The 72,089-nt window shown below is 38.8% G+C and overlaps 1 protein-coding gene and 1 long non-coding RNA gene across 4 annotated transcripts; one reads left to right on the forward strand and one right to left on the reverse strand.

Moving 5' to 3' along the window:
* Positions 1-22,756: 22,756 nt before the first annotated feature.
* On the forward strand, positions 22,757-26,713 carry LOC145134191 (uncharacterized). 2 transcript variants are annotated; one of them, XM_079069076.1, is made up of 6 exons: positions 22,757-22,985; positions 23,730-23,884; positions 24,223-24,841; positions 25,311-25,400; positions 26,069-26,253; positions 26,344-26,713. In XM_079069076.1, exons 2-6 carry the CDS (start codon positions 23,789-23,791, stop codon positions 26,482-26,484), a joined length of 1,131 nt encoding a protein of 376 aa, XP_078925202.1. In that variant the 5' UTR covers positions 22,757-22,985; positions 23,730-23,788; the 3' UTR covers positions 26,485-26,713. The 2 variants fall into 2 exon arrangements, with proteins under 2 accessions (XP_078925202.1, XP_078925203.1); XM_079069077.1 differs by having other exon boundaries at positions 24,301-24,841.
* An 18,842-nt stretch (positions 26,714-45,555) lies between these two features.
* On the reverse strand, positions 45,556-48,722 carry LOC145134781 (uncharacterized). 2 transcript variants are annotated; one of them, XR_013719347.1, is made up of 3 exons: positions 48,381-48,712; positions 46,177-46,872; positions 45,556-46,032 (listed from the first exon to the last, which is right to left on the reverse strand). It is a non-coding gene; the product is annotated as an uncharacterized LOC145134781 (long non-coding RNA). The 2 variants fall into 2 exon arrangements; XR_013719346.1 differs by lacking the exon at positions 45,556-46,032 and having other exon boundaries at positions 46,539-46,872; positions 48,381-48,722.
* Between the last annotated feature and the right edge of the window lie 23,367 nt (positions 48,723-72,089).

The raw sequence follows: 72,089 nt of genomic DNA on the forward strand, positions 1-72,089 counted from the left end.
AAAAAAATTCCTTAGCTACAACTCAAAATGCCCCTAATACCCCTTATAGGTCAAACTTGGTCAAAGAAAAAGTCAAAGGTCAAGGTCAACTGCCCGAGTTGACCCAACACGTCGTGTCGTCCTTCAACACGCCGTGTTTCTCCATCAACTGCAAGGTCGGGAAAAACTAAGCCAACACGCCGTGTTTACCAATAAACACGTCGTGTTCGCCATAAATCCAACAACTTAATACATTAAGCTGTCTTTATCGAATCTAAGAGCTCCAAGTGTAACGACGTAAATTTCCAAAACAATTTTTCATTTTCAAAACATACTTTTATTCATAAGATGATATCAAAACATAATGTATCCAATGTTATCATATCAAAACATATCCCAGAATCTCAAGACATAAACTCCATGAGTGTGTACGGATCATGCCGGCGCCTTCCCGCGATCCTCACTAGTACCTGAAACACATAACACAACAACTGTAAGCATAAATGTTTAGTGAGTTCCCCAAAATACCACATACGCACATACGCCACTCAAGGCTATATGACCTTCCGGTCACTGTGTCTCAGAGGACTTCCGTCCCACAACCCTGGTAGACCTTCCGGTCCTACCGGTAATGACCTTCCGGTCCATATCATCTTGACCTTCCGGTCCATATCAAAATGACCTTCCGGTCCTGAGCATTCATAACATACATAACACATCCATATCATATAACAACATACATCACATAGTACATAAGTCTTGGATTAATGTCTAAGTCCATAACTATAATTGGTAAGACTTGACCCGACCCGGCATGGTCCATTTGGGTTGCATGGCATCGGGACAATTGGATAGACAAGATGAGGAAAAAGGATACTAATGATTTATATTAATATATTATAAGTTCTAATATATTAATATATAATCATATTATTTAATTAGTATTGATCAAGAATTAATTTATAATTAATTAAGTGATCAAAAGGAACTAATTAAATATGGACTCTAAGATATATGTGTGTGATGGGCCAAGTTCATTTAGGTTGGGCTAAGCTTTCATGGATAGTCCATGGAGTTTTTAACCCATGGATCATATGAAATGAAAGGTCATGGGTATTAGGGTTTAACCCTAATCTCCACACTATATAAAGATGTCCTTGGTTGGTGAAATGGGCACTAGTGTGTGTACACAAAAGGGTAAGGCCGATTTCACTAGAAAGAACCAAAGTATCCTTATTCTCAAGGTTATTCCAAGTGTTCATGGTGTTGTGTGAACCATTTGAGGTGGCACACTTGGGCCACTAGGCACTCAAGCTTCATGAAGACAAGTTACATCAAAAAAGGTATGTATTCTATCTATTTTATTACCCAAGTATATGATATTTGTATGCTAGTATAGGGTAATATCTTGGAAACTTCATATTTGCATGTATAATAGAGAAAACATAGATCCAAGGTATTTAGGGTTGTATGTACACTTAGGAGTGTTAGAATGCTCAAAACCCATCAGTGGTATCAGAGCCAAGGCTTCTTTTCTTGTTATACTTGCAAAATTAGCTGAAAAATCGAATTGTATTAGTTTAAAAGTTATGTTAATTACTTGAAAAAAATTTGATGTGAATTATCTTTGTTCATATGAGTTTATTAGATTAATAGAAAAGTTAATTGATTATGTGTTTTCAATCCATTTTAATCTAAGAGTTGATTCTAAAATGTGTTTTTGTAACTTGTCCTCAAGTTATATGAAAAGTCACATTTAAGTTTCATAAAACTCATAAAAAGTTGGCAATGGTTACAAAAATGAAGAGTCTTGTCCTCATTAAATGGTTTTATGACTCCATAACTTGTCCTCAAGTTATGGAGGTTCAAGAGTCACTTCATTAAATGATAAAATGTGTAACCTTAATTAGTTCCATAAGTTACAAAAATAAAGAAAAGTTACATTCTTTTATTAGTTTAAAGTCTTCCATAACTTGTCCTCAAGTTATGGAACTTGAAGAGTTCTTTTTTTAATTAAAACTACTTTAAACACATAAGTTATGGAATTAATTAGTTTTGAATATTTTCAAAACTTGCCCTCAAGTTTTGGAATTTGTAAAGTTTTCCCCATGAATACTTTAATTCCAAGTTAGCCCTTAGAATTTTAAAAGTTAAAATTCAACCCTTATACTTTATAGTATTATAAGTTAATAATAAATATATGTATAAGAGCAAGTCAGTCTTACCGTTAGTAGGCCTCATTCACGAAGCCGGTCTATAAGGGGGGTATAAGGTTACTGCCTATAAAATGGCAGTTTAATGGGTGTCCACTCTCACCCACCGCTTCCTTGACTGGTGGAGGGTCGTTAGCCGAACGGGTAGGACAAGGACTATAATTCTCCCTTCATTAAAAGTATTAATGATAAATACTAAGTAACTAAACACTTATAAATTCCGAATCTTAGTTACTTAGGAAAATGTGAATAAGGTGCTAATCCATGAAATTACACTTTGCACTTTGTTTAAACCGTTAGTGGAGCGTGTGTGGTTAACCGGCACACTAACCTGGATTTAACAAAGTAGGCAAAGGGTAACTTAATATTTATCATAGTATCGGTGGAGCTCGTGTGGTTAACCAGCACATCGATTGAGGGGTAAATATTAAGGGTACCAAGTATATTTGCATGGTTACTTCACACCTTGTTTTGTGATCCTCGGCATCCCAGTCACAAAACCTGAAGGGCACACTCGAGATTGAAACATGCCATTGAAAAGTTCAATGAATCTCAAAAGATCTAGGAGTTTCAAATTCAATTAAAAACCTAATTACATTATTTCGTTTTTCATGGTGGAAATTGGTAAATCGTCATTTACCTACCTTCAACTATTTTATAACTCGGATTACGGCATCCCTCTTCTAAGTTATAAAATAGTTTGTTGGGTCCTAGCCTTAATATTTCATATTGGGTGTCATATTAAGGACTTTAAATCAACTATCTTGAATATCTCCCAAAAAGATGTCTGGTCTAGACATTTATGATCTTCATAAATCTCTTGAAACAAGCTTTCCTAAATGAAGATGATGTCCCATGGATATCATACTTCTTTCACCTCCTCCAATTATTCTCCCTAACCCACAAGTTCCTAAAAAGTTTAAGGTCACTCAAGCCCTATTGGCAAGGCAAGGTCTAGGTGTGATCACATCTTGGAGATGTAGTCACATATTGACAAGCCGGGAGAGTTGGGTGTCAAAGTCTTGAGAAAGTTGGTGGCTCAACTACTTTCTAAGTCACATAGTGAGTTCTTTTGGGAATCCTATGAAACAGACTAAGACAAGACCCTTAATGATCTTATCTATTTGCTAAGATCAACTTCCTAAAATGATATGGACATTGACAATGATGACAATGGATATCCAGTAAAGCTCTCTCTTCCCAATGGAAAGGGATCGGCCATACTCAACTCGGTTGACCAAATGGTAAAGAGAAAGGCTAAGTCTGAGATAGTCCCATTATCAAGGGTCCATTGCCAAAGAAAGGGGCATTGGTTGCGAAGCTGGCAAATTTACCTAAGGATGTTAAAGTCAATAAGTTTGACTCTACTTCAGGTAAAGTCCACTATCTAACTCTGCTAAGTTTCTATTCTGAGATTCTTGATACATGATGTGACTGGGTCACATGGTGATGTTTTAAGAATCAAAGAAAAAGTGAAGAAACTTAAAGAAAGAATATGCTAAATCTGATCGCGTAGATGGATTTCTATCACATAGTTTGAAGATCGGATTCTTAAGCTACTTCTTAGGAGTTATGATATTTTGCTTAGGAATAGATAACAACAAGTTTTCATATGGATTGTAAGGATGAGTTTTTTCCGCAAAGTTTTAAAATAAAAGGTAAATCTTTTGATTTTATTTATTTTAAAATATCCTTACAATGGCATTTGTGAAAAACTGTGTTGCTTATAAGATTCCATTAAGAGCAAGAGTGGAAATATGAATTTGATTCTTTCATTTGTGGTAGTGTCTAAATTTACCAAATAAGGAAAGATTCTCATCACCCAAGTTTCAATTGGACCGAAACTTGGAATCATGCAATTTGTAGAGCATGATGAATGAGAACCTTCAAGCATTGGAAAAATTAAGACTAACTACTTGTTCACATGGATGTGTGAGTCAAGTAACGGACTAAGGGATCGAGTACACATTCTTGTGCACTGATTAAGTCCACCACAAAAGATCGATAAGACTATTCGTCATGATTTACTAAAGTTTAGTAAATATGGTTATACTTACAGGCTTAAGTATAATTCTGAAGCATTGGAAAAAAAATTCAGTGTATGGCGGAACGAATGAGAAGAATCAAATTAGGCAGAAGGATAAAAGTTTCTCAAATCTGAAAAGATGGGAGAGTACTTTAGTATCATGTTATATAATCATCTTAATGATTAAGAGACCTTATCACAATTCATCCTCTAAGTGCATTCTGGTAGCTAAGAAGAGGACTTATGAATTGTTGAAGTGGTTAAATCAAGAAGATGAGTCATATTTCATTCCAAAACAATTCTTAGAGTCATACTCCAAGATTGTAACTTGAGTGACATGTCTTAAAGAAGGTTTAAAAACACTTGTCAAATGTAAGAGTAAAAGGTTTCTACTCTTGTACATTTGAAATTGGTAAGTTGTGATGTTTTGGATAAAACAAAGACCAACTAAGGCCAATTGTGTGAAGTGTTAGTCTTGATAAAGAATCCGCACTATCTCTTGAATATTTGACAAGGGAGTCTTATATGTCAAGAGGACAGTGGGAGTCTTAAAGCTCTTGAAAGTTTCAAGACTTAATCAAGAATAAAACCTAAAGTCCTTCACTAGCACACGACTTGAGGTTTATAACCTATCGTGTTGAAATTTTTGTGCCTATTCAAGTTGGCTTTGCATAGGAGTTCTGAGAGTTCTCAATTGGTTGCACAACTACTTGGAAGCAATGGCAGGCACCTGAGCTGCCAAATGGCAAGAATTTAAGATTGCACAAGTTTAATCAATATGAGTTTGGATTTGTCACTAACCTTGTCTTGTGATTATGGTTTTGACAAATTCACATGGATAAGAACACATACACTATTAAATCTAAGTGTCATAAGGTTTCTCTCCGATTCATGAAAATGATGGTGAGGAAACACTTTCACTAAGTAGATTTTAGCTAGATAGCAATTGTGATATTTGCATTCTCAAAGTCGTTAGTGGAGCGTGTGTGGTTTACCGGCACGCTAACATGGACTTGTGAGAAGTGGCAAAGGTCTAAACAATTGAGACTATGATTACGGCATCCCTTTTCATAGTTCTAAAATTGTTTAGACACACATGTGAGCTATCTAAGAGAGGTGTATGATTTTGATAAAGTTTTATCAAAACAATCTAGTATCAGAAATCTGAACTTTGGTAAGAAAGTCAGCTGATTTCTGAGTACATGTCAAAGCTAGCGGGAGCATAAGTGTTATGCTAATAATCATCATGTTAGTGGAAGCATGATAATTATGACAAAGGTTGCAAGTTAGCAATGTTAATTATAGAAAACAAAAGTTTCAATTCGTGAGGCTGCAGGGGTTGAAAAAGTTGTTTTGCTATAATTAAGGGAGAGGAAACTATACTTCATTTCAATTCTAAAAGCTTAGATTGAGATTTTAATCGTATTTAATCAAGGATATATATATGAATTTCATGTTGGAATGGCTCAACATAAGGAAATTCTATATATGGGTCCATTATTTGCGTTCTAAAATTCGATTATGATTCTGGCATCCCTTTTCATAATCTGAATTTTGAGAACTTGGAAAATTGAAATGGAAATATTATAGCAAAAGACTGGTTTAGTCTTTATGTGAGACATCATGAATCGTGTCCCATATGCTTCGGATATAGGATCGATTACATGTGCTATATTCATCCTTTCTAAAATTTTCCAAATGCCTGGGGCATTATGAAGGGAAAAGGTCTAGAATTGGATATGACTAAAATGATTAAGCAATTGTCGAGGACAATCTAAGGTTTACCAAAGATTGGTTGCTCAAGGACAGTTGGAAGTATAATGTTAATTCTGGAAGGACCATATTGACATAATCTGTAAGGAGGCAACTCTTGTTCAGAAGTGATAGTCAAAATGGAATATGGAAATGTTTCAAAGTTAGAAATTATTCAATCTGTGTAAGATTAGGAAACTTAATGAAAGAAGGATATTTCCAAGGAGCTGATCTCCTTTGGAATGCTCTGTAATGATTGTTGTCAAGTCTTTCTGACTTTGTGCATAATCATTAAGAGGATCAATGCATATAAGTTTAGAATCTAACAGATTTCAGTAAATGGCATGAATTTGGAATTCTTGCATTTGCAGTAAGGATTTGGGACTGTGAAAAGAGGATCATTGGAGTGATGTTCAATTGATCTATTTCACAAAGTAAAGATCATAGACAAACATAGTATGCATACTTGGTGTATGGCACGACTAGTGTTTAGAAAACATAGTGTACATGCTTGGAGCATGGGACAACTACTGTTTTAAATTCAAGAATAAAGTTGATAGCTGAAACAGTATACAATGAATCATGTGTAATCATATGGTGATAAATAAAATGTGTTTTATTTATGTTCATAGGTTTTGATACCATATTGGATTCAATTATTATTGTGTTTCACTGTGCATGTTTTAACTTCCAGAATAACTAGGTCATTGTTCTGGATGACTAAGTTATTCAAACCATCCACAGTCGGTCATATGTTGGAAGTAGATATGAATCAAGACTGTCATGGGTTGGTTTGTAGAGGTCTAAGATGTTGGACAAAGTGGTGCTACAACACTCATGAGTGCTCATAAGTTCTGAGTATTGGATTCAACCCGCGCTCACTGGAATCACTTCATGGATTTTATCACGAGTGATCATGAGACGATAATATCTTATATTCTTAAAACCTAGAGATATGAGTTGTTACTATGAGTTGGTTGTACATTGATTGCACGAAAACGCATTCGGTAACTCGATGTTATAAAACGTGCCTTTGTGTATGATTCAACAAGTAGTAGAACAAGCCATATGAGTCGAAGTTTATCCATTCCTTTTACCTTCGGGATAAAAGCGGTATCTGTGGGCCCCTCGATGATTTAGCGATGACACATGTGAGTGCTTGGCCAAGCCAGGACTGATTTGATTTGTTCAATCAGTCAGTCATCATAAATCGGAAATCGGGAAACAACAAATGGACAGAGAGAATGATTGATAATCCATGTCTCAGTTCATATGATATCTAGAATGGAGGAATATATGATCCCTTATCTAATGGACAAGTCATTGACAAAGGTCAGAGTTCATCGACAAGGTCAGAGTTCGACAGAAGCTTTTGAGAGCTACGATTGCCAGTTGGTTTTTGAAGTCATACTCAATAATAGTTTTAGACTTATCCAAGTGGGAGACTGTTGGATTAATGTCTAAGTCCATAACTATAATTGGTAAGACTTGACCCGACCCGGCATGGTCCATTTGGGTTGCATGGCATCGGGACAATTGGATAGACAAGATGAGGAAAAAGGATACTAGTGATTTATATTAATATATTATAAGTTCTAATATATTAATATATAATCATATTATTTAATTAGTATTGATCAAGAATTAATTTATAATTAATTAAGTGATCAAAAGGAACTAATTAAATATGGACTCTAAGATATATGTGTGTGATGGGCCAAGTTCATTTAGGTTGGGCTAAACTTTCATGGATAGTCCATGGAGTTTTTAACCCATGGATCATATGAAATGAAAGGTCATGGGTATTAGGGTTTAACCCTAATCTCCACACTATATAAAGATGTCCTTGGTTGGTGAAATGGGCACTAGTGTGTGTACACAAAAGGGCAAGGCCGATTTCACTAGAAAGAACCAAAGTATCCTTATTCTCAAGGTTATTCCAAGTGTTCATGGTGTTGTGTGAACCATTTGAGGTGTCACACTTGGGGCACTAGGCACTCAAGCTTCATGAAGACAAGTTACATCAAAAAAGGTAGGTATTCTATCTATTTTATTACCCAAGTATATGATATTTGTATGCTAGTATAGGGTAATATCTTGGAAACTTCATATTTGCATGTATAATAGAGAAAACATAGATCCAAGGTATTTAGGGTTGTATGTACACTTAGGAGTGTTAGAATGCTCAAAACCCATCAATAAGACCTTCCAGTCACACATAGGTACCACTCTAGGTACAGTATAGTGAGACGACTCACCTCGTACGATGTCGGATAACCTCTCGTGCTCGATAACCCGACCTAGCCTCCTCCTATTAACATAATAACATTCCTGATCAATACCCTCTCATAGACTCATCTCTAAAGATTGGGTAGAAGGCCATTCTACCCCTCCCTGAATTCTCCTGAATCAGCTTGACCAAAACCCTAAGGTCAACTGAAGTCAACGGTCAAACTTTGACCCGACTCGTCGTGTGCACATGGGTGACTCGGCGAGTCCATGCGGGTCCTCTGAATCCTTCTAGCCTTATTTGGCATGTCGAGTCATCCCTTCACTCGACGGGTTACACCTGTCACGAATCGCGGGGCAACCCCGACTCGACTCATCGAGTACACTAATGGACTCGGCGAGTTCCTTCCATGGCAACACTCAAATGACCTTCTGAGGTCAGATTTGCTCCTCTAACCTATATATCTGACCTTCCCAAACACGATAATCACGTAAAGGTTCAGTCTTGACATTCATGCAACACACACAAGGCTTTCCTTGGTGAAATGGCTTCTAAAATGGCAACATAGTCCCATTCCCTCCATGAACCAACATAAAGCAGAATGGATAAGGCCCTCTGGACCTCTAGAGGTCCAGATCCAGAGTCTAACACTCAAAGGGACAACATACTCAACATTTCAAGCCAATAAAGGGTATAGAAAACCCTAAAATTCAAGGATCTTAAACCAAACAGAGAAATGATCGATTTGCTACCTCAACACTGTAGATCCAAGCTTGGAAACCACGGATTAGCAACCCTCTTGACCTCCTCTAGCTGGAAACACCTTCTTCCTTGCAAAACAACACCAAAAAGGGTTGAAATGGCTTTCTCTCTCACACAACTCGTTCAAGCTCTCTAGGGTTTCTCTCTCTAGACTGGTAGCCGCAATTGAGGGCTATAAGGACCCTTAAATAGGGCACAAACCCCAAAGATTTAGGGTTTCTGTCCACAGCGCGGACTCGTCGAGTCCACCCATCGAGTCGTCGAGTCCCTTCATTAATCCAGTCAACAAAACGCGATCCTACTCGACGAGTCTAGGCGTCAACTCGTCGAGTCCCTCCTCAAAACCCAAAATAAATGAATAACATAGAATACCTGGGAATCCGGATGTTACAATTCTCCCCCACTAGAATCATACTTCTCCCTCGAAGTCTCGCTCGGCAAGCAACTCTGGATGCTGCTCCCGCATCTCTAACTCCGGCTCCCAAGTCAGCTCGGACCCTCTCCTATGCTGCCACTGGACCTGAACCAGGGGCACCTCCTTGTTCCTCAGAACCTTGATCTTCCGATCCAGGATCGTGATCGGTCTCTCAACATAATTCAATCTCGCATCCACCTGAACATCCTCCAGCGGCACTACCGCCGACTCGTCGGCTATACACTTCCTCAACTGAGACACGTGGAAGGTATCATGAATCTGGCTCAACTCCGCAAGTAGCTTCAAACGATACGCCACCCTGCCCACCCTCGCGGTCACTCTGAACGGACCGATGTACCGGGGCCCCAGCTTGCCCCTCTTCCTAAATCGGATCACTCCTTTCCAAGGAGACACCTTCAGGAGTATGAAGTCTCCCACCTGAAACTCAAGCTCGGATCGTCGCCTATCCGCATAACTCTTCTGGCGACTCTGAGCTGTCAACAACCTCTGCCTGACCTGCTGTATCTGCTCAGTCGTCTGAAGCACTATCTCAGTGCTACCCATCACGCGCTGCCCTACCTCTCCCCAACAAATGGGAGTCTGACATCTCCTACCATACAACAACTCGAAGGGAGGCATACCAATACTCTAATGGTGGCTGTTGTTATAGGAAAACTCAGCCAACGGCAAGTACGTGTCCCAACTTCCTCCGAAGTCCAACACACATGCTCGAAGCATGTCCTCGAGCGTCCGAATCGTCTGCTCACTCTGCCCGTCCGTCTGTGGGTGGTATGCGGTACTGAAATGCAGCCTCGTACCTAACTACTCATTGAACTTCTTCCAGAACCTGGAAGTGAAACGTATATCTCGATCTGATACAATCGAGATCGGTACTCCATGACACGATACCACCTCTCTCACATACAACTCGGCCAGCCTCTCTGCGGAAGAGCTCTCACTGATAGCAAGGAAGTGAGCGCTCTTCGTCAACCGGTCAACGATCACCCAAATTGCATCGACACCCCTCGCGGTCCTTGGCAATTTGGTGATAAAATCCATGGAAATCTGTTCCCACTTCCACTGGGGAACCTCAAGTGGCTGCAACTTGCCATGCGGACGCTGGTGCTCGGCCTTAACCCTGCGACAGGTCAAGCACCTCTCAAAAAACCATGCAACATCCCTCTTCATACAGGGCCACCAATAGTCTTTCATCAAATCCAAATACATCTTAGTGGCTCCGGGATGGATCGAGAACCTCGATCTATGCGCCTCCTCCATCAGAATGGTACGTGCCCCGCCTGCATATGGCACCCAAATCCGACCTTGAAAGGTCATTAGCCCTTGGCTATCGGTAACGAACTCAGACACCTGCCCGATCACCCGCTCCCTCTTGCGGTTCTCCGGTATCACGGCCTCTATCTGGGCCTCCCGAATGGTGTCCAACACCGGAGTCATCACCGTCAATCGCATACAAGTGTCTCGAATCGGGGCACTCTCTGCCCTTCGGATCAGAGCATCAGCTACAACATTAGCTTTGCCTGGGTGGTATAGGATCTCACAATCGTAATCCTTCACCACATCCAACCATCTCCTCTGGCGCATATTCAGGTTGGGCTGATCCATCAAATACTTCAAACTCTTATGGTCCGTGTATATGGTACACCGAACCCCATACAGATAGTGACGCCAGATCTTGAGAGCGAACACCACTGCCCCTAACTACAGATCGTGGGTGGGATACCTCGTCTCATGAGGCTTCAGCTGCCTCGATGCATACGCTATCACATGCCCTCTCTACATAAGCACCGCACCCAATCCCGATATCGATGCATCGCAGTACACCACAAAATCCCCCATTCCCTCTGGAAGGGATAACACCGGGGCTTCGCACAACCTCTGGCGAAGAGTCTCAAACGAGGTCTGCTGCTCCGGACCCCATGAAAAAGCAACGCCCTTCCGGGTCAACTTGGTGAGGGGCACGACAATCTTGGAGAAATCCTTGATAAATCTCCGATAGTAGCCGACCAACCCCAGAAAACTCCTGATCTCGGTGGGGGACCTCGGCACCTCCCAACTCATCACAGCCTCAATCTTGGCCGGATCGACCAATATCCCATTCTGGTTAACGAGATGTCCCAAGAACTGGACCTCTCGTAACCAGAAATCGCACTTGGAGAATTTGGCATAAAGCCTCTCCGACCTCAATACTCCGAGGATCTCTCTCAAATGCTCCTCATGCTGCTCTCTGGATCTCGAATACACCAGTATATCGTCGATGAACACGATCACCGAACGATCCAACATCGGTCTGTACACCCTGTTCATGAGATCCATGAACGCTGCCGGTGCGTTGGTGAGCCCAAAAGGCATCACCACGAACTCGTAATGCCCATAACGAGTCCTGAACGCCGTCTTCTGGATATCCTCATCTCGCACCCTCATCTGGTGATATCCAGATCTCAAATCTATCTTGGAGAACCAAGATGCTCCCTGCAACTGATCGAACAGATCATCAATCCTCGGTAGTGGGTAACGGTTCTTGACCGTTAACTTGTTCAACTCCCGATAATCAATGCACATCTAGTGTGAACCATCCTTTTTCTTGACAAAAAGGATCGACGCTCCCCAAGGTGAGCTACTCGGCCTGATAAATCCTTTCCCCAACAGATCCTAAAGCTGTGAGGATAACTCCTGCATCTCTGGTGGTACAAGGCGATAGGGCGCCTTGGCGATAGGCGCCGCTCCCGGAACCAAATCGATGTGAAACTCCACTTGCCTCTCGGGAGGCACACCCGACAACTCCTCTGGGAAAACATCCGGGAACTCACGTATTATCGGAACATCATCAACCGAACTCGGCCTCTCTGCAGCCACCCGTGAATCCATCATATAAGCCACAAACCCGCTACAACCCTGCTGTAGGCTCCGCCTCGCTCTAGCAGCCGAACAAAATGCTGACCCAGAACGGGTACCCTCGCCGTACACCGTAAGTACTCCCCCACTAGGGTCTCGTATCGTCACCAACTGTCGCTCGCAGTCTATAACAGCACCAAATCGGCTCAACCAGTCCATGTCCACTATGACATACACGTCCCCGATACGAGACCCATTCCCTCCATGAACCAACATAAAGCAGAATGGATAAGGCCCTCTGGACCTCTAGAGGTCCAGATCCAGAGTCTAACACTCAAAGGGACAACATACTCAACATTTCAAGCCAATAAAGGGTATAGAAAACCCTAAAATTCAACGATCTTAAACCAAACAGAGAAATGATCGATTTGCTACCTCAACACTGTAGATCCAAGCTTGGAAACCACGGATTAGCAACCCTCTTGACCTCCTCTAGCTGGAAACACCTTCTTCCTTGCAAAACAACACCAAAAAGGGTTGAAATGGCTTTCTCTCTCACACAACTCGTTCAAGCTCTCTAGGATTTCTCTCTCTAGACTAGTAGCCGCAATTGAGGGCTATAAGGACCCTTAAATAGGGCACAAACCCCAAAGATTTAGGGTTTCTGTCCACAGCGTGGACTCGTCGAGTCCACCCATCGAGTCGTCGAGTCCCTTCATTAATCCAGTCAACAAAACGCGATCCTACTCGACGAGTCTAGGCGTCAACTCGTCGAGTCCCTCCTCAAAACCCAAAATAAATGAATAACATAGAATACCTGGGAATCCGGATGTTACACCAAGGCTCAGATCTCAGCCAAAATGATATCTTGAAGGGTAAAGTTTCCAACTTTACCCCTAGGAACCACTAAAATGGGTCAAAACCCAAACCCTAGGCTTATTAGAGTGAGGGCTTAGCCCATTAAGCTCTTAATCTTCAAAAACATAGCTCCAGATGCAGATCTGACACCCAAGAGCTGGAAACCCACGTAAAGTTGCCAACTTTACGTTCATGTATGCCAAAAAGAAACCCTAAGGCTTAAGAAGGGATTAATAAAGGACTTAATGCATGAATGAGACCTAGGACCTTATAAAGCTTGCAACTTTAAGCCAAAGGAGGCCACAAAATGGCCAGATCTAACAGGACAACCCATGAAACACTTAACTCCTAAGTCAATCCATCCATGAGCGCAAAAACCACAACAAAACCCCATAAGAGGAGATCTAAACAACAACAAAGAAATATATGAACTTGATACCTCCAAGAGGCTGCAACAAGTGGTGAGATTCTGGATCTATGGCCTTCCCTCCACATTAGGCACCTTCAAACTCCAAAGATCCTTCAAATGAGCACACAAATCACAAAATCCACTAAAAACTTCAAGATCACCACCAAGGAAAGCTCAAAACTCGATTTAGGGTTTTAGATGACAATGGAGGCTGGTAAGGAGGCCGGTCAAGGGGACTTAAGGCCTTTAAATAGGGTGCAACACCCTAAAAATTAGGGTTTCCTTCCCAGCTGCCAACACGCCGTGTTGAGGCACCACAACACACCGTGTTGGTTCATTAAACTCCACGGCCAAGGACATCTCGACACGTCGTGTTGAGGCTCCAACACGTCGTGTCCCAATAGAAAACATAATACTTGGAAAAATAAAATCATACCAGAAAACAAGTGTTACAATTTTAATGTGTATGTTTGTAATTGCATGTGTATTGAATGTAGGTAGTTGACTATCTGAAAAATTACAAAATTGTTGGTGGAAGACTTGTCAAAGCAAACAAATCGATCAGGTGTTCTTTTTCCATTGCTTATTTCGCTTTTTTTAATAATCTTTATTTTATCATTATTTTATTTAAATCAAAATTCCACATATAATAACTATAAAGATTATAATATGTTTCCTAGAAAACATCTGGAAGTCAAAAAAGAAAAAAGGAACAAAAAATAAAACAAGATGAACAAGCTCAAAAGGGATCTATAGTGAAATTTATAAAAAAGGTAAATAATCCTAATGCTTCAATTAAACATGAAAATATCACAAATGGTAATGAAATTAACACTGATGAGAATGAATTTGATAATGAAAATAATGTTACTAATGAGAATGAAATTGGTAATGAAAATATTTTTACTAATGTGGATGAAAATAACACTAATGAGAATGAAATTGGTAATGAAAATATTGTCACTAATGAGGATGAAAATAAGACCGATGAGAATGAAATTGGTAATAAAAATAATGCTAGTTGTGAAAATTATATGAAGGAAAATGGCCATCAATTTGTTCATCTTTTAAATATTTATGATCCAAGTAATTGAGATAATATTGACAATAAATTAAGGGAAATTTTAGTTGAAAAAGGACCAATTAAAGAATTAAATCTTGTGTTTCCTAAAGATAGTTTATGTAGACATTTTTCTTATGGTGCTTATACTAGAAAGCTAGGTAATGGTGAAACAAGTGATTGAAAATGGTTAATTTATTCTAAACCAGTAGATAAAGTTTATTGTTTTTGTTGTACGTTGTTTAAACCTATTAATAATAATAATCAAATTACTTTGGCAAATAATTGATTTAATAATTGGAAATACCTTTTTGAAAGACTTGATGAACATGAAAATAGCGCTTAACATATTTTATGTGTGCGATCTTGGAATGAGCTAAAAGTAAGATTGAATAATAATGAAATGATTGATAAAGACTTAAAACAACAATATATAAAAGAAAAAGAACATTGCATACAAGTTTTAATAAGAATAATTTCTGGTGTGAAATATTTATCAAAATACAATTTGGCTTTTCGAGGGTCTAACTAGAAGCTTAATCAATATAATAATGGTAATTTTTTAGGAGTAATTCAAATGAAGACATAATTTGACAGTGTAATGCAAGATCATGTTAGACGCATAGAAAATCATGAAACCCATAATCATTATTTAGGGCACAATATCCAAAATGAACTAATTTCTATTTTAGCTCACAATGTTAGAAATTCTATAATAAAAATTATTAAAGAAGCGAAATATTTTTTTGTGATTCTTGATTTTACCCACGATGTAAGTCATCACAAACAAATGACTCTAGTTATTCGATGTGTGAACATATCTAGTAACAAAATAAAAGTTGAAGAATACTTTTTAGAATTTTTGAAACTAGACGATACGTTTAGTTTAGGACTATTTAACGTATTATTAGATGCAATCAAATCATTTGGTCTTAATATTGATGACGTAAGAGGGCAAGGTTATGATAATGGTTCTAACATGAAAGGGAAACACCAAGGGGTTCAAAAACGAATACTTTAAATTAATCCGAGAGCATTGTATATGCCATGCGCTTGCCATAGTCTTAATCTTACAGTTAGTGATACGACTCATTCATGTGAAAAAGCAATTTTTTTTTTTTTTTGGAATTGTGTAACGCATATTCGTACTATTTTCGAGTTCTACTAAAACATGGAAAATACTACTTGAAAATGTTCACAATATTGTCCGCTTTGGGCCACTTGGCACGAGGACTTCCCATGAGGCCACCCATCTCGGTACTACTCCCGCCTGAGCACGCTTAACTATAGAGTTCCTATGGGATCTGCTGCCCTCACGGCTTTAAAACGCGTTGTGACAAGGAAGGTATCCACACCCCTTATAAGGAATGCTTAGTTCTCCTTCCCAACCGATGTGGGATTAGGTGCAACCCACCTTTACCCCCCATTATAGGGTTCGACATCCCCGTCGAACACATCAACCCGTGCCCTATCTCTGATACCATTTGTAACACCCCCCTCTGGCACGTATCACAATATTGTCCGCTTTGGGCCACTCGGCACGAGGACTTCTTAGGGGGTCATCCATCCCGATACTACTCCCGCCCGAGCACGCTTAACTGCAGATTTCTTATGGGATCTGCTGCCCTCACGGCTTTAAAACGCGTTGTGATAGAGAAGGTATCCACACCCCTTATAAGGAATGCTTAGTTCTCATTTCCAGCCGATGTGGGATCAGGTGCAACCCACCTGAACTGTAAAATGTTTATCTAATACACGTTGGGAAAGTAGAATTAAGAGTGTCAAAGCTTTTAGGTTCCAAGCTCCTCAAATAAGACAAGCTTTGATTGCATTAGGTAAATCATGTGATGATGCTAAATCGAAAAGTGAAATAGAAAGTTTAGTTAGTGCCATAGAAAGTTATGAATTTTTACTTGGTATGGTAATTTGGTATGATGTTTTATTTGCTATTAATATGGTAAGTAAAGAGTTACAAACTAAATCAATGTGCATTGATGCCAACATTAATCAATTAAAAAGTATATTGTCATTCTTTGAAAAATATAGAAATGAAGGATTTTCTCGTAGTTTAGATAATGCTAAATCCATAACAATTGATATGGATGTCGAACCTACATATCGAATAAGACGTTAAGTTACTAGAAAAAGACAATTTGATGAAATTGATAATGCACAAGAATTATTGTCAGCCGAAGAATCGTTTAGAATTGAATATTTTATGGTTGTTGTTGATATGTAAATTGTTTCATTAAAGAGTAGATTTGAGAAATTAACTGTTTTTGAAAATATTTTTGGATTTTAATATGATTCAAAAAAGTTAAAGTCATTGGATGACATTGAACTTAAAAAAAGTTGTACTAATTTCACAAAACAGTTTTCTCATAATAACTTGTGTGATGTAGAATCAAATTATTTGTTTTCTGAACTTTAAGTATTACAAATGACTTTGCCTAATGTTTTTATGTCCGTTGTTGAAATTTTAGAGTTTGTTAAAACCGAAGATTGTTATCCACATGTTTTCATTGCATATTGAATATTATTAACTATACCTGTAGCGTCAGCAGAAATAAGTTTTTCAAAATTAAAGTTATTAAAATGTTATTTGAGATCATCTATGTCACAAGAAAGATTGAATGGTTTGACTATGTTATGCATTGAAAAAGATATGCCGGATAAAACTGACCTTGATACTATTTATGATGACTTTGCTTCTAAGAAGCTCGTAAATATAAATTTTTTAGTTTTTTTTTGCTATGTTTATGTAATAGGGTTCAAAACATGTTCAGTGGCGGAACCTGTATATGGCCAGAGGGGGCCATGGCCCCCCTGATTTTTATACTCCTTAATACCTTTATTATAGTATGTGGGATGAGTTTTATTTTTTTTAACTTTATGGCCCCTTCTTTTATTATCTATACGATTAAGTAAATTCAGAAAAATATAAATCAATCTTATTTGCTTATTATCTTGAAACTAATAAAATAAAAGATAACCAACTAAATTACAGAAATTTACTGAAAAAAATCAAAACCAAATCTTAATTTTAAAAGATACTAACCGTTTGGAAAGTAAAACTATACATATAAACCCAAAACTATTCTAATTTACAATCTATTAATGTAATCTTTCATTAAATATTAAACCCTAAACTAGAGATTATCACTAAGGCCGAAAAAATTACTCACCGAAAAATAATGCCGCTCCTCAAATCTTCCGGAGTTCTCAGCAGCGAACATCGTCACTACCGCCGGAGTGCTCGTCATTCCTTCTATAATCTCTTTGCTGAACTTTGTGCTCCAAATTGGTAAAGTTTTTTTCTCTTTCTCACCCTCTTCTCTTTCTCTATCTTTTTCTTTTTGTTTCTAAAATGTGATTAGATAAGACGTTGGGATGTGAAAAAGATGTAAAAAAGTAATTGAAAAACCTCTCATTGTAAAGCTAAAGGCTGCAATATATTTATTTATTGTTATCTGTTATTTATTAATTTATGAGTTTTTATTAAATCAAGAACGTATTTGTGAAGACGGAAAATTTAGAAAAGTAGAGTTTATTTTGTTTGTTATGAATGTGTATGTTAAATGTTAATTTTTTCTTTTATATTTACTAATTATTAGTTAGTTTTGTAATTTCTTAATTGTCGTTAGAGTACAATTATAAATTTTGTAAAACAATTCAAGTAAATAACACAAAAGATTGATGAGAAATGTAATAATATTTCATATTGAGTTTCTTATTTACAACTTTGAATAATAATAAACTTGTTTATACATTTACGAGGTTTTAGTTTCGGCCCCCTGGGTCGTAGTACTCGTGTTCCGCCCCTGAACATGTTATAGTCTTTTTATTTTGTTGTTTTATATTTATAGTTTTAGATTTTTGGCTTTTGAGGCCTGTCCCAAAGCTTTTTCCTTTTCATAGGTGGGGAGTCCCCAGCTTGCAATTGTATTAATTTTTTTTATAATTAATAAAATTTTCGGAGGTTCCGCCCTCCTTTACCAAAAATAAAATTTATATTTATATATCTATTGTGAAGGGCCCCATTTTTTTTTGCCCCGGGCCTCAAATCGTATTGGGACGGCCCTGGTTGGTATGGTAATACTGTGGTATTTAAGATTTAATACCATTACTATACCAAATATACTAAGTTGGTATGGTACTACCAGCCAAACATATCGGTAACCAATTCTCTTGGTTCAGTTGGTAGCGTATTGGTTGACTCTCCATGATACATATTTGATAGCCCTAGTACAAAGTATAATACCATACCAAATATACTTGGTAGTAACTTATTTGGTTGGTACAACATGGTAGTGGTACAGGGTTAACGACCTAGGAGGGTAATAATGTTTTAACTTTGTCCACATTAGGTCCTAAAGTTTTTTTTTTTTTTTTTTTTTTTTTTTTTTGTAAATATTACACCAATATAGTTGTTATAACCGTTTAAAAAAAAATAATAAATTTTAAATTTTTTCACATTAGGCCCTTAAGGTCTTTTTTTTGTATATATTATACCAACATGGTTGTTATAACCGTTTAAAGAGTGGTAATAAGGTTTTAATTTTGTCCACGTTAGGTCCCTATTTTTAATATTTTTATCATTTCATCTAACTCTTTTACAATTTATATTAGTATCTAGTTAGATGGCTTCATCATTTCATCTTCTCATTTTAGTCGCCCATTCACCACAACCACAGTTTCAATTGAAAGGTTACATAACATTTTTTTTTTGTCATTTTACAAAAAAACTAATAATAATCAAAGTCTTAATGATTAAGGTTATGTTTGGCGTGCCACAGCTAGCTGATAAGCTAGTTTATTTTTCAATTTTTTTTAAGTTGTCATGTTTGACAAGCCAAAAAGTAGCTTATAAGCTAGCGTTTTAAAAAGCTACTTAGACTAGTTTTTAAAAGTTTTTTTATTAAAAAAAATTCCAAATATACCCATTAATTAATTAAGAAAATATATTTTTTAAATGCCCTTTTATGTCATTATATAAATTTCAGATTGCTTATAAGCCAGTGGCGAGTCAGGTTCAAAGTAAAAGAGTATCCCCAACAAGTAATGTGGTAAGTCATTACTTATCGGGGATACCCCATTACTCTTCGGGTATACTCTTTTACTTTGACCCTGGCTCCGCTAGCTTATAAGCTATCCCAAATTTATAGGACATAAAAGGGCATTTAAAAAATATGTTTTCTTAATTAATTAAGGGATATATTTGGAAAGGGTAAATGTCACTATAACCCTATAAACTAACATGATTTGGTTTAAAAGGTCCCTCATCTAAATTTTTTGCATTATAAGGGCATGAACTTGATTATTACCGGCCAATTTGGGCACTTTAACCTTTTCTATCCGGTTTATGTTCCACATATGGTCTAATTATGCCATATACTCTCCTATTTCGCCTACGTGTTCATTGACTTTTAACAGCTACTGTAGCTATCTGATTATGTATGTGAAGGTTGTGTTTCAAACTAAATAAAAGTCACAGTGACACCAGCAGTAGTGGGTTGTACTCTTAGCATCACGAACAGTACCACCACCAGCAACATACAACATACGACCAACACATTTCATTATTGAAAAACTTCTAATAAATTGTCCATCATTCCTTAGAAGGAATCTAATAAAAGGAGCAAAAATATTAGAACTCTCCATCAAGTTAAGCCATTTTGAAATTCTCAGTCAATCTATTGATCCCTATTCCTTCATTGACCGTATCAAATGGGTTCTTTAACATCTTCCCTTTAGCCTCTTCTCTTGTGTACATCACTAATCTTGTCACTTTGTTAAACAAGCCAGAACCAAGAGGATCCAGAAGATAAAACTTTATCCCTGCATCATTTTCCTTTAAAAATCAAGAAACACCAGCTATAGTGCCACCTGTCCCTACAGTTGTAACAAAAACATGTAATTTGCCTCTTGTCTCATCCCATATCTCAGACCTAGTTCCTTCATAATGAGTCGACCTCTGTAGTTTGCAAGGTTCTCAAATTGATCTGTGAAGAAGACAATTTAGAAGCCCTAAAATTGATAGAGAATATCGAGTTAACCTCTTCAATTTTGCTTGAAATGTAACACATCAGTTTCACGATGTTTAAAGACGACGACTCTTCCTAGAACCCCTGAATTTCCTCAGCTCCGTCACAACCTAAATCTGGAAATTTGGAAAAATATTGGGTTTGAAGACGAAATATCGTGATGTCGAACAGGTGTCTGATCTATGTTCGTTGCTTCAAATCTGCAACCGATGGTTCTTATACCTCTTCCCTTCAACCTCTTCTCTTGTGTGCCTCACTCCTATTGTAAGAGTTACTGTGTTGTGCTTTAAATCATTTTTCAAATCCCATGTAGGTGAACGATGATGATGATCGGTGGTAAGCGGACGATGGTGGAGAACTGGTAGTAGGAGATGGTTGTTGGTGGAGTTTGAATCCCACAAACACGTGTTGAAGAACATCTAAATCATGAATAAATCCTTATGATGTAATCAGATGAGAATGTGATATAACACAAATATTTCTTGAATCAATGAGATGGAGAAATCGATGTATTGAATAGATAAGTTATGATTCAGAGGAAAAGAAAAAAAATCACAGAGAAATGAGAACTTAGGATGGGGACGGTTGAATGGTAATTTGGCATTGAAGGTGAAAGTGCCTTAAATTTTATATACGTGGCATCTGATTTGGCATAGTAAAACAAGTCTTAGGTCCTTAATAAACAGGTTAATATGAATTTTATGCCCTTTAAATGCAAGAAAAAAAACATAAGGGACCATTTAAAACAAAACTTGATAGTTGGTTGGGCTTCAGTGACATTTACCCATTTGGAAATTAAAAAAAAAACTTTTAAAAAACTAGTCTAAGTAGCTTTTTAAAATGCTAGCTTATAAGCTTCTTTTTGGCTTCCTAAATATGACAACATAAAAAAGATCGAAAAATAAACTAGCTTGTCAGCTAGCTGTGGCGCGCCAAATATAGCTTTAATCATTAAGACTTAGATTATTTATTTATTGGTAAATATAACAAAAAATTGTTATGTAACCTTTCAATTGAAACCGTGGTTATGGTTAATAGACGACTAAAATGAGAAGATGAAATGATGAAGCCATCTAACTAGATACTAATATAAATTGTAAAAGAGGTAGATGAAATGATAAAAATATTAAAAATAGGGACCTAATGTAGACAAAATTACAACCTTATTACCTCTCTTTAAACAGTTATAACAACCATGTTGGTGTAATATGTACAAAAAAAGACCTTAGGGATATATAATGTGGACAAAATTAAAATCTTATTACTTTTTTTTTAAACGGTTATAACAACAATGTTGATGTAATATGTAAAAAAACCTTAAGGACTTAATGTGAACAAAGTTAAAACCTTATCAAATTTGTTCTAATTTTTAGTTAAAGATCAACTACAACATTAGACAATTTCTCTCTTCTAGTACTACAAATTAGTAAAGTAACTATTTTCAGTTACCTAAGAATTTTATTAAGTAAGAAGTAACTTTTCAGTTTTTAATTATAACTCTTTTCAGTGTTTTAATTATAACTATTTGATGACTAATATTTAATATCATTTTTTTAAAATTGAAGAGAGTAAACATACTTGAAATAATCATACATTTGTTGAGCAAATCCTCCCACTTGTCTTACCGTATTAATTTACTTATTTTCAATCCTCCCGCTTATTGCGATTAGAAAATAATCAATACATTTGTTGAGCAAAATCAATCCACAAAGTCAAATAAAATTTAATACCTCTGAAAAAATGCATTTAGCAATAAGAAAATAATTTTTAAAATATGAATTAAAACAAATTGTAATAATAATTGATGCCTTGATGATACTCTAAATTATGTATCTGATTGACATATTGACGTAGGGAGTGAAGTCTTCAGGTTAATTAAAGCTGTGTTTCAAATAATTCTCAAATTATTGAAATATACAATTATCTATATTTCAAATAAAATAATTTGAGAATTATCGATTATTTTTGTTATTCTCTCTTCAAACGCAACAAATTTATCTGAAAGCAATGGATTGAAAATGATTTGTTTATCCATCAATTAAATCGAGATAAAAACAAAGTCAAACCATCTAACGATATTCTGACTCTTTTCTTTATATAGAGTTGGTGATAATTAAAGCTGTGTTTTGTTTTGTCTTGTTTTTAACTTGGGTGACGATATCAATACGACACGTGTACAAATAATATAGAAAGTGTTAAAGAAACCCAAACCCAAACCCAGGTTAACTCCGTGTCTACGTTTCTGATTCCCTTACTCAAACTCTTTCCCTAAACCCTCAATTCTTCCCACAAGTTCGTTCTCCATCATCATCATCTAGGGTTTCCCCCTCAAAAATACCAAAATCAATTGCGGTTCTAGGGTTTCTCTTGATCATCTGCAAATCGTAAGTGATTCTGTTCTCTGTTGCTTTCTCTGTATTTTACTTATTTGTCGGATTGCGGTATTCATATTATGTTGACGGTGTTTTTCTGTGTTGATTTCTGATCATCGACATGTGTATATCTGTTGTTGAATTTTGAAGTATTTTTTAAGTCGATGAATTGTTGGCTTGTAATGATCATCTATTGTTGTTGGACATAATCGATGATCATGATTTGACTTTATGCCACGAAACCATTTGCCTTATATTAGAATCTTTCGATTCAAGTGGTTTTGAGTAATCAGAAGTGATGATAAAAATTCAATAATCCAAGAAGACGCATTGGTGGTAGGTTTGCTTTTATGCTTTATCAGGAAGTTACCATATGATTTCATTTTTCTTAAAATCTATTTATTTGTAAAAAGAGTTTTACTTGCACTTTTTCGGATCTGATCATGCTCACTTGACGTTAGAGTTCTACCACTGTGATGATTAGACCTAAATTAGGGTGCTTTTTATGCCTTGTTTTATCTATTGTTATACAATTCAGAACAGGATAATGGTTTTCCTTTATTTAACATTTTACAAATTTTCCCTTATTTAACTTTTCCTTCCATTTCCCGAGTGCTATCATTTTCTCCTTAATTTTTAAACATCATTTATTCAGACAACACTTAGTCAAAACAAAAGGTGTAATTGTTATGAATCTTTTCTTCAAGCATATCAATAATGGTTTTCCTTTTTAAATATTTTCTAATATTGATCCAGGTAATATCTTGGAGGTTTTGGAAGACAAGGTTTCTTGATTGTTGTGACAAAGTTGATATATGGATTCCATGGATGTTAAAGGTATTGCATGGGTTGGTAATATCTATCAAAAGTTTGAAGCTATGTGCTTAGAGGTTGAAGAAGCTATGTGTCAGGTATAACTATATCATTCTTTATTGACTAATTTTTATAAATGGTCCCTGTGGTTTCCCAGAATATCAAGTTTAGTCCCTAACTTGATATTCTGGGAAACCATGATAGAATTTGAAACCACAGGGACCTTCCATGAGACCAAAAAAAGTTATGGACTAAATTTGATATTCTGGGAAACCACAGGGACCATTTATGAATTTTCTATATCTGTCAAGAATCTTGTATATACCAGTCAGTAAACTGTAAACCTGGATAAAGTAATAAAAGATATTCATTTAGCGAGGTTTATTTATTTATATATAGATAAATGAATAAATAAATAAATATTCATTTATCTCAGGAAACAGCTAAATATGTTGAAAATCAAGTCCAGACAGTGGGGGCAAGTATGAAAAAGTTCTGTTCTGATGTGATGCAGGATTTGCTTCCCCCTTCATCAAAAGATCTCTCTAAAGTTGCAAGTGCAGAATTACTATTAAACCCTTATCTTGAATTTGGAATACACATGAAGCCCATATCAACCTTCAAGGAAGATGTTTTAATTAAAGATCAAGATCCTATTCCTGTCCATGTGAAGGGTATTTATGAGGACAAAAATGGTATTTCTGAGGATAAATTGAACTCTAGCAATGATGCTTGGGAAGACTGGTCGTTTAATTGGGATATAAGTGATCAAGATGAAGCAAAGTGTGTGGAAGCATCAAATGAAGATATAATAGAGTTGGAGACAAGAGGAGGGCAGGAGGGGCAAATATGTAATTTGGTCAAGGGGGCTTCTCCAACACTCACTACTAAATTTGCTAAATCGAGTAGAAAGGGAGTGAAAAGATCCAAATGTATCTCCTCTAACAATATCATAAGAACAGAACATACAAATACAGCTACATGTGAAAGTAGTGAGTTGGAGGTTTCAGAGGCTCATTCTAATACTTCAAGTGGTGGAGATGTGTCCCATTCAGGTATATCTTAACACCAATATACCTTCCTTAAAATTGGCAATAACTTCTTAGTAGCCCTAACAGAAATAAGTAGAAGTACCAGAAATGTAATAAAAGATAAGTGAGGGGGGAATTTGGTAAGTTCCCTTGTTAAGTTGGTTTAGGTAGCTTAAATACAAGTTTAGGTTGAGTCGGTTAGTATCTTTGAACAGAATTAGTTGAGTCATGAGTGAGAGATCACTTGGCCTCGCGAAAGCCAAGAACCCTTTGTATTCTTTGATTTTAGTCTATAATTCTGCAATTAAACCCTAGTCTACATCACAAAGTAGTTACTTTTTGCTAATGCTACCAATATGAACATTGGACTTTACGTGTTACATATTAGTAATGAAATGTAACTATATAGTATTGCTTTTATGGGTAAAGAATCTTAAGTTTGTTGCTATTATGTGTCAAGAATATTCACTTCTATTTGCTCTTTTGGTTGCAGATCCATGTGAAAATAGTAGCCACCCAACCGTTAGTGCTAATACTCAGTGTGGTCAATCTGTTGATGATGAGTTATTACAATCCCATACAGGTAAACTATCATTACCCAATTCCTTTTTTTTTTTTTTTTTTTTGTTTTCCATTAAGATAAATGATGCATAAAGAGTATTTGAGAAAATGAAGACACACTTGTGGAAATGGAAGAAAAAAATTGACGAAAATTTTCCTTACTTTCTCTATTAAGTTGTTCTTTTTGTGTTAAGTCAAAAAAAGAAACACTCGATTAAGTTCTTTAAGTCAAAAAGAAACAACACCTTAGGTGCTGTTTGTTTTTTCGAAGTTAAAACGTCTACAGTCTGTGGACCACATCTGCAACCCTCTGCAGAAGAAGAGGTGGACCAAACGTCTGCAAACTATAATAAGAAGTATGTTTGTTTTTTAACGGCAGCATGCTGCTGAAATAAACTGAAATTAACCATACAATAGTTAAAAATAATTCAAAATCAAAAATTTATTTAGTTTTAATGATATGCAAATCGAATATAAAATTCATTGTGATGATATGATTTTTAAAGACAAAAATATTAAAAAAAAAAATAGTTGCGAAAGGCCAAGTACTGCGTGTGTTCTGCATGGCGCAGCCAGAAGTGATTTGTTTAAAAAAACAAACAGCCCCTTAGTTATGGTACATAAATTTATTGATATATTTTTTTTTTGGAAGAATCAATAATATATGTTAGTTAATGTTAAATAATTTAGGAAGTTCAGCTTCAGCACACCATGATCATCCAGATTTGGAACAGGAAGACAATACTACTACTGGAGATATATATGTATCTGAATCAGGGTTTGAGGAAACATGTGTTTTAGTTGATGGAAATGATTATCATCATCCTATTCCTATTCCTATCAACCACAATGAACAAACAAGATGCTCATACAAGGTATATATTTATATATATTTACATTTCTTTACTTTTAGTAAAATATGTAACAAATAAAGACTGACTACAAAAATACCTTTTGCATTGCAGAAAAAGATTCAGGGTGCGTTTTCTTTAAAAAAGAAGTCAGCAAGGAAGCAAGAGTACAAGCAACTACAATATGACAACAATCTCATGTTTTCAGATAACAAAAAACCCAACTCAATAGACTCAGAATGGGAGCTTCTCTAGATCTTCCTCTCTTTCTCATTATCAACCAACCCATTTGTAAATAAATTCCTTCCTATAAATATGTATACATGGTTCCAGCCCCTTTTCAGCACAATTGATCCCATTAAGTAAAGCTCGAGGATCAGGTGATTTGAGTTAAGGGAGCTGTTAATAGTATTCATTGTGGAGTTGACTTAAGCTCTTATTTGATGCCATAATGATAATGATTATATATATTGTAATTTGTAAATGAACCTTGGTATTTCTTAATATCATGGAATGCAAGGGAACTAAGGTTAATTTCCAGTTATTTAAGAAGAAAAAATTATGTCGCTATTACTTGGGCTTTTGGGTTAACCTTATTGCTACAAAAATGGTTGTGATGATAGGTGTTGTGTTGGTTCTTTCGTAAGATTGTGTTTGTTATCGGATATGATGACACTGAATTACAATTAAAATTCAACTACTTTACTGTTGGTTTTTTCAAAATGGACTCATTTACATACCATTTCATAAGTCCCTACAAGCCCATCATGTAATGAAATAGATAAGAATCTCCTGTTCATGAATATCTTGGAATTTGAGAATACATCTGTCTGATAAAAGATCATAAAGATCATAGGATCAATGATAGAGGATGTAATTTTGATCCGATTAAATAGATCGACTGTTAGAGGAAAAGAAGGAGCATAGGTGTCGCAATTCCATATTGTAGAGAAGAAAACGAAGTAATATTGTGAGTGGAGTTCATTACTTGACTAACTTATTAAATGTACACAACTACAATATATAATTGAATTGTTAACCATCTAACACTTTAATTAACAGAATTATTAACTACCTAATTATGTCAAACTAATTAGTTACAGGCTACCTATTGTATTTTCTGATTGTTGGAATGCGTCGATCCAAAAAACACGTTATAGAAGCAATAAAAACAATGACCATAACATACAATTATGGATCCATGTTCATTGGGGTTGGAATCGGTACAGTTGTAGTTATTATTTTTTTTTTTTCTAAACCGTATAAAATACGAATTATAGTTGTTAAACTTTTTTTTTTTTTATTTTGCTAAAACTTATTTGACTACCAATAAGTTTAGTTAGTATATGTTGGTAAATATATATACCAACATGTATAGAGGTTTTATGAATGACATTTTTCATGTTCTTGAACATTATGAAACATGAATGTGGCTTGTGTGAATGATAGTTTTGTGAATAACTGAGATTGAAAACTCGATCCAATTTATTTATTTATTTATTATTAATTTCTACAATGAGTTTAAAATTTAAAGCAGTGGAGGAAAATGGGACACGTCAACGTAAGTTTAAACTTTAAATTTTCCTAATACGGTAGATGGTAATATCAAAGCTCTTGAAAAATTAAATACCAAACACACTTAAAAGTTAAAAGGAAATCTCCAGAAAAATTTCAAACTTTTGGGAAAAGTTTCATTTTAGTCTTTTTTTTTGAAAAAAATAACCCATGATACCGAGTAAATTGAACACGTTGGTCCTTTTTATCCGATCACCCTTATTTAGCCGGTTGCATTTGCTGATTTGGCATTCAATGGCTTATGTGGACTGAGGTAAAAACAAACACCCTCATTAAGTGAAGAAACCCTGAAATTTAATCCTTTCTTCCATTCTTCCTTCTCTCGTTTCACCCACCTCAGTAAAATAGGGGTTTTACCCATCTTGAAGGAGGAAAATGGACGACGTGTATGATTTGGATAGTATAATTGTGGAGCTCGATGATTATTTTAAGAGAACTAATTTCCCAATGCAGAGATGAATTTATGAATATTCTCTGTGAAGAAGACGCTGATGATGATGCAACTGATGATGCTCAAGCTCAAAATAATGCTCAACCTCAAATCCACAACCAAGGATCGGACTCAGAGTATGTGCAAAGTAATGATGAAGAAGAGACCGAGGATGATTTCGAGTATTCCATCCACAACCCAAAGGTGAACCGGAACTTAATGAAACCAATACTTGGTGAAAGGTATAAATCCCCACATGAGATAAAATGTTTTTAACTATCTATGCTATTAGTAAGGGTTATCAAATTCGTTTAAAAAAGTGTGATAATGTTAGAATAGTGGCAATATGTGGAAGTACTCTATAGATGTATCCATTCGTGGTTAGGGCTTCTTGGATGAGTACTAAAAGGACATTCCAAGTAAAAAAATCTTGTAGACCTATGACATCCAAGAATTTAGGTCAAAGACTGTGAACGGTCAAGTTCACAGTAAGTCTCTTGGTATTTTGACTCATTGAGTTTTAGTGCATCCAATGTAAAATAAATGAGTTATTTCAACTATTATAAGATACCAGATGGTATCTTACTTCCAAATATGTAATTTGACAAACAAATCAAACATCTCAAACTGCAACTTAAGAATACGTCTGAAAAACTGAAATTTTGCAATAAGCATTTGCGAGCAAAGCAAACACTCTAGTATCATAGTACGCATTTCCATGATTCCGAAAATATAAAGAACGTCCAAAACGGAGTTCATATGCAAAAGATACGACCGTTTTAAAAATAAAAAACCAGTACAATACTGATTTTCTTAAAATCGTTAAAACCGTTTCTATCCGTTGAGGGACTTGCACACCTCAAATGGAAATTCCGAAAGCATTTTTAGACTCAGGCTATAGCCTAATATTTAATTTCATATTTGAAATATTTTTAGTAAAAATATTTATAAAGGTTGAGAAATCAGACATGTTCAGATTTATTAACTGCGAAACATTAAACTATTGATTTCGACATGATTACTATGATTGGTTATGTATTTCGGAATAATATAAAAATCCAAATCCAGTTGATGTGAATTTTAACAATAGAAATAATCTTATAATTTTTAAATTCATGTATAACTACATACATACGTGTATAGAGCAGAATTTAATATTAATTACACGTGTTGTCACTATAGCTTTCATAAAATATATATAACCTATAAAATAAGTAAATATACGTTATATGTATATGAAATTGTTACCAAAAGACCCAAACATATACACATGGATATATAACAATCATGTATGACGTTTAAGGACCGAGACTTGACATGGTTAGGGTCTTGGCACCTCCATTATATATATAAATGTCAATTTATATGAATATACTCCATATGTATATATCAAGGTAATAAAAGGTGTATGTATACACGATATGTATAAAAGTATTGTTTTCCATGAGATAAATAAATACATACATGTATATAGCATATATATGCATCAATACATACTCAATTTCAACCAAACACATACCATTGAATCAATTGTACCAACAAATATATTATGTAAATTCATGCACAAATAGATATTTATTTAAATCAAATACACATACATTAAATACATTATATAAAATATTAAAGATAAAACTTATACCCTTTACACTTAAAATGACAACACATTTATGATTTCTTCCGAGACTTGTTTTACACAAGTGAACACTCAAAGATTGACTCTTACACTCCAACCTTTTCATTCCCACGTTTCTTTTCTTCTCCCTCACTACATCTCACAGGTATGGTGGTATAGTTTCTACACATCAACTGATAAATTGGTTCACAAACAATCAACACACAATCAAAACTGAATACAACACACATTAATATCACCAATACAACACACAAACAAAAACTGAATACAACACTCAAACACCTCTATAGCTCTTTCTTTCTGCACTGATTTCTGTCAATGAACATCAAAGACGCAACATGCAGTTTCCTTCACTATTCTCCTTCGTTCCAGTCAAGAACACCTCCATTGGAGGTGTGTTCTTGACAAATCAGTCAAACCAAGAGATCATCAAACATCCATTTCTTCTCCTTCACTTCTCTGTAAAACATCAATCCTAAACATCCACCTTCCTTCATCAATTCCTTTCAAAAAAGAAGAAGAAGAAGAAGAAGAAGAAGAAGAAGAAAAGAGAGGAAGATCTGTATGAATCGAACAATAGCAAGCCAAAAGCATTATGATCGGGCAAAATTAGAGAGGCACGACTCAAACACAAGGCAGATGCAAAGGAAGGAACTGAGGCAAAGAGAAATCGGAAGCAAATCAGTTGGGAGGGAAAAAACTCGATCCTCGTCTGATCGGGGAAAAGAATCAGCATCAATTTCGACTGATTGAGAAGACGACCGAACGGGATCGTCATGGAAACAAGGGAGGGGAAAGCTGGACACGAACGAAGCAGCGGGGGAATAGGCGTACAAGGGTATCAGCGCTTCGTTTGTCGATTAATCGCGATGAGGGAGTGTTTTCGGGATGCCGAGTCCGAAGAGAGGGAAATGGGAGAACCTCTGGGGTTTGGATAGATCGAAGGAAGAAGAATAACGAAGCTGCGGTGGTCTTCGGTGGTTCCAGCAGTAGCAACATCACCGTTGATGGTGATGGGGTTTTCTCGGTGGTGGGTCACGATTGAAATCAAAATCAATGGGAGGTTAGCCCTGGTCGGCAAAATAACCGCGACTGCCTAACTCTCGCTCCCCTCTTTCTTCTTTCTTCGAAATAGTGAAGCCCCGATGGTGCTCCATCCTCATTTACTCACCATCCATAAACTCAAAACCACTAGACCAAAAATTGTTGCCTGACCTTGTCGTTCATTTTCTTCATTGATCAAATAAGGACCAAAAGTGCTTCCTCTTTTGTTCGTTCCTTCAGACGAGGATCAAACCTCCCATTGATTTTGATTTCAATCGTGACCCACCACCGAGAAAACCCCACCACCATCAACGGTGATGTTGCTACTGCTGGAACCACCAAAGATCACCGCAGCTTCGTTCTTCTTCTTCCTTCGATCTATCCAAACCCTAGAGGTCCTCCCCTTTCCCTCTCTTCGAACTCGGTGACCCGGAAACACTCCCTCATCGCGATTAATCGACCAACGAAGCGCTGATACCCTTGTACGCCTATTCCCCCGCTGCTTCGTTCGTGTCCAGCTTTCCCCTCCATTGTTTCCATGACGATCCCGTTCGGTCGTCTTCTCAATCAGTCGAAATCGATGCTGATTCCTTTCCCCGATCAGACGAGGATCGAGTTTTTTTCCCTCCCAACTGATTTGCTTCCGATTTCTCTTTGCCTCAGTTCCTTCTTTTGCATATGCCTTGTGTTTGAGTCGTGCCTCTCTAATTTTGCCTGATCATACATCGAGCACGGGCACAAAAAGCCCTAAGTCATTTTGATTTAAGAAATGACCAAAATGCCCTCACTATTAAATTCTTTATTCAAAATAGGTCCCAATCCCCAAAATGTAACACCCAAATTTTCAAAACAATTTTTCACTTTTTAAAACCATATAAATTCATCCACAATTGCTTTCAAAAACAATGTATCAATTTTATCTCACTACAAATCACAAGATCAAATCATAATAAACTCTGCGGGTGTGTGTACAGATCATGCCGGCGCCTTCCCGCGATCACCACTGGTACCTGAAACACATAACACATAACACCGTAAGCATAAAGCTTAGTGAGTTCCCCAAAATACCACTCTAACACATATTAGCCACTCGAGGCTATGACTCTGCTGACCCTCTGGTCAGTGTGTCTCAGTGGGACCCTCCAGTCCCAACTCTCTGTGGGCTCTCTAGCCCTAACTCTATGGACCCAAAGGTCCTAACTCTGATAACTCTGGATCATGCATATCACATATCACAATAAATCTCAACACATAAATAGCATACAAATACACTGGCACATAACTATAGAACATAATACACATTAGCCACTCGAGGCTATAACTCTGTGGGCCCTTGGGCCCTAACTCTGTGGACCCTCTGGTCCTAGCTCTTTGGACCTTCCGGTCCTAACTCTGGTATACACACAGCATAAATCACAAAGAAATAATGCCGTGCCACAAATCACATAGATAGCATACAATAACTCTGTCACATAACTCTGTTACCACTCTAGGTAAAGTATAGTGAGAAGACTCACCTCGGGTAACTCGGTAAAGCTCGAACTCTGTAAAATCAGGTCTAGCCTCCGCCTAATCATGTAAAATAAATACTCTCAATCAATACATCTCTCAAGGCTAGACTATTCCTCCTCTTAGTACTCTCAGAAGGGTAAAAGACCATTTTACCCCTCTCATAACTCAAAGGCCCCACTATAGACCAAACCCTAAAAGTCAACCAAAAGTCAACCCTCCGGGTTACGCTGCGCGTACCAGATGTGTACGCTGGGCGTACCCGGCAGTCTCTCAGAATCGGGGAACGCCACCCCGTACGCCGCGCGTATTGGGATTACGCCCGGCGTAAATCCCAGTTTCAGTGCCTTAGCTCTTGAGGTCTTAAACAGTTAAGACTCACGTCCAGCTTTTTGATCTGACCATTTTTAAGCCTCTTAATCCATAAAGTCGATGACTTTAAGCCTTTGCATGGCTGAACAAGTCACTAACACCCAAAATATACCATTTCCTAACACTAGAAAGCCCAATACTCAAGCATGATCTCATATCCACGACCAAGATGGGAACTTTATGGATCTATAACACAAATACCACTGAAATGGGACAGATCTAGGTCCATGGAGCACATTACGCTCATAAAGTCTCCACCTTTGGGACTTTTAACCCTAAAATGGTCCATGAAGCAACAAACCAAATGAAGAGGAAAGGTTTGAACTTTATACCTCCAAATGCAGCTCCTTCCTCTGTAGATCTCAGATCCAAACTTGCACTTCAAACTCTAGTCTCCACAAACTCCTCTCCTTCTTCTTCACTAGCACACCAAGGCACTTTTAGCTCCAAAATCACACACACTCACTAAGAACGATGAAAAGTTCTCTCTTAGGGTTTTACTCACTGCTATGGAGGCTGAGAAATGAGCCTTAGCATCCAATATATAGGGCACAAGTCAGAAATTAGGGTTTGCACCTGGACACATTACGCCCAGCGTAACCCTGAGTACGCCCAGCGTACTCAGGCGAGTCCGCGTCCAAAATAAGCGCATGAGTACGCGCAACGTACTCTTGAGTACGCCCAACGTACTCATTTGCTACCAATTCCTCTTAAGGGCTTAACTTGACACTTTGAATAAAAGAAGGGCTAAATAGTTGTACCTGAATTTCGGGATGTTACAATTCTCCCTCACTAGAACTAGACTTCGCCCTCGAAGTCTCACTCAACAAATAACTCTGGATACTGCTCGCGCATCTCTAACTCCGGCTCCCAGGTCATTTCAGAACCCTTCCGATGTTGCCACTGGACTTGAACCAATGGCACCTCCTTGTTTCTCAAAGTCTTGATCCTTCGATCCACAATCGCAACCGGTCTCTCAACATAAGTCAGGCTCGCATCCACCTGAATGTCCTCTAACGGAACCACTGCCGACTCATCAGCGATACACTTCCTCAACTGAGACACGTGGAAGGTATCGTGAATCTGGCTCAACTCCGTAGGTAGCTCCAAACGATACGCTACCCTGCCCACCCTGGCAGTCACCCTGAAAGGACCAATATACCAAGGTCCCAACTTACCCCTCTTCCTGAATCGGATCACCCCCTTCCAAGGAGATACCTTCCGGAGTACTAAATCACCAACCTGGAACTCAAGCTCGGATCGTTGCCTATCCGCATAACTCTTCTGGCGACTCTGAGTGGTTCAACAACCTCTGTCTGACCCGCTGAATCTGCTCAGTCGTCTGAAGTACTATCTCTGTACTACCCATCACACGCTGCCCGACCTCACCCCAACAAATGGGAGTCCGACACCTCCTCCCATACAACAGCTCAAAGGGTGGCATACTGATGCTCAAATGATGGCTGTTGTTATAGGAAAACTCAACCAAGGGTAAATACGTGTCCCAACTTCCTCCGAAGTCCAATACACATGCCCGAAGCATGTCCTCGAGCGTCCGAATCGTCCGCCCGCTCTGCCCGTCTGTCTGTGGGTGGTAGGCGGTACTGAAATGCAACCTCGTACCCAACTGGAGATCGACTCAACCCCGACCTCTATCATCTGATACTCATCGTTGGACCCTTCGGTCCGGTCTATATCGTTGGACCCTTCGGTCCGGTCTGTACAACACATCACCAGGACTCAACTCAACTCAAGAGTTTGGTCCGCCCGTAGTTGGAATCGCTCGTTCCAATGACTCATTCAACTCATAGCTTGGGGACCCGCAACCCATGTGTACTTCACTTATCCAATCCCTTCGGATTTGATGTCCACACTTACTCAGAATGTAATGATTCCCAATCATTGAGGAGACCCCGGTCTCACCCCTGGTCCGACCACCAGGCTCCCAAAACTCATGCGTAGGGCTTTTCAAGCCTAAAACCCTCCTGTGTCATGCTCAGATCAAGAAGGCTTCCTCATAACAACCTCTCGCTAATTAGTGCGTATTACGGCTCCCCATAACATCACCACAACCTCCTACTGACTAGTGAGTACTACGGCTCCCCATAGTATCACAACAACCTCTCTCTGACTAGTGAGTACTACGGCTCCCCATAGTATCACAACAACCTCTCTCTGACTAGTGAGTACTACGGCTCCCCGTAGTATCACAACAACCTCTCTCTGACTAGTGAGTACTACGGCTCCCCATAGTATCACAACAACCTCTCTCTGACTAGTGAGTACTACGGCTCCCCATAGTATCACAACAGCCTCTCTCTGACTAGTGAGTACTACGGCTCCCCATCGTATCACAACAACCTCTCTCTGACTAGTAAGTACTACGGCTCCCCATAGTATCACAACAACCTCTCTCTGACTAGTGAGTACTATGGCTTCCCGTAACATCACAACACCCTTCCCTAGTAGCTCCTGAAGCTGCGAGGATAACTACTGCGTCTCTGGCGGCGCAAGGCGATAAGGCGCCTTGGCGATAGGCGCTGCCCCCGGAACCAACTCGATGCGAAACTCTACTTGCCTCTCGGGAGGCACACCCGGCAACTCCTCGGGAAAAACATCCGAGGACTCTCGTACTATCGGAACGTCATCCATCGAACTTGGCCTCCCAGCGGCCTCTCGTGTGTCCATCACATAGGACACATACCCGCTGCAGCCTTGCTGAAAACTCTGTCTCGCTCTGGCGGTTGAACAAAACACCGACCCACATCGGTTACCCTCGTTGTACACCGTAAGTACTCCCCCACTGGGGTCTCGTATCGTCACCAACTGTCGCTCGCAGTCTATGACAGCCCCAAATCGGCTTAACCCAACCATGCCCACTATGACACACACGTCCCCCATCGATATCGGGACCAGATCTATCGGGGACTCAACACCGAAGATCTCGAGTACACATCCTCGACTCACATTCATAACATACTCCGCTCGCTCGTCCGCTATGGAAACTCGTAGAGGTCGACTCATCGCTTCTCGTCGGCTACTGATGTGCCGACCAAACGTTATTGACACAAATGATCGACTCGTTCCCGAGTCAATTATCACCAAAACAGGTACGGAACCCACAAAAAGTACCAGCCACAACATCGGGCGATGCGCGGAACTCCTTCGCTGTTAACTGTAAAGCTCTCCCGCGAGCCTTCGGTGCCTCGACCTTCGCTGGCCGAACCTCGGTAACTCTAGCAGCAGGTGCGGATTCCTCAATTCAAATACTCGGTTCTTCCCCGCTTAGGGTTCAAACCACCACCAATTGGTGCACCAACACTCTATCCCTCATGCTGTCTCCACCAGTAACATCGCACCTAATTCCGCAAGGTGCTATGCAACGCTTGATGATTTCTCTGACAAGGATCAAACAACTCCAGATACCAAGGTCTCGTATGCAACCTTCAGAACTTACCATCGTGACTACCTCTAGTCATTCAGGACCTCACACTATACTCTCACCGGACCTCCCAACTGTCCCGTGTTAACACTAACTCTGGATCTGGAAATAATGAACCATCATACTCCTCATCCTTGACTCCTTGCCCAACGTTCCAACATGCTCCTTATCACAAGAGCCGAAACCACATTTCTACCCCTTATACCTCTCAGAAATAATAGGAGTCACTGCCCTGATATACCCTTCTTGATCGCCCAATACCGCACCTAACACCTGCCCTATTATACTCAATTAGGGTGCATCCTGATCCTTGACCATTTCAGTCTCCACTGTCAACCTGCTCAAACTATATCACTCCCTCGCGGAAGACCTACTGCCGGATACTCTGATTGAAAAGTCACCATCAGTGCGATCCCACAGGGTTCACTCCAACTCAGAAACCGAAATCTCAACACCTCTTACACCCCCCACAAGAAACGGAAATAGCACCACTCGGGTCACGGGAAGTGACATATCTACTATCGGCCGGCTCTCCAGCTCAGACCGTATCCCTCCATAACGCACCGTCCCTACTCTACTCTGATTCTTGCGACTCGAATGGCATATCACCAACAATCCCTTGGAGCTAACTCGGTTTCCCTATCATGGGATGCTCCACTAAAACTCGTTCTTCCTGGCCTTCTGGGCCCATACTCCTTCACATCCGACCTTGGTCTAGATAATCGCTGCGGAATAACCGGCAAAACTAGAAGCACTCACCGCCACATTTCATGGTACTCGAACCATGTCCTCTCTTCTCAACCCGCCTCAAATCATGGTACTCGAACCACAAAATCACCCCTCGATCTGCCACCAATCATGGTACTCGAACCATGACATCACCTCTTGATCTGCTACCAATCATGGTACCCGAACCATGACATCACTTCTCGACCTGTCACCAATCATGGTACTCGAACCATGACATCACCTCTCGATCTGCTACTAATCATGGTACTCCAACCATGACATCACCTCTCGATCTGTCACCAATCATGGTACTCGAACCATGACATCACCTCTCGATCTGCTACTAATCATGGTACTCGAACCATGACATCACCTCTCATTTTGCCACCAATCATGGTACTCGAACCATGACATCACCTCTCGATTTGCTACTAATCATGGTACTCGAACCATGACATCACCCCTCGATCCGCTACTCACAATCCTCCGGATCGCCACGGTCATTTCGTCAAAATCATACTGCGAATCTCTTCATCGCTAATACCGCTGCCCTCCGGCGTGTGCGGTGTTCCAACCATGATGTCTCTGAAACACAATATGAAGATACCAGAGACTCGATCGAGTATACTCGCACTCGATAACTCAACCCTACTTGTTCCTGAGTACCCAATGGATTCTTACTTAGGGTGCGCGCTGCTCCGGTGTCTTCAGTAGTACGGGCCCTATACTACCGTCCACACCGCATCAGTATTCACTCTAAGTCCTCCTCCTTGGATCCCAAGTCCCAAGTACTCTACTCTCTTTAACCATATGCTACTCACTAGCAGCTCTCTCATAACTCCTCGCTGCTATCTAAACACTCTCAAGTATCCCTAGCAGCAAAACTCCTAGACTAAGGCATCACATATCAGGCCACTCTACTCCTAATAAGAATACCTAGTCTACTCTAGCATGCATAGCATAACTCATCGCATATCATAACATAATATATCTCATAACACTAATTGCAAGGGTATTTTGGGAATTCACCGTTCGGGCGCTGGCTGATCGTACACACGGCTCTGCTCTGTTTGTCTCAAAACTCTTTTTACTCTTTTAAAAAGTTTTTAGTCATCAAAATTTCTCTCAAATCCTCAGTTTGAGTTCAGATACGCCCGAAGATGAATCCGAATCCCTCAAACCAAGGCTCTGATACCAACTTGTAACACCCAAATTTTCAAAACAATTTTTCACTTTTTAAAACCATATAAATTCATCCACAATTGCTTTCAAAAACAATGTATCAATTTTATCTCACTACAAATCACAAGATCAAATCATAATAAACTCTGCGGGTGTGTGTACAGATCATGCCGGCGCCTTCCCGCGATCACCACTGGTACCTGAAACACATAACACCGTAAGCATAAAGCTTAGTGAGTTCCCCAAAATACCACTCTAACACATATTAGCCACTCGAGGCTATGACTCTGCTGACCCTCTGGTCAGTGTGTCTCAGTGGGACCCTCCAGTCCCAACTCTCTGTGGGCTCTCTAGCCCTAACTCTATGGACCCAAAGGTCCTAACTCTGATAACTCTGGATCATGCATATCACATATCACAATAAATCTCAACACATAAATAGCATACAAATACACTGGCACATAACTATAGAACATAATACACATTAGCCACTCGAGGCTATAACTCTGTGGGCCCTTGGGCCCTAACTCTGTGGACCCTCTGGTCCTAGCTCTTTGGACCTTCCGGTCCTAACTCTGGTATACACACAGCATAAATCACATAGAAATAATGCCGTGCCACAAATCACATAGATAGCATACAATAACCCTGTCACATAACTCTGTTACCACTCTAGGTAAAGTATAGTGAGAAGACTCACCTCGGGTAACTCGGTAAAGCTCGAACTCTGTAAAATCAGGTCTAGCCTCCGCCTAATCATGTAAAATAAATACTCTCAATCAATACATCTCTCAAGGCTAGACTATTCCTCCTCTTAGTACTCTCAGAAGGGTAAAAGACCATTTTACCCCTCTCATAACTCAAAGGCCCCACTATAGACCAAACCCTAAAAGTCAACCAAAAGTCAACCCTCCGGGTTACGCTGCACGTACCAGATGTGTACGCTGGGCGTACCCGGCAGTCTCTCAGAATCGGGGAACGCCACCCCGTACGCCGCGCGTATTGGGATTACGCCCGGCGTAAATCCCAGTTTCAGTCCCTTAGCTCTTGAGGTCTTAAACAGTTAAGACTCACGTCCAGCTTTTTGATCTGACCATTTTTAAGCCTCTTAATCCATAAAGTCGATGACTTTAAGCCTTTGCATGGCTGAACAAGTCACTAACACCCAAAATATACCATTTCCTAACACTAGAAAGCCCAATACTCAAGCATGATCTCATATCCACGACCAAGATGGGAACTTTATGGATCTATAACACAAATACCACTGAAATGGGACAGATCTAGGTCCATGGAGCACATTACGCTCATAAAGTCTCCACCTTTGGGACTTTTAACCCTAAAATGGTCCATGAAGCAACAAACCAAATGAAGAGGAAAGTTTTGAACTTTATACCTCCAAATGCAGCTCCTTCCTCTGTAGATCTCAGATCCAAACTTGCACTTCAAACTCTAGTCTCCACAAACTCCTCTCCTTCTTCTTCACTAGCACACCAAGGCACTTTTAGCTCCAAAATCACACACACTCACTAAGAACGATGAAAAGTTCTCTCTTAGGGTTTTACTCACTGCTATGGAGGCTGAGAAATGAGCCTTAGCATCCAATATATAGGGCACAAGTCAGAAATTAGGGTTTGCACCTGGACACATTACGCCCAGCGTAACCCTGAGTACGCCCAGCGTACTCAGGCGAGTCCGCGTCCAAAATAAGCGCATGAGTACGCGCAGCGTACTCTTGAGTACGCCCAGCGTACTCATTTGCTACCAATTCCTCTTAAGGGCTTAACTTGACACTTTGAATAAAAGAAGGGCTAAATAGTTGTACCTGAATTTCGGGATGTTACACAAAAGGTGATTCCATTTATCCACAAACAGCCCCATCATTTGATTATTTTTAACAGAATAAATCACAATCTTCAAACTTTGAATAAAATAACCATTTTAGCCCCTCTTTTGAAATTATTTTACCAAATCAGTCCCTGATAGTTCAAATTTGTTATGAAATTGTCCCGAGAATATTTCAAAGTTCAAGAATTGCGGATTTACGGTTTCTCACGTCAAACTTCTCAAAGAAACCGAATTTGAATGATTGGAACTCACGCTTCAAGGGTGAGTGCTTACGACCCCTTTTTAATATTTTAATTATTTCGGGGGGGGGGGGGGGGAGGGGGGATACATGTGCCTAAATATTTTGTTTATACAAATCAATTTCCTTTTCATGCGAAAATACAATAAATGTAGTCTATAAAAATATTATTATTTAATAATTTACCATATTGTTATGAATAAACTAGTATAAACTTTTCATATACGTATTATGATTATTTTATCGTAAAATAACCAGTTCACACAACAAATACTACATGATACAAAATTATATGATTTTCATGTGATATTGCATATTATGACAAGCATGTTATAACACTTTGTAGTATTTCAAGGATTCAAACTATTACTATTCATGTATATTTTTATGTTTAAATGCATAAAGTTTATACATGTACATATGTTCATTACTTTGAAACATACATCTTTATAAAAGAAAGACATTACACTTTTACATACATGTCAAACATACTCGGCTTTTATAAACTTTATACAACGATATTCATTATGCCTAGTGACTCAATCACAATTAAGTTAGGGCTGAGAGTTATTCACAAACTTTTTAGTTAAGGGCTTTTTAGTGACAAGTTACTTTATTCATTAGCTAAGTCTAACCACTTAGAATACCCAAACTACTATAACAGTTAATCTTCGGAGCGAGATACATATTTATAGATCTATACGGGGTTGACATCCCCACCTGCGGTTGCTAGCTACAACCTCGAGTGATCAATCGAAGCAGGTGATAGGTGTCTACAATTTTTTCTGCAACGTCCAATGAAGCGTTGTAGTCGGGTACATTCAAGTCACATAGCTCGGTTATAGGACTCACTATAAACATTAACTCGAATCTCTCTCTCTCTCTCTCTCTCTCTCTATCTATCTCTTACTACAATTCATAAACTTGATTCTTTCAAAACCATTTTGAGCATGGATTTACTTATACAAAAGATACATTTTTGCTTTCAAAGATTCATTACAAACACAGTTTTAAGTATGAACTTACTCATTCAAAAATACATTTTGGCTTTTAAAGACTCATTGCAAACACTGTATTAACTATTGTTATACATACAAAGAAAATACTTTTTAGACCTATTAAAAGTATTACTGCTATTAGCAGAAAACTTGTAACACTCACCAACCTTGTGTTGACTCTCAAAACTACATGTATTATTAGTAAATCACTAAACAGACATTCAAGATAGACTGGATTACAGGGGACATAGTCTACTTGCTGTTGTATTATATGCCTATCAGTTAAGGCAATTCATGTATTATTATTATTTGTAAAAAAACTTTGTATTCAAACATCAAGATGGAATGTAAATGCTATTTTGTTTATTGTTGTACTTGTGTTATATATTCAGTTTACCTGTGATCCATGAACTTAGTCGCACAGCCCGGCGTGTTCCGCCGCCTCGGTCGGGGGTGTGACAAGAGATGCATACATGTTTTAGGAGTTTTAACAATTCAAGGCTTATGAATCCTACTTGGTTAGAAAGCCAATTTGTGAAGGAGTTGATTAGGAAACCTAACTTAAAATGCAAGGAGATAGGTTAAAATACAAAGTAAATTTCATTACAATAACATGGTCAAAATGCTATAGATTAAGGATGAGGGCATTGTCATTAATTAATGGGAAATTGAGTGACCATTATGCAAGAGTTTGGGACTATGGGCATGAGTTGATGAGATCCAATCCAGACAGTACAATTAGGATTTCTGTTAGTGTAAACCTTGATAAAACCAAAAAATTTCACAGAATATACATTTGCTTTAAAGCAATCAAATAGGGCTAGAAAAGGGGATACCGTAGGGTAATAGGGTTGTATGGTTGTTTTCTAAAGGGACAATGCAAGGGTGAGATGTTAACTACAATAGGTAGGGATGCAAATAATCAGGTGTATCCTATTGCCTGGGAAGTTGTTAAAGTAGAGAATAAGGTAAAATAGACATGGTTCCTAGAATTGGTTAATGATAACCTTGGATTGCAGGGTGATATTGGTCTTTGTGTAATCAACGATCAAAACAAGGAAAAGTAACTATGTTTTTCTTTGTGATTAATTCTTAATTAACTATAATATTTTGTGTACTTTCTAATTAACTATTTTCATGTGATAGGTTCTTCTTGAAGCTTCTAAAGATATTCTACCATATGTTGAGTACATGCAATGTGTAAGGCATATCTATGCCAATTTAATAAAAGTTTATAAGGGGATTTCAAGTTCAATATGGAAAGGATCAAGGCAATGAGTTCGGTTGTATATGATCATCTCATGGCTAGGGAACCATCTTCATAGTGCAAGGCTTACTTCTGTAACATTCAAGATTTGGTATGTTTCCTTTTTAACCCTTATTGTAAAATTTCTATCATTTAAGTGCATAGCTAGTACGTAGGGTGCACTCTATCAGTACGCTTAGCGTACTAGCTCATCGATGGATCGCGAGTTCACCCACGTACACGGGGCGTACGTGGGAGTACGCATGGCGTACATAATGCAGGGGAAAACCCTAATTTTTAGGGTTTGTGCCCTATTTAGACAACTGAAGAGACCCTTGGGCCTTCTATTGAACAACCTCTATCTCTCCTTACCCTAATATCGAAACCCTAAGTGTCATTTGTGAGATTTGAGCTTGAAAGTGAGTTTTGGTGGTGTTTTTGGTGAAGTAGAAGAAGAAGAACACTTGGAGGTTTCTTGGGAGTGGCTTGAGCTTGTAGATCTAGAGTCATATTCATCTTAGTAAGCCATTTGAGGTAAAAAGCTCTCATCTTGATGGTTCTTTATGCTACATCCAACTTAGGGTGTTATTTGTGCATTTTTGGGTCTTTTAAGCCATATTTGAGATTATGGTCTACTCTAGAAGCCATGAATGTTAGATCTTAGCACATTTGAGGTCTGTTGTCCATAAAAATGCAACCTTTATGAGTTATTATGGTCCATGCATGTGTTAGGTTCCTTGTTATGGTTCTCTTTGAGTTTTGGGTCTTATTAAGACATGCATGAGAGTAAAGTTTCCAATTTTACGTGTTAAGTCACCATTTAAGATTAGATGTGAGAGTTTGGCATAACGGCTTAACCGATTAAATGCTTAATAAGTTGGGTTGGTTGTCTACGTAGTGCACGGGGTGTACCCAGCTTGTACGTTGTGCGTACTGGCCCCGGAAGGAGTATGCTAAGCGTAAGTATGAGTACGCCCATCGTAATCAACAGTTTGACCATCGGTTAACTTTGGCGGGTTTGGGCTATATTTTGGGCTTTTAGGATTTGGGCCTTCTTGGGCCAATGGAATTCTGACTTTCGGTTATGGATAGACTATGAGCTTTCTTGGGATTAGGTCCATAATGATTTTTGGGCCCAATTAGGAAGTTGGATCATATTGGGCCTTGGGATGTCATTTAGAAATTTAGGCCTTTTGAGCAGATAGGTTGGGCCTTGGTTTTGGGCAAGTAAGAAAAGGGTAAAATGGTCTTTTACTCTGAATGTTGGACCAATAATTTAGATTCTTGATTATGGGTCGAGATCCAATTATTAATTGGATATTATTTGATGATGTTAGCGCGAGGATTTTCCGGATCAACAGACCGAGATTTTATTTGAGAGATTCAACAACTTGAGGCGAGTTTCCTTACTGTGTTTAGTGGTTCAAAGGCACCAATGTCGGCCCATGGTTATTTATGATTAGGATGGTAGTTGTATGCGTGGCTGTACATGTATGTTTCTGATATGTTTATCGGGTGGGGCCTGATGATTATATTATATGCTATTTATCTTTGTGATTTTGCATGTGTTTATGTGTTTGTATGTATACCGGGCGTGGCTTGATGACTGATAGATCTGTTCCGAGCAGAGCCCGATGCCGGGCAGGGCCCATTATATGTTTGATATGTATGGTTTGTGGTGTTTTGGGGAACTCACTAATCTTTGTGCTTACAGTTATCATTTTATGTTTCAGGTACTTCTGGTTCGAAGGGGAAGAGCTCGGGATGACTAAATTCCACACACACCACATTGTTCCACATTTTACATGACTCTGATTTACTTGGATGTTTATGGATACACTCTGATTCACTATGGTCTTTATGATATTGTTTTGGATAATGGTTTTACTAATTTAAAAATCAATTTTTTTTTAGTCTTAAGTTTTGGGACGTTACAAGTTGGTATTAGAGCCTTAGTTTGAGGGATTCAGACATACTCCTAGGGGTGTCTGAACTCAAACTGAGGGTTTGGTAGATTTTTCAAAAAAAATGTTTTATAAAAGGGTTTTCTAATAAAAGAAAAAGGGCGTGGTGCATGCAATCGACGAGATCAAGTAAGTTTTCCCAAAATACCCATACATGTTTTATGATATTCTTTGATTTTTGAATTTGTGAATCGCATGCTAGTTAGGGCTAAGGATCTGCTCAGGATTTGCATGATAGAATGGTAGGAGAGATGCCTTTAGAATGGTCTATTTAGGTTATGCTTGTTCAGATTACTCGATGCTCGAATGCTGCTTGCTTTGTACTTTTAGGAGTTTCCACTAACTTCAGCTAACTAGTAAGTGAATATGCTAAGTTACATATTGTTGAATCTTTAGAAGGTTAGGTTTTAAATCTATTGCGCAGCTCTTGTTTGAGTTCAACCGTTGTTGTGTGAGACCTTTCATTCGAAGAATTATCTGGTGTCGGCGATATGTAACTATATTCGTGAGCTAGTTAGAGGATGTTAGGGGAGTTCCTTTTGCAGCTGATGGCGAGGAGTAGTGTGGTGGTTACCCTAGGAAAACTTAGGAAGAAATTTACTGATGGGAGCCTTATCTTGTTGAGGATTGTATGTATGGATAGGGAGTGACTTGGAGGATTCACAGCGATCCTTGAGGAAAGTACGGATAGATGGATAGGGAGTGACTTGGAGGATTCACAGCGATCCTTGAGGAAAGTACGGATAGATGTGCAAGGTAGTATGGGCCTATACTACTGGAAGCAGAGGATCCGTACTCGAGTCAAGGAGAACTGCGATGATACCATGAAGCTTGTAGAGTAGGAGACTCATCGATATATATATATATATATATATATATATATATATATATATATATATATATATATATATATATATATATATATACTAGAAAAGTTCTGAGGCCCGTGCTCAGCACGACCCATGGATCGATGGGTGGGTTTTTCAAATGATTTGTGGTGGGTAATTTGCATATGTTAAAAAGTTAAAGTACAATTCTAAGTGATATCTTGAAATGAAAAAAATGAGTTCATCCATTTGCAAATTGTGTACAACACTAACGATTAAACCTTATAATAATAATAATAATATATTACACTTGCCTCTCCATATGGGTGGTTCGGTATTCGAGACCTGGTGGTTTCAATTAGTAATTAGCCAGGAGAGGGTATGTGGCATACTTGCCCAAACACAACAACAATTTTTGGTATCTTAACGCCTTGCCCACTATGATTTACATATAAAAATTAGTAGTTGACCCTCATGGTGTTTAATATAACCTCAAGAAAACACATGCATTAGCAGCATAATTTTTATGTTACTTGTCATGTATTGATGGTTGTAGATGCACATCAACTTGCTTACATCCCTTGCTTCCAAGAAGGTGTTAGCATCCAGTGCTGACCCACCACACCACCATAACCACAAACAATAGGTATCCATCCAAAACCTTCTTCTTTCATGCCCAACAAACAACCAAGCCTAATCTTCTTCTTATTCTATCATACATGTAATATTTTACATTATATTAACACGGATCATCATCTTCTTGTACCTTCATAGTTCATACCAATAAGAATAAAAGCATAATAAAACACCATGACTTTGTATGTACATATTGAAAGTGTTAGTGATAGAAAATTTGATTGTGTAAGAAGTAATTGATCAAACAAAACTTGCAAACAAAAGATTATCTCACCGGGGACCATAGCTAGGGATGCGGCGGATTCTGGCGGGGTTCCGGCACCGATATCATAACCGGTTCACTGAATAAAAGATGAGAACTAAAAAGGGGAAACACAATTCACAGAAAGCCTATAACATTTGAAAAAAGATGTAACATGTGCGTACACATATGATCAAATTCACAAATAACAGCATGAGCATCTTTTTTTGTTATCAAAATTGACAAACCTATAGTTGGGAGGCTGTCAAAATTTTGCACATTTATTAACAATGCAACTTAATAAAAATGGAACTTCAATCCTCTAGACATAATAACGTACACCTAAAGTACATTGCTATTTCTTCCATGGACCTTGTATGCCAATCACGCATAGATAAAAAAAAATTGAAAAGTACATTGCTATTATTGCCCTGTAGCTTAGATGTTAGTCATTTTTATCACTACAACATACACATATACCTTATATTTCATTAGACAATGAATAATAATCAACATTTTGTAATAAATTATCAATTATATCTCTAAACTCATTAAACGTTTATGTCTTTTGATTCCAAAAGTAAACTCATCAGATGGTTATCGCCAAAATCTTTTAGAAGTGACTTGAGCATTTACAAACAGATTGTGTGCATACTATGAAGTGACTCCACAGATCATCATGTTGACTGTGTTCATAGCAATTCTGGAACTTGGTGACGGTTGAACACCCTGGAAATAACAAAAAGAACAAAGAAAAAATGTAACATGCTCCAAGTAAATTAATTGGTATTATACTGATAGCCTAGGTATTTATCAGCCATCAACAGTAAATCATGAACTTGTCACTACATTCACCTAGCTATCTCCTTTACAGGAGAAATGCTTATCTAGAAATGAAATTAACTACTTGTTATTTTTCCTTTTATCATACTAATTTTGCTTAACTATCTTCCACCAATCACCACTCCATCTTGCATGGATTTTCACAATATTGTTATTAGGACATTGTACTTGAAAATCAAATAGTCTATTGAAGTTTGGATATCAATAGTTCAATACTTCAAAATCAATTTTGAATTTTTTTAATCTGCTGAAAAGCAGTTGGTTTATGGTAATACAATGTTGCTGATTGTTTGAAAGGGATTAAAACATAACTGATGATTTGGGAAAACATATAAAATTATAACATAGTACGTTGTGCTTTTATTTTTTTTCATTTAATATTTGCTGAACATCAGGTGGTTTATGGTGATACGGATGTTGATGGTTGTTTGTGGAGATTAAAATATAAACAGATTTTTGTTGATTGTTTGAAGGGGATCAAATATTTACTATTGAAAAAGGGATGTTTGGGTATATTTGACGTTCATGTGGATAACTTGTATGGGCATAAAGTATTAAAACTTTTCCTCTTTGCTACAATTATATGGTGGATTCCAGGAATGGAAATAACAGATACCATGCTTGTAATTAAATAGTTATTCTATTAATTATGCTACACTGGTGGGATAATTATTGATATTAGATAATGGTAACAATACATTTACATAGGTAAGGATTTCAATTATGTTTTTTTATTCAAATTTAATTCAATTAGTAGAAGAGTGTCTTCAATGGTACCTATGTTGAAAAAGAATTCCGTATACTATTAATATGCGTCAACTTTTAATTAGTTTCGTACACATAAAAGAAAAGGAAGTTGTAACTACTCTGCCTGTATTTTTATTGTGAAATCCATGAACCACAGAACAGTTTTAACAATTCTAACAATCAGCATCCAATAGATTTTATTAATCCAAACTGCCAATTTTTAATTTTCGGGTAAAACGTTATTAGCAAATGTAATAAGTAGAGACAATGGAATAAGGACGGTCTCCTAGACATTTCATCAAACAATTGGCGTCCATAGCCCAACTGATATGCAGTTGTAAAAGATGGCATAACTAAATGAACCATGGAGAAAAATTGTTTAGTTTTGATGTCAATTCTGATCAGGATTCCATAGAAATTTCCATATACGTATATTTCTACAAACATATGTAATGATCACAATTCTTGTTCAATCCTTTTCATGACTCAATTGAACATATAAAATAGAAATTCAATAATTCGTTATCTAAGTTTTAAAATAAACAAGGTTGAATCAATATAAATGAATAAGTGGCTCAATTATATAAAAGATACGTCAAAGTTATAGTTAAAACAAAAATTGATATCAAAAGTAAATGAATTCTAACCTGTGTTAACGAATAAGGGAAAATGAATCATATATTGCCGCCAAATCAGTAGTTCTTTCTGTAAATGATTTGGTTGGACTTCTTGTTGGTGAGAAAGACAGAGATGCTGGAAAGTCGGAGTTGCGGCCGAAAGAGGACAGTCGGTGGATGAATGGAAAGACACTGTCTAATTGTGTTTTTTAAAAAGAGGATAAGGTTTTTATGGCCTCTTCATTCCTACGACGGTAAGTTAATCATTGGTGACCAAGAATGACAGGTATGTGATAAAACAAAATCGATACGGTACCTTGGAGAAGAAAGCATCGCGTCGTTCAAAGGTAGGTTACGTGGCGTGTAACGAACCCTATAATTTTGGTTTAGGCGAAAGGAGAAAAAAGGGTTTTATATATATATATATATATATATATATATATATATATATATATATATATATATATATATATATATATATATATATATATATATATGCGTGTTTTAATGGTTTGTATTGTCTATTTTCAGTATGGTGACCCTTTGAGGAAGATCAGTTAGTGGTTCTGGTGCTGGTGAGGGTCCAGGTTCGGGTTCTGGAGCCGGATAGTTGGATGATCAGATGCGAGAGTTCATTTCGTCTGAGATTACCTACAGCATACTTGAGCAGACTCATGTGATCTTTGGGATGGTCGAGGAGTGTAACACCTTGTTTCGAATTGTTCCATGTTGGGGATGATGATCAAGGATTGGGTATTAGCAGACTTCAGATCCTTGAGGAATTGATTTTTGGACCCAGTTGGAGTTGGATAATGTAATTTGTATGTTTCGGGTATTCGGATTGTGTTTTGGAATCAAAGGACATTTCGGTAATTTTGGTCAGCTCGGGCTTTTATGGAAGTGGAGGTTCGTTCGGGATATCTTATGGCGAGTATGAGTTGATAATAGTGTAGAGCGTCTTGATACCTTTTCATGGATATAAGAATGATTGGAATCGGAGTCATATCGAGAAAGTTATGGTCTTCGGATAATTTAGGGTTTGGGGAAAAACCCTAGTACGCGGGGCGTACAAAGGTGGTATGCAGGTCGTACCGAGGCGAGGGAAGCTATGCGAGGCGTAGCTAGAGGGACACGTAGCGTAATTATGGAGGTGGGTCGGGGTGCGAGACCTCGTATGCTGGGCGTACGAGGAGGTATGCTCGGCGTATGAGGGCCAGGTTGAAAACCCTAATTTTAGGGTTGTACCCTATATAAGCATAATTTTAGCCCCTTTCCTTCATTTTTAGGTCAGCCTCCACCCTCTTAAAACCCTAAATTTTCCTTTAACCTTCATGGTGTCGCTTTGAGCTTATGGTGTCCATTTTTGGTGTGTTTGGTCCATTTCCAAGAAGATGGAGTTTGGTGCAAGGATGGGAATCAAGGAAGAGATTATGGATCTTGTTTATGTGTCTCATTTCCATTTTATTGGAGGTAAAAAGCTTTGAACTTGATCATTGATTTCTTAGATCTATCATTTCTGAGTTTTGGTTCATTTTGGTCCCAAGAATGAGATCTAGTGGTATTGATCCCATTCCAGGAGCTTTTAGTTGCCCCTCTTAGTGTTTCTTAGGTTCAAGGTCCATAAAGTTGGCACCTTTAGAGTTTAAAACCATCCATGTTTGAGTTTGGGTCCTTTTCATGAAAGTAGAATGCTATACTATGAGATTGGGTCTTCTTGGGGCATGCAAAGTCACCAAGTTAGTGACATTATGGTTCTAGACGTTCATTTAGAAGTGGATATCTGGTTTGGACTTATGGGATCAAGAATTAAGAACTTAATGAAGGTTTTGGCTCAATGGAGGAGTACGTTTGGCGTACAAGTTTGTACGCGCATTGTACAAGCCAAACAACCTGTACGCTTAGCGTATAGCTGAGTACTCCCCGCATACTCAGTCAAGGGAAGTTTGCTTATTGGGCTTCAGTGTGGGCCATCGGTTGGGCTTATTGTCATGGACCTGTTGGGCTATCAGGTTTTGGTCTGATAGTGATTTTGAGAAGGCCCATGAAGGGGTTTGGGCCCAATTTGGAAAATTGGGCCATGATTTGGGCCACGAGTGGTTTTTGGTATTTTGGGCGTGAGTGTTTGAATTATTATTGGGCCATCGGAACACAAAGTGTTTTGGACTAGAAAGAATGGTTAGGCCTTAAGGTAAGGCCTATGTAAGGGGTTGGGCCTAATTTGGAAAATTGGGCCATTGATTGATTAATTGGCCTTTGGGCCTTTCAGATTGTAAATTTGGCTCTTAGATTTAGACAAGGCTAGGTTAGGGGTAAAATGGTCTTTTTACCACAAGTATGGACTTATGGTTATGGTTTGGAACCCAATTGTTAAATTGGGTGTTGTTTTGTTTGATAGCGCGGGGATTTTAGCGAATCGGCAGTTTGAGAGTATCCGCGGGATTCAGCTGTCCGAGGTGAGTCTTCTCACTATATCCATGGGTCGAAGGCACCAATGCTGGCCCATTATTTTTTATGTAATATGCTAGTTGTCTCTGTGATACTTGCATGGAAGACCCCGAGGGTAGCCCGTGGCACATGGATGCCAGACCATAGGGGGAGCCCATGACATTCTAGAGAAAGACCATGAGGGAGCCCATGGCATTCTAGAGAAAGACCATGGGGGGGGGGGGGGGAGTGCATATCATACCAGATAAAGACCATGGGGGGAGCCCATGGTAATTATATGTATGTTGCAAGATAACTTGTGGTTGTATGTGGTATTGTATTTTGGGAAACTCACTAAGCTTTGTGCTTATGGTTTTCAGTTTATGTTTCAAGTACTTCGGTTTTCAAATGGATGCGTAACATCCCGACTCCCAGGTATAATATTTATTTATTTATATTTTTTTGGGTTGACGGAGTGACTCGCCAAGTTGGATGCCCAACTCGTCGAGTAGAGTCGGGCTGGCCACGTGGGTTTAATGACCAACTCGACGAGTCTGAGAGCCGACTAGCCGAGTTGGCGCTGTGTGAGGAAACCCTAAATCTTCGGGTTTATGTCCTATTTAAAGGGCCTTAAGCCCTCATTTCCGACTCACCAGCCACCCAATCCCCTTGTGTGAAACCCTAATCGTGTTAGTGAGCTAAAATAGAAAGAGAGCTAATCTTTGGACATTTTGGCTCACTTTGTGAAGAAGAAGGGAAAAGTATCAAGCAAGGAACGAGAAGAGGCCGTGGGATCTGGTGTTATTTCATCTAGAGCTTCTGTAGAAGATAAAAAGTCTCTACCTTGCTCACTAGTTTGATTAGATCTCATTTTATGGAGTTTTGGGGCTTATTTCATCTTTCTTGAGGCTTTGAGTGTACCAAGTGATTGAGACTTCAGATCCAGACCATGTGAGGTCCCTAGAGTCCAAAGGTCCCAACTTTATCTAGTTATAGAGGAGCAAGGGGACTCGGCGAGTCACATAGGTGCACTCGACGAGTCGGGTCAACATGGACTGTTGACTCAAGTGTTGACTACTGTTGACTTTAGGGTTTGGTCAAGGCAGAGAATAGGAAGACCATGGAGGGGTAAAATGGTCTTTTATCCATTCCAAGAGATTAAAGAGAGAAAATAGCTTGGTTTACTTAGAGTTGTGATTTAAGTGTTAATTAGAGATAATTATCGTATGTGATTAGGCGGAGGCTAGATCGGTGTTTCGTGTATGAGATTCATTTGCTTGCTTACGAGGTGAGTCTTCTCACTATACTTACCTTGAGTGGTAATTTGTGTGACCGGAGGGTTTTGTATTCTATTATTGAGTATTGTGATATCCTGCATTATGTCTTTGTGATTTATGTTGTGTATTATTCTGAGCTTTATTGAGTTAGGACCAGAGGGTCGACCCGAGTGTGGGACCGGAGGGTCCCACTGAGACACATTGACCGGAGGGTCTTATTTGAGATATATCCATGAGAGGCTACTGAGATATGTGTGGTATTTTGGGGAACTCACTAAGCTTCGTGCTTACCGTGTTATGTGTTATGTGTTTCAGGTACTTCTCCGGATTGCGGGAAGGCGCCGATTTGATTGTACACACACTTGAGATGGAGTTTATGTTTTGTGGATCCTGGATTTTATTCAAACAATTATCATCATGTGCTTTTGGATAATTCGACAACTCGAGATTTTTGTGAAATGTGTTGATGAGATTTATGTGATTTTAAAATGAAAAAGAAATTTGTTTGAAATTTTACGGTGTTACAAGTTGGTATCAGAGCCTTGGTTTGAGGGATTCAGATATACCTTTGGGTGTGTCTGGACTCAAACTGAGGATTTGAGAAAAAATTTCAAAAGAAATGATTTTTCTAAAAACGAGCAAGAGTTTTAAGAGAAAACGAGTTGGATCAGTGTGTACAATCAGCCAGAGCCCGGACGGTGATTTCCCAAAATACCCTTACTTATTTGTGTTATGAGATATTTATGAGATGTTAGGGATGCATGCTAGATGATAGGATATGTATTTCATATTTAGGGATAGTGTTGCCTGATTTGTGATGCCTTAGCCTAGGAGTTGCTGCTACCTGAGTATATCCTGTGTAGGAGTATTTAGCAGGAAATCACTTAGAGAGAGAGTTCTGAGTTGAGGGATAATCTAGGGGAGATACCTAGATGAGTATATGAGGGACCTACCGAGAGAGTAGTTTGAAATCTATGAGGGATAAAATGGTCTTTTATCCATTCCAAGAGATTAAAGAGAGAAAATAGCTTGGTTTACTTAGAGTTGTGATTTAAGTGTTAATTAGAGATAATTATCGTATGTGATTAGGCGGAGGCTAGATCGGTGTTTCGTGTATGAGATTCATTTGCTTGCTTACGAGGTGAGTCTTCTCACTATACTTACCTTGAGTGGTAATTTGTGTGACCGGAGGGTTTTGTATTCTATTATTGAGTATTGTGATATCCTGCATTATGTCTTTGTGATTTATGTTGTGTATTATTCTGAGCTTTATTGAGTTAGGACCAGAGGGTCCACCCGAGTGTGGGACCGGAGGGTCCCACTTAGACACATTGACTGGAGGGTCTTATTTGAGATATATATCAATGAGAGGCTACTGAGATATGTGTGGTATTTTGGGGAACTCACTAAGCTTCGTGCTTACCGTGTTATGTGTTATGTGTTTCAGGTACTTCTCCGGATCGCGGGAAGGCGCCGATTTGATTGTACACACACTTGAGATGGAGTTTATGTTTTGTGGATCTTGGATTTTATTCAAACAATTATCATCATGTGCTTTTGGATAATTCGACAACTCGAGATTTTTGTGAAATGTGTTGATGAGATTTATGTGATTTTAAAATGAAAAAAAAATTTGTTTGAAATTTTACGGTGTTACAAGTTGGTATCAGAGCCTTGGTTTGAGGGATTCAGATATACCTTTGGGTGTGTCTGGACTCAAACTGAGGATTTGAGAAAAAATTTCAAAAGAAATGATTTTTCTAAAAACGAGCAAGAGTTTTAAGAGAAAACGAGTTGGATCAGTGTGTACAATCAGCCAGAGCCCGGACGGTGATTTCCCAAAATACCCTTACTTATTTGTGTTATGAGATATTTATGAGATGTTAGGGATGCATGCTAGATGATATGATATGTATTTCATATTTAGGGATAGTGTTGCCTGATTTCTGATGCCTTAGCCTAGGAGTTGCTGCTACCTGAGTATATCTTGTGTAGGAGTATTTAGCAGGAAATCACTTTGAGAGAGAGTTCTGAGTTGAGGGATAATCTAGGGGAGATACCTAGATGAGTATATGAGGGACCTACCGAGAGAGTAGTTTGAAATCTATGAGGGATAAAATGGTCTTTTATCCATTCCAAGAGATTAAAGAGAGAAAATAGCTTGGTTTACTTAGAGTTGTGATTTAAGTGTTAATTAGAGATAATTATCGTATGTGATTAGGCGGAGGCTAGATCGGTGTTTCGTGTATGAGATTCATTTGCTTGCTTACGAGGTGAGTCTTCTCACTATACTTACCTTGAGTGGTAATTTGTGTGACCGGAGGGTTTTGTATTCTATTATTGAGTATTGTGATATCCTGCATTATGTCTTTGTGATTTATGTTGTGTATTATTCTGAGCTTTATTGAGTTAGGACCAGAGGGTCCACCCGAGTGTGGGACCGGAGGGTCCCACTGAGACACATTGACCGGAGGGTCTTATTTGAGATATATCAATGAGAGGCTACTGAGATATGTGTGGTATTTTGGGGAACTCACTAAGCTTCGTGCTTACCGTGTTATGTGTTATGTGTTTCAGGTACTTCTCCGGATCGCGGGAAGGCGCCGATTTGATTGTACACACACTTGAGATGGAGTTTATGTTTTGTGGATCTTGGATTTTATTCAAACAATTATCATCATGTGCTTTTGGATAATTCGACAACTCGAGATTTTTGTGAAATGTGTTGATGAGATTTATGTGATTTTAAAATGAAAAAAAAATTTGTTTGAAATTTTACGGTGTTACAAGTTGGTATCAGAGCCTTGGTTTGAGGGATTCAGATATACCTTTGGGTGTGTCTGGACTCAAACTGAGGATTTGAGAAAAAATTTCAAAAGAAATGATTTTTCTAAAAACGAGCAAGAGTTTTAAGAGAAAACGAGTTGGATCAGTGTGTACAATCAGCCAGAGCCCGGACGGTGATTTCCCAAAATACCCTTACTTATTTGTGTTATGAGATATTTATGAGATGTTAGGGATGCATGCTAGATGATAGGATATGTATTTCATATTTAGGGATAGTGTTGCCTGATTTGTGATGCCTTAGCCTAGGAGTTGCTGCTACCTGAGTATATCCTGTGTAGGAGTATTTAGCAGGAAATCACTTAGAGAGAGAGTTCTGAGTTGAGGGATAATCTAGGGGAGATACCTAGATGAGTATATGAGGGACCTACCGAGAGAGTAGTTTGAAATCTGTGAGGGATAGAGTACTGTGAGTTAGGATCCTAGGAGGAGGACTTGGGATGACTACAGGTTGGTGTGGAAGGTAGTATTGGTCCCGTACTACTGAAAATACCAGATCTGTATGCAGCCCAAGTAAGAATCCTTAGGATACTAAGGAGCATGTAGGGGCGGGTAACCGAGTGTGAGTATGCTCAAGTAAGTCTCTGATTATTTTCGTGTTGTGTTTCAGAGACATTATGGTGGGTACACGCCACAACACAGGGAGCACCAGTGGTACCAGTGACGAGGATGATCATATCCGAGAGGCGATACCGGAGATGTTTGGGTCTATTAAGACCACGTTGATTGAGACCTTTGATGAGCTCTATGCTGCTGTTACTGAGGCTGCTGCTGCCGCAGCCACCGAAACCCTAGCTGCTTCGAGACTGCAAGGGGGTGACTCGTTGTTTTGGGAGTTCAGCAACACGAAGCCACCAGAGTTTGATGGGAAACATGATCCTATTGCAGCTATGAGATGGATCTCCGACATTGAGGGATGTTTTTACACGTGTTCATGCCCAGAGCACCTGAGAGTCCGGTTCGCAATGATCCAGTTTCGCTTGGGAGCGAAGGACTGGCGGAAGTTTGTGACTGCCAACTTTACTCCTGCAGATCATGATGCAGTGACATGGGAGAGGTTTACACAGTTGTTTCAAGATGAGTATGTTTCCCCGGTGGAGAGGAAACAGTAGGCCCAGGAGTTTCTGTCTCTTAAGCAGAAGACAGAAACTGTGACCGAGGTCATGAGGATGTTCCATGAGAGAGCGCTGTTTTGCCCTGAGCACGTATCTACTGAGTAGGCATGTGTGAGCCGATATCTGAGCATACTGAGGAGGGATATACGAGAGTTCATGGCGAACTCGTCATACCGGACATTGAATGAGCTGCAGACCAATGCCAGGCGTAGGGATATTGAGTTAGAGTTACAGGCTAGGGAGGATGGGGAGTCTCAGGGGAGAGACCGGAGACCAGTGCAGTCGCAGCAGGCGACGAAGTGGGCAAAGCCCGCTGATACAAGGGTTTGGGGCTGAGAAGGGCCGCACTTGTGGAAAGTGCGGAAAGAGTCACGAGGGATCGTGTCGGACAGGGATTTGCTACAAATGTGGCAAAGAGGGGCACCTGGTGGAGGATTGCCCCAAAGGATTTGTAGTTTGCTTTCACTGCAACCAGATCGGCCATCGGAAGGCCGAGTGCCCTCAACTCATTTAGGGATCAGCCCAGGGTTCCGCTCCTACTGCTTTGCGAACTAATGATAGTCGACCAACGAAGGTCGAGGCACTGAAGGCTCGCGGGAGAGCTTTTCAGCTGACATCGGAGGAGGTCCGTACAACACCTGATGTCGTGGCTGGTACGTATTTCCTTATTCCTGTTATTCGGAGATTTGTGTTTGCTTATAGTGTGTTGTATATAGGTACTTTTATTGTGAGTTCTGTACCTGCTTTGGTGTTATTTGACTCGGGTGCGAGTCGATCCTTCGTGTCTTTAGCTTTTAGTCGTCACACCAGTGTCAGGCGAGAGGTGTTGAGTCGACCTCTGAGGGTTTCTATAGCCGACGAGCATGCGGTTTTTGCCACTGATGTATTTCGAGGATGTGTATTAGAGATTTTTGGTGTTGAGTTTCCAATAGATTTGGTACCGATAGCCATGGGTGATGTCTGTGTCATAGTGGGCATGGACTGGTTGAGTCGGTTCGGAGCTGTGATCGACTGTGAGCATCAGATGGTGAACATACGAGACCCTAGTGGGGGAGTTCGTACGGTGTATGGCGAGGGTACCAGATCTGGATCAACTTTCTGCTATGCTGCCAGAGCAAGACAGAGTCTACAGCAGGGTTGTATGGGCTTTTTGGTGTATGTGATGGATACGCGGGTTGCTACAGAGAGGCCGAGTTCTATCTCCGAGGTTCCGATAGTGTGCGAGTTCCCGGATGTTTTCCCCGAGGAGTTTCCAGTTGTGCCTACCGAGAGGTAGGTAGAGTTCCGGATTGATTTGATTTTGGGTGCGACACCTATTGCCAAGGCACCTTATTGCCTTGCACCGCCTGAGATGCAGAAGTTATCCTCACAACTCCAGGAGCTGTTGAGGAAGGGTTTTATCAGACCGAGTAGCTCACCGTGGGGAGCACCGATCCTTTTTGTCAAGAAAAAGGATGGTTCACACTAGATGTGCAATGATTACTGGGAGTTGAACAAGCTGACGGTCAAAAACCGTTATCCACTACCGAGGATCGACGACTTGTTCGATCAGTTGCAGGGGGCATCTTGGTTCTCCAAGATTGATTTGAGATCTGGATATCATCAGATGAGAGTTTGCGAGGAGAATATCCAGAATACGGCTTTTAGGATTCGTTATGGGCACTACGAGTTTGTGGTGATGCCTTTCGGGCTCACCAACGCACCGGCGACATTCATGGATCACATGAACCGGGTGTGCAGGCCTATGTTGGATCGATCGGTGATCATGTTCATCGACGATATTTTGGTGTATTCGAGAACCAGAGAGTAGCACGAGGAGCATCTTAGAGAGATTCCTGGAGTATTGAGGTCGGAGAGGCTTTATGCCAAATTCTCCAAGTACGATTTTTGGTTACGAGAGGTCCAGTTCCTGGGACATCTCGTGAATCAGAATGGGATATTGCTCGACCCGGCCAAGATTGAGGCAGTTATGAGATGGGAGGTGCCGAGATCCCCGTCCGAGATCAGGAGTTTTCTGGGTTTGGCCGGTTACTATCAGAGATTTATATGAGACTTCTCCAAGATTGCTGTTCCGCTCACCAGATTGACCCAGAAGGTGTTAATTTTGCTTGGGGGCCCGAGCAGTAGGCCTCATTTGAGATTCTTCGCCAAATATTGTGAGAAGGCCCGGTGTTAGCCCTTCCCGAGGGAGTGGAGGACTTCGTAGTTTACTGTGATGCATCTATATCAGGGATGGGAGTTGATGCAGGGGGACACGTGATTGCATATGTATTGAGGCAGTTGAAGCCTCATGAGACGAGGTATCCCACCCATGATTTGGAGTTGGGGGCGGTGGTGTTCGCCCTCAAGATTTGGCGCCACTATTTGTATGGAGTCCTGTGTACCATATACATAGACCATAATAGTCTGAAGTACCTTATGGATCAACCCAACCGGAATATGAGGCATAGGAGGTGGTTGGATGTAGTGAAAGACTACGACTGCGAGATCTTATATCACCCAGGCAAGGCTAATGTGGTAGCCGATGCCTTGAGCCGTAGAGCAAAGAGTGCTCCGATTCGAGACGTATGCATGAGGATGACGGTGATGACTCCAGTCCTAGATACCATCCGAGAGGCCCAAGTGGAGGCCGTGAGACTGGAGAACCGCAAGAGGGAGCGGGTGATCGGTCAGGTTTCTGAGTTTGAGACGGATAGTCGGGGGCTCATGACTTTTCGTGGGCGGATTTGGGTGCCCTATACAGGTGGGGCTCGGCGTATACTGATGGAGGAGGCACATAGATCGAGATTCTCGATCCATCCAGGAGCCACTAAGATGTATCTGGATCTGAAGAGAGATTACTGGTGGCCCTGTATGAAGAGGGATGTGGCATGGCTTATTGAGAGGTGCTTGACCTGTCGCCGGGTTAAGGCGGAGCACCAGCGTCCGCATGGTTTGTTACAGCCTTTAGAGGTTCCCCAGTGGAAGTGGGAACAAATTTCCATGGATTTTATCACCAAGCTACCGAGAACCGCGTGAGGTGTCGACGCGATATGGGTGATGTGCATGTGTTATGGACTTCGGAGGAAGTTGGGACACCTATTTGCCCTTAACTGAGTTTTCTTATAACAACAACCATCATTCTAGTATTGGAATACCTCCCTTTGAGATCTTATATGGGAGGAGGTGTCGGACTCCCATCTGTTGGGGAGAGGTAGGACAGAAAGTGATGGGTAGCACTGAGATAGTGCTCAAGACGACTGAGCGGATACATCAGGTCAGACAGAGGCTACTGATAGCTCAGAATCGCCAGAAGAGCTACGCAAACAGACGATGATCCGAGCTAGAGTTCCAGGTTGGAGATTTTGTCCTCCTGAAGGTATCCCCGTGGAAGGGGTGATCTGATTCAGGAAGCGGGGAAAGTTGGGTCCTAGATATATCGGTCTTTTCAGACTGGCTGCAAGAGTGGGGAAGGTAGCTTATCGGTTGGAGTTACCTGCAGAGTTGAGCCAGATTCATAACACTTTCCACGTGTCCCACTTGAGGAAGCGTGTAGCCGATGAGACAGCAGTGGTACCCTTAGAGGACATTCAGGTGGATGCTAGCCTGAATTACATTGACAGACCAATAGCAATTTTGGATAGCAAAGTCAAGACCCTGAGGAACAAGGAGGTGTGTCTGGTTAAGGTGCAGTGGGAGCACCGCAGGAGATCCGAGTGGACTTGGGAGCCGGAGTCCGAGATGCACGAGCAGTACCCAAAGTTGTTTCTGGAGCATGACTTCGAGGGCGAAGTCTGATTCTAGTGGGGGAGAATTGTAACATCCCGACTCCCAAGTATAATATTTATTTATTTATATTTTTTAGGGTTGACGGAGTGACTCGCCGAGTTGATAGTCCAACTCGTCGAGTAGAGTCGGGCTGGCCACGTGGGTTTAATGACCAACTCGATGAGTATGAGAGTCGACTCGCCGAGTTGGCGTTGTGTGAGGAAACCCTAAATCTCTGGGTTTGTGCCCTATTTAAAGGGCCTTAAGCCCTCATTTCCGCCTCACCAGCCACCCAATCCCCCTGTGTGAAACCCTAATCGTGTTAGTGAGCTAAGAGAGAAAGAGAGCTAATCTTTGGGCATTTTGGTGAACTTTGTGAAGAAGAAGGGAAGAGTATCAAGCAAGGAACGAGAAGAGGCTGTGGGATCTGGTGTTATTTCATCTAGAGCTTCTGTAGAAGGTAAAAAGTCTCTACCTTGCTCACTAGTTTGATTAGATCTCATTTTGTGGAGTTTTGGGGCTTATTTCATCTTTATTGAGGCTTTGAGTGTACCAAGTGATTGATACGTCAGATCTGGACCATGTGAGGTCCCTAGAATCCAAAGGTCCAGACTTTATTTAGTTATAGATAAACTTGTGTGCTTAAGACCCTAAATAGAACTTATTTTGGCATTTCAAGCCCTAAATGCCATGCATGGATGTAAAGCTTGTAGCTTTACGTGGTATACCAGCCTTGGGAGGCTAGATCTAGAGTTTGGTGTTGTAAATCTGCCTTAAAACGTCTGAATGAGAATAGAGTCTGAACGGACTCGACGAGTAGGAGAACTGACTCGACGAGTCGGCTAGGGTTTTCCCTGATGAGTCTTGATATGAGTAACTCGACGAGTTGATGAGACAACTTGACGAGTTGGGTTTGGTTTTTGCGACATTCTGAAGGAGCAAGGGGACTCGGTGAGTCACATAGGTGCACTCGACAAGTTGGGTAAACCTGGACTGTTGACTCAAGTGTTGACTACTGTTGACTTTAGGATTTGGTCAAGGCAGAGAATAGGAAGACCATGGAGGGGTAAAATGGTCTTTTATCCATTCCAAGAGATTAAAGAGAGAAAATAGCTTGGTTTACTTAGAGTTGTGATTTAAGTGTTAATTAGAGATAATTATCGTATGTGATTAAGCGGAGGCTAGATTGGTGTTTCGTGTACGAGATTCATTTGCTTGCTTACGAGGTGAGTCTTCTCACTATACTTACCTTGAGTGGTAATTTGTGTGACCGGAGGGTCTTGTATTCTATTATTGAGTATTGTGATATCCTGCATTATGTCTTTGTGATTTATGTTGTGTATTATTCTGAGCTTTATTGAGTTAGGACCAGAGGGTCCACCCGAGTGTGGGACCGGAGGGTCCCACTCAGACACATTGACAAGAGGGTCTTATTTGAGATATAGCCATGAGAGGCTAATGGGATATGTGTGGTATTTTGGGGAACTCACTAAGCTTCGTGCTTACTGTGTTATGTGTAATGTGTTTCAAGTACTTGTTAGGATCGCAGGAAGGTGCCGGCTTGATTGTACACACACTTGAGATGGAGTTTATGTTTTGTGGATCCTGGATTTTATTCAAACAATTATGATCATGTGTTTTGGGATAATTCGACAACTGGGGATTTTTGTGAAATGTGTTGATGAGATTTATGTGATTTTAAAATGAAAAAAAAATTGTTCGAAAATTTACGGTGTTACAGGATGGGCTTGGTGATGGGTTTTGAGTACTACATCAATCCTATGGTGTACATGCAAACCCTAAAGCTTTGGATCTAGTTTGTCTAATGAACATGCAATAATCATCCAAAGCTCATAAACCCTAATTCTATCATACAATACCCGGAATTGACAAAAGAATAGAGTTTAGATCTTACTTTGATTGTTATGTAGCAATAACAATCTATTCCTTATTGTGATTGACTTCTGAAAGCCTAGTGCCTGAAATGTTGCACCTATAATGGAGTCACAAAACACCATATGCAAGAAGATGACTTAGGAGAGGGAGGAGGAGTAACAAAAACGTCTAAGAACCCCTAAGGGATCACTTCCACACGTTTTTGGAGGCTTAGGGGTTCCTTATATAGTGAGGCTATTAGGGCTTTAAACAAGGAAACCCTAATCTGACTGCTTAGGCCCTAAGCATCCCATGGACTCCCTCCTTAGAAGCCTTAGACGAATTCTAATGGGTTTCCCCGTAGATTTCGTCCACTCCAACTTCTATGGAGTCCATTAGCCTAATATTCAACTATCACACTATTGACAGTTCTAGTCCCCTTTATTTAATTAATGTCTTTTAGCCACATAATTAATTATTATTAATTCTTGACTAATATTAATTAAACAATATGATTTCTCCTTTAATATATTATTCTTATAATACATTAATAAATCATAATTAGTCCTCTTTCTCCTTAATTCATCCTATCAGTTGCTATGGTGAAGGCAACCCAAAAGGACCATGCTCACAATCGGGTCAAGTACATACCAAAATAGTTATGGGCTTAGACACCTAATCCAACAGTCTCCCACTTGGATAAGTCTAATAACTATTTGGCATATGACTTTAGATCCTGATCAACAATCGTAGCTTTCAAAAGCCGCTGTCAACTCTGATCTTATCAGAAACGCGTCCTTTAGATAAAGGATCATATATTCCTCCATTCTAGATATCGTATGAACTGAGACATGGATTTTAATCATACTCTCTGTTCATGTGTTGTTTCCCGATTTCCGATTTGTGACGACTGACAATAGACTACAATTGAACACATCAACTTAGTCCCGGTTTGGCCAAGCGCTTAGGGTGTCATTACTACTCATCAACTTAGTCCCGGCTTGGCCAAGCGCTTAGGGTGTCATTACTACAAATCATCGAGGGGCCCACAGATATCGCTTTTATCCCACATTGGGTAAAAGGAACGGATAAACTTTGACTTAATGCTCGCTTGTACCTACTCATCAAATCAGACACAACAATATGTTTTATGACACCAAGTTACTGGTGCGTTTACATATTATCAATGTGCAACCGACTTGTAAATTACAACTCACACGTCTCGGTTTCAAGAATATAAGATATTATCGTCTCACTAATCACTCGTGATAAAATCCATGAAGCGATCCAAGTGAGCGTGGGTTTAATCCAATGCTCAAATCTTAATTCATAAGCACCGATGAACGTTGTAGCAAACTTTTGCTATGTCTAATACACTTTAGACAATCTACAAGCCAATTCATGATAGTCTTCTTTCATATTTAATTCCAATGTATGAGCGACTGTGGATGGTTTGAAGAATCTTATTATTCGGGACGTTAAAACATGCAAAGTGAAACACAATAATAATTGAATCCAATATGGCCCCAAACTTTTGAGTATAAATAAAACCCCTTTTATTTAGTCACCATTTTGATTACACATTATTCATTGTATAATGTTTCGGATAATCAACTTATTACTTGAATTATAACAGCAGTTGTCCCATGCACCAAGCATGCACACTCTGTTTACCTATAGTCCATACTTTGTGAAATAGATCAATTGAAAACATTTCCAATGATGCTCATTTCACAACTCCTAATCCTTATCGTTAGTGTAAGAACACAAAATTCTCGTCACTACTAGAATATGTTAGATTCTAACATTTTATGCAACGAGCCTTTCGTAATGCCACAGCACAAAGTCACCAAGACTCGGCCAATGGAATTACAAAGTGCTCTATTTATGAAGTCCCACATTCAAAGTACATTCCTTTGAACATCCTTCTTGCATAAAGTTTCTAATCTAGACATAGATTCTTAACGTCCAACTCCCAATATGGAAACATTTCCATATTTGCCATATGACAACTCATTCTTAATAGAGTCTTATCTATTCATAATGACGTCAATATGTTCCATTCAATACTTTACTTCCAACTGCGCACAAGCGACCAATCCTTAGCGAACCTCAGATTGTCCTTGACAATTGTTTAATCAATTTAGTCAAATCCGGTTCTGATTCTTTTCCCTCTTAATGCCCTAAGCACTTGGAAAATCAGAACGGTCGGATATTATAGCGTATACAATCGATCCTATACCCAAAGCGTATGGGACGCAATTCATAATGTCTTATATAAAGACGTGATACTTTACCAGTCTCCTACTATAATATTTCTATTTGCCATATTCTCATAATTTTGATTATGAAGGGGGATGCCGTAATCATAACCAAATTTTGAGAACGTAATTATCCTTTCTATATATAGAATTTCCTTACATTGAACCATTTCAACATAACATTCATATATATTTGACTAAATTTGACTAAAATTTCTCGATCCACGCTTTTAGATTTTGAAACGAAGTATAATATTCTCTCCCTTAATTATAGCAAAACAACTTTTCAACCCCTGCAACTTTGCAATGTGAACCCATTGTTTTCTATAATTAACATTGCTAACTTGCAACACTTAAAATAATAATCATGCTCCCACTAACATGATGATTATATCCATACTAGCATAACATTTATGCTCCCACTAGCTTTGACACGTATTCAGAAAACCATTGGACTTCTAGAAGGCAATACTTATTGACTTCCAAAGTTCATATTTCTAATACGATATGCTTCGATAAGCCTTTATCTAAGCTTCTAGAAAACAATTCATACACCTTTCCTTAGATAGCTCACATGTGTGTCTAAACAATTCTAGAACTTATAGCAATAAGTCCTAAAGGTTTAGACTAATTGCCAAATCTCACAATTCGAGCTATGAAGAGGGATGCCGTAATCATAATCGAATTTGAGAATGCAATTTACATAATCGCTATCTCATTAAAATCTTCCTAGTGAAAGCATTTCCTCACAATCATTTTCATGAAGGAGAGAAACCTTATGACACTTAGATTTTATGGTGTATGTGTTGCTATCCATGTGAATTTGTCATAACCATAATCATAAGATAATGTTTGTGACAAATCCAAACTCTTATGGACAGAACTTGTTCATTCTTTATTTCTTGCCATCAAGGGTCCTACCATTGCTTCCAAGTCTTTTAGCAGTTCGCCCCTACCTATCAATGTACTTTCCATTGATCATGGTGTCTTGCCTCTATGCAATCATTTGAGGACTCATAGAACTCATATGCATAGTTGACTTAAACTGGAATGGCACAGAAACAAAAAAATGTGTCAACACGATAGGTTACAAACCTCAAGTCCTGTGCTAGTGTCTAACAATAGGTTTACCCTTGATTAGTTCTTGAAACTTTTCAAGATCATTTAGACTCCCACTAATCTCTTGACATATAAGATTCTCTTGGCAAGAAACATTTATTGACAAAACAAATATTCAAGAGTTAGTGTAGGTCCTTATCAAGGAAAATACTACACACAATTGGTCTTAGTAGGTCTTTGTCTTATCCAAGACATCACAACTTACCAATTTCAAACGTGAAAGATTAAGAAAAACAGTTTCTTTTACTCCACATTTGATGAGTGTGTTAAAAACTTCTTAAGATGATGTCACTCAAATCACAGTTTTGGAGTACGACTCTAAGACTTGATTTTGGAACGAAGTATGAGTCACCTATTGACTTAACCATTTCAACAATTTCTGATTCCTTTTCTTAGCCATACTAGTGCACTAACATTTACTTAGAGGATTAATTATGATATGGTTTCACAATCAATAAGACAATCATAAAACATGATACAAAATCACTCTCCCTTCTATCCAGATTAGAGAAACTTTTATCTTTCTTCCTAATTGATTATTCTTATTCTTTCTGCTATTATTGAAAATTTTCAATGATTCAGAATTACACTTAATCTTTTAAGCATAACCATATTTACCATACTTCTAGTAAACCATGACGAGTATTTTATCGTTCTTTGTGGTGGACTTGACCAGTGCGCAACATTGTGTACCATCTCTCCTAGTCCTTCACTTGACTCTTTGTCAAGGAATTAGTCTCAATTTTCCAAATATGAAGGTTCTCATTAATCATACAATACAAGTTGTATGATTCCAAGTTTCTATCCAATTGAAACTCGGGCGACAAGAATCCATAACATAACTAAGAATCACATCCATTTCAACATTGCTAAAAATAGAAACATTCAAACACCAATTTTCATAAAATCCATCGCAAGGAAACATAAATAAGACAAAATCAAAATTTATTTTATTGCGGAAAAATCTTGTCCTTACAATGCGATTTCAAATGAAAACTATGTAAATATTATTTAGCAATCTATCCTAACTCTAAAGTAGTAGCTAAAAATCCGATCTTTGAATCATGCGATCGAAATCCATTTCTTCATGACCAGATTCAGCTTACTTCTTTCTTTTAAGCTTCATGTATTTTCTTCGATCGTACAAAACACCAAATGTAATCTTATCACATCATGTATTAAGAATCTAAAAAGGAACTTAATAGAGTTAGATAGTGGATTTTACCTGAAGCAGAGTCATACATCTTGACTCTCCCAGCTCTTAGATCTCTCAGGTAGTTAGGGCAGCTTCGGGACCAATGCCCCTTCTCTTGGCGTAGAGAAAACGTTTCTGGACTTCCAGTGTTGCCATTGTCCATGGAAGGTTGAGACATTGATTTACCAGAAAAATTTGCTTGGCCAGTCCGCCAGATCATTTCTGATTCAGCAGCAACAAGCAAATAAGTCAAATCAATGAGGGTCACGTCTCGGTCCATCATATAGTACTCTCTAATGAACTCACTATATGATTCGGGAAGTGACTGAAGAACCAAGTCAACAACCAACTTCCTTGAGACATCGACACCCAACATTCCCAATTTATCAATATGCAACTTCATATCCAAGACATGAGCACATACTGACTTTCCATCTTTGTGTCTTTTTGCCAATAGGGCTTGAGTGACCTTGAACTTTTCAAGTCTTCGAATATGTGGGTCAGGGAGAATTATTGGAGGAGGTGGAGGAAGTGAAGCATGATTTCCATTTCCACAATCCAATCGTGGAACATCATCTTCATGTGGAAAACTTTTTCCAACGGATTCAGGAAGACCATAGTTGTCAGACTTTGACATCTACAAAACGGGAGAAATTCAAGTTAGTTGATTGAGTCCTTAATAAAACACCCAAATGAGATATTAAGGCTAGGACCCAACACAATATTCTATAACTTGGAAGAGGGATGCCGTAATCCAAATTGCAGAACATTTGAAGGTAGGTAAATAACGATTTACCAATTTCCACCATGAAAAACAAAAATTGAAGGTTGATGTTTTAAATGAATTGAAACTCCTAGATCTTTTGAGATTCATTGAACTTTTCAATGGCGTGTTTAATCTCGATTATTCCCTTCATTTGTGACTGGGATGCCGAGGATCACAAATAAGGTGTGAATAACCATGCGAATGTACGAGGTGCCCTCAATGTTACAGTTACCTAATCGATGTGCCGGTTAACCACACACGCTCCATCGATCTATGACAAACATAGAGTCACCCTTTTCCACCAATGCCAGTCCCAACTTAGTGTGCCGGTTAACCACACACGCTCTACTAATTGTCTCGGCAAGGGTACAAAGTGTAATTCCGTGGAATTGCATCAAATTCACTTTTTCCTAAAGTAACTAAGATTTGGGAATTTATAAAAGCGTTTAGTTACTTCGTATTTCATTATACTTATAATGGAAGGTTGTGTCCTATCCTACCCGTTTGGCTAACGACCCTCCACTAGTCAAGAGTGTGGTGGGTAAGAGTGGATACCCATTCAATCGCCATTTTATAGGCAATTTCCTTAAACACCCCTTAGAGACCAACTTCGTGAATGAGGCCTACTAACTGTAAGACTGACTCTTTACTCATACATATATAATATGTTAAACATTTTAAATGTTATATAGTATAAGGTGTATTTTACACTTTTTAAAATACTATGTGGTCTAATTTAATAAATTATACTTTTAATTTAATTAAATGTAAACCAAATTATTATGGATTTATAAACTCTCTTTTAATTATACACTTAATTAAGTTAATAAAACCATGAGGGTGTAATTTGAACTTTTCAAAAACTAGGGTTTTAGAATTTAATATTTCAAAATTAAACTTTTAATCAAAATTTTAAATTCGAAAATTTGAGGGCAAGTTTTGAACTTTTCAAAACATTAGGGTTTAGAATTCAAATATTTCGAAATTAAACTTTTTAATAAAAATATTTTAATTCCAAAACTTGAGGGCAAGTTTTGAAAATTTTCAAAACAATCTAGTTCAAATTACAAATAATTAAATTAATCAAATAATTGGTAATTATCTAAATTTCACCTAATTCAATTTCTTACAAGATAATTCAATACAAAATTACAAATAATTAAGATTTATCTTATAAAACAAGTAATTATCTTAATTTTGACAATAATCTACTATTTTGGTAAGGATAGTCACTCCAAATTAATAAAAATCGGATTTTATCAATAAAAAACGTTTTTGGTAATTATCCCACAGCAAAATAGGTCAAAAACCCGAAAAATCTGGCATCTGATATTCCGAATCGTCGAGCCAACCTTGGACTCGTCGAGTTGCCAGTGAACTAGGCGAGTTCACATATGGACTCGGTGAGTCCAGCCTCCAGATCCAAGATTTTTCGATTTCCAGCTTTGAATAATCATGAAAAGCATCAAATACATCAAACAAACAGCCTAGGCTCTGATACCGCTGATGGGTTTTGAGCACTACATCAATCCTATGGTGTACATGCAAACCCTAAAGCTTTGGATCTAGTTTGTCTAATGAACATGCAATAATCATCCAAAGCTCATAAACCCTAATTCTAGCATACAATACTCGAAATTGACAAAAGAATAGAGTTTAGATCTTACTTTGATTGTTATGTAGCAATAACAATCTATTCCTTCTTGTGATTGACTTCTGAAAGCCTAGTGCCTCAAATGTTGCACCTCTAATGGAGTCACAAAACACCATATGCAACAAGATGACTTAGGAGAGGGAGGAGGAGCACCAAAAACGTCCAAGAACCCTAAGGGATCACTTCCACACATTTTTGGAGGCTTAGGGGTTCCTTATATAGTGAGGCTATTAGGACTTTAAACAAGGAAACCCTAATCTGACTGCTTAGGCCCTAAGCAGCCCATGGACTCCCTCCTTAGAAGCCTTGGACTAAATCTAATAGGTTTCCCCATAGATTTCGTCCACTACAACTTCTATGGAGTCCATTAGCCCAATATTCAACTATCACACTATTGACAGTTCTAGTCCCCTTTATTTAGTTAATGTCTCTTAGCCATAGAATTAATTCTTATTAATTCTTGACTAATATTAATTAACCAATATGATTTCTTCTTTAATATATTATTCTTATAATATATTAATAAATCATAATTATTCCTCTTTCTCCTTAATTCATCCTATCAGTTGCTATGGTGAAGGCAACCCAAAAGGACCATGCTCACAATCGGGTCAAGTACATACCAAAATAGTTATGGGCTTAGACACCTAATCCAACACTTGAGATGATTGCAGAGCACACACCACATGTTTCCGCCTTCTGTGAATTACTCTGATCTGTTGATGTTTTGCTAAAAGTTAATTACTCTGGTTTTATGGAAGAGACATGTATTAACGATTTATTAATCTAAAAACAAAAAATTTTATGTCATGATTTTCGGGTCGTTACAAGTTGGTATAAGAGCCTTGTTTTGAGGGATTCGGACATATTCTTGGGTGTGTCTAAACTCAAACTGAGGATTTGGTAAAGTTTTCAAAAAAGAAAAGTGTTCTCAAGAAAAGATTTTTTTAGAGAAGGGGTTGGTGCATGCAATCAGCCGAGCTCAAGTAAGTTTTCCCAGAATACTCATACATGTTATTTGTATGAACTGATTTATGAATTTATGAATCACATGCTAGTTAGGGCTAATGATCTGCTCAGTTTTTGTTGGATTAGGTGTGTAAGCCCATAACTATAATTGGTATGTACTTGACCCGATAGTAGCATGGTCCTTTTGGGTTGCCTTCACCATAGCAACTGGACATAATGATTTTTGGAGAAAAAGGTTATTTAAATTGTTTATTAATATATTATAGGAATAATATATTAATTGAGAAATTATATTAATTAATTAGTATTGATCAGAAATTAATTTGGAATTAATTTAGTGATCAAAAGACACTGATTAAAAGTACAGGGACTGATATTGCAGGTCACTAATAGTTGCAATATTGGGCTACTGGACTCCCTTGTAAAGGGTTGGACGAAATCTATAGGAGGCCTTATAGAAATCGTCCAAGGCCTTCTAGAAAGGGGGTTCATGGACTGCTTGGAGCCTAAGTCAAGAATTAGGGTTTCCACTTAGAAACTCTAGCAGCCACAAGTATTTAAAGGCCCCCTGACCTCTCAATTTCGGCCACTGTTTCTAAGGGAAACCCTAACCGAAATTCTGCTATCCTTCCCCTCATTCTTTGCTTGTGGTGTTTGTGACCCCATTAGAGGTGCAACGCTTGAGGCACTAAGCTCTTGAAGGTCAAGATAGGGTAAATGATTGCTTGTTATTACTAGTTAACGAGAAAGGTGTTATTCTAGCCCTAGTTTATTCATTGAATCTGAAAATTGTATGCTAGTTTAAGGTTCTTGCTTTGGAAAATTGATTTGCATGTATAACTTGAGAAAAATCTAGATCCAAAGCAACTAGGGTTGCATGTGCACCATAGCCCATAGGAATGTTGTAATGCCCAAAACCCAATAGTTTTTGCATGATAAAATGCTAGGAGAGATGCATTTGAATGTATATCATATGAGCTGGTAGACTTGCATGCTAGTGTTGATTAACTAGTGGTAGTTTGACCTGATATGTGATACCTTGTTGCATTGGGTGTATTGAATGCTATGCTGAGATGGGAATATCTATTTTAAATCAGTAATTGCTAAGTGTATGCTTTAAATTTGTATACAATTAGGATCTCGTAGCCCTAGAATAATTGATTTGGCCTTATTTCCTGTTCCTTGTCTGGTTGTGGTTCTAGGGTAGAGTCTATTATTCGACAGTCTATTTGATCATGTTCTGTGTATAATTTGTATGCATAAGGAAACCGACAGTAAGGGTGGAGTTTCTAGCATAAGTGGTGGTGTGTATTTTGAATGATCTATGATAGTTCTATGGATTGGAGTGTTTCTACACGAATGCTGCTTGCTTTGTGCTTTGTGGAACTCTTAGATGATGGGAGTCAGCTACTAAGTGAATATGGCAGTATTCATGAGGTGGATTAATGACATTATGGGAGTTCTTCAGCAGCTGATGGCAGGGTGAGGTTGGGAACCTAGGAGAGTCTAGGGAATGCTGCAGCGGGTGTAGTCGCATGTCTGGCGAGCTTTGGTGCATCAGTTTGAGAAGGTGACTTAGAAGACTCGGGATGATTCCTGAGGAAGGTATGGATAAGTGTGGAAGGTAGTATTGGGCCGGTACTACTGAAAGCACAAGATCCATACTCATATCAGGGAGAGTCTTGGAGAATCTAAGAAGCTTATAGGGGGAGGATTTTTAGGTATGTTCTGATTATTGGCATGTTGTATTTCAGTTTGGTGATGAGCACTTAGGGAGGAGGTTCAGGTTAAGGTCCCGACTCAGGTGCAGGTACCGAGCTGACGAGCGAGCAGATGCGGGAATTCATCTCATCGGAGATTACCCGCGGTATTATGGAGCAGAATTTTATGATCTTTTGGTTCCGTTAAGGAGGAGGTTTTTGGAGATCTTGGATGAGCTCTTGGGAGTGTTCCGTGCTGAGGTTTTGGCCATCGTTGGAGATCACACTCTTTCTTTCGGTGAGTTTCGTGCTTGTGGAGCTCCTGTATTCTATAGGGAGAGGGAACCCATTTCTAGTGGGAGGTGGTTAGAAGATATGGCTAACACGTTCAGGATGAGTTTCTACCCGAGGAGGCGAAGGTCAGATATGCTTCCTCCCTATTGAAGGTCAGGGCGCGGGATTGGTGGGAAGAGATTGGTCGTGAGGTGGGTGATGATGTTGTTGATGCTTTGTCATGGGATGATTTCTCGACCTGATTCCAAGCTGAGTCACATTAGTGACAGAGGTGCAACAGTTGGCGCGAGAGTTTCAGGATCTCCGCCAGATTACTGAGACCAAGGCAAAGATCACTGCCAAGTTCCGGGAGAGGACTTTATTGGTTCCACAGTATGCGGCAGATGAGGAAATGACGAAGGTGAGGTATCATGATATGTGGCGAGATGATATCAGGTATTCTGTGAGTATTTCAGGGTGCAAGACCCTGAATGATATGATCTTTAGAGCCCGAAAGTGG

Source organism: Lactuca virosa, chromosome 8, assembly GCF_052849685.1.
Source record: "Lactuca virosa cultivar CGN04683 chromosome 8, Lactuca_virosa_CGN04683_v6, whole genome shotgun sequence".
In the NCBI taxonomy this organism is placed as follows: Eukaryota; Viridiplantae; Streptophyta; class Magnoliopsida; order Asterales; family Asteraceae; genus Lactuca; species Lactuca virosa.

What these genes read in the sequence shown, in the direction of transcription:
- LOC145134191 (XM_079069076.1), top strand. Translation starts at nt 23,789, where the DNA reads ATGGATTCCATGGATGTTAAAGGTATTGCATGGGTTGGTAATATCTAT. An exon ending in TTGAAGAAGCTATGTGTCAG is followed by an intron (nt 23,885 to 24,222) that starts GTATAACTATAT and finishes CATTTATCTCAG; the next exon opens with GAAACAGCTAAATATGTTGA. An exon ending in AAACAAGATGCTCATACAAG is followed by an intron (nt 26,254 to 26,343) that starts GTATATATTTAT and finishes TTTGCATTGCAG; the next exon opens with AAAAAGATTCAGGGTGCGTT.